We start from the raw sequence: 72089 nt of genomic DNA on the forward strand, positions 1-72089 counted from the left end.
ATAATTCAATACAGTTTTTTGTTTAACTCCAAACACATCTTACTTGCAGACGACACCAATGTTTTTATTCCCACAAGGACATTGTAACACTGGTTGACACATTAAATACGGAATTAAGCAATATTTCGAAGTTGTTTAGAAGTAATAAGCTTTCATTGAATATTGACAAGACATGTTTTATACACTTTCATACGTTGCGATCCCAACCCACCCTTCCTCAAAGTATTTTTATTGATGATATAAACATTGCTGAGAAACATTCAACCAAGTTCCTAGGAGTAACCCTAGATAGCAATCTATCTTGAAATACTCATGTTCAGAATATTACAACAGTAATATCTAAAGCAACTGGTGTTTTAAGAAGAATAAAATATTTGATTAATGATCAAACTTTAATTATGTTATACAACACTTTATTTTTACCATATGTAATGTACTGTACTATTTTATGGGGCAACAGTAGCAAAACAAAATTGAACACAATTTTTCTTCTCCAGAAAAAGGCTCTTCGTATATGCACACATTGACATTTTTTGGCTCACACTGACCCCATATTTTATCGCCTAAAAACTTTGAAGGCCCATGATATACATTTATACCTAACTGCCATATTTATGTATAAACACACTCGAAATGCATTACCATTTTTCCATAATACCCTAGTAACCAATGACCATATTCACTCATACCCTACCCGTCGTTCCCATGATTTTCACTTAAGTAATCCGAAGCTTTTACTTGCTCAACAGTCGATTAGACATCAAGGTCCGGATACATGGAACACTCTTCCTGAGGAGTTGAAACAGTGTGCCTCCTTGTTTTCATTTAAAGCAAACTTAAAGAAGTACATTTTATTACAGTATATTTCAAATATGAACTAAAAACAAATAAATTATATAACTAATGTTGGTCTCCTGATAGCAACAGCGCATATCGTCCCCTCTTTCAGTAAACCAATTTCACTATTCTAAATTCCAGTCTATCTGCTATTGTGCACCCCTAAGCACCTGCACACACATTCACCACCACCACCATCACACACCCGAGTTTATTTTCCCCTGCTACCTTCGCAGCAGAATTTATATTGTTACGAATTTAGTACGTCCTTATCTTTTCCTCGGGCCGGCCATCTTTTCAAGCAATGCTTATAATGGCGGCCCTCTGCATAATCGTTTCTTAACTATAAATGTTATTCTTATTGAATCACTGCTGCATAGACATGCATACTGTATATTAAATTTCTTTCATATCGTTGTTTATGCAAGTCAAAAGACTGTGTTAAATTTACTTTACATATGTCCTACATGTTCATGATTATGTACTTAATATGTATCGTGGTTTATGCAAGTCAAACGACTTTGCGTTGAATTTACTTTGTATATTTCCTGCATTTTCATGATTATGTAACTTATGTATATTGATTTGCAGAAAATAAAGTATCTATCAAACAAACATGTGAGAGTGTAGTTTGAGCTTCAGCTTCTTGTAAATGTTGCTCATAAGTCTGCCTGGTGCGCATTTTCATTAACACCTCTTTTAATGTGTTCTGCGCCTCTTCCTTGCTTGTCACACACAATCGACAGTAATAATTAGCAGAAAAGCTCTGTACAAAACCAAACAGGGAATTTGCACCTAGATTATCAGCACTAATTTGAGTAATGGTTCCCCTCTTCACAATGCCATTAGGAAGAGTAATGCCAACTGTTGACAGAATGTTAATGTCTTTCACAATATGCTTGAGAATAGCATTAAATCCATATTTTTTGCCATCTTCAGCATACCACAGAGCTACAAGATTGATATTGGAAAGAATAGAATTATACTTTGGTGGCAGATTTTTCAAAATGAAATAAAAGGCACCTAACTTGTGAATTTTTGTTTTTGAACCGATGGGGTTTACAGTTTCAAAGTCATGATAAAAACAGTGATTTTGTATGGCATTTTCATCTTCATGGAAAAGAGGGATTTTCTCAAATTGTGCACCATCACAGTAATCTCTCATTACACCATCAGTGCTCCTATGGTCATGAGTAGCAAAATGCAATATATCTTCATTGCTCAAAAGTTGCTTTAAAGATTCTAAAATGGGTATATAAACAAAGGTATCTTCAATAGCAATCTGTTCATACTGCTTACTTCTTTTATTTAGACGACTTTCATACCGGATGCTTAACTTTATTTCTTGTGGTTCAACAAGTCCAAGTGTTGCACAATATTTCATCCGCTTATTCTGAGTTCAAATTTTCAAATGGCTTTTCAAGCATAGCAAAATGCGTCTGTATTTCTCTATAAGCTTCGGACTCTATGGGCAGTTTATGTTTCAAGAAAGTAGCCTTAACTGCCGCTAATGCACTTTTTACTACATCACCTACAATCAAACTGGTTGATTCCACGATGTCATTCACAACTTTTCCAGAGTTTGCACTGTTTGCTGAAAATTTTGAAATTACTTTTGCACACTGCCTATTCAAATCTTCAGCGGATAAAATGTCATCTTCTGCATTCATATTCTGATCTTGATTACTGTCGTCATTATCATTACTGTTTCCTGCAAAGCTCTCTTCGAATGATTCACCAGCTTTCTCATTTTCAGTATACTTTTCTTGATTATCTGGCAAACCAGATTTAAGGTGAGTCTGCAAATGCCCTCGAAATCCACGAAAAGAATAAAATGTTCTTGCACGAGCTCCCTGTCCACAGATTAACACCTCTTTTCCTCCTTCACTTATTCCATGACTTAATCTTAAATGTTGCACCAACTTTGGTATTGCAAAATTTCTCTTGCATTTGAAGCAAATCATGGTGTGAATAATTTGGATCGTAGTTCACGCACTCTCCGTGATTTGCGGGAAACTCCAACATCAATCTCGAAAACAGCTGTCTGTATGAAGGTCCAGAACTGATGAAGAGACTGGCAGTAATGCAAGCCAAAGACAAAGTGCGTCTTGAAGAGTTCATCTACTGCTCCTCCCACCGTACGTGCACCACATGGAATGGCCTTGTGATCGACAATGAGCAAGTAACTGCTGATACAGGCCTTAGAATTTCCAATTCCAAGAAGGAACGGTTGGCTCTGGGTCTGTTTGGTGCCATCCATAAAATCTTGAATGCTCCCTCCACTCTGTGTTTGAAACAAATTACATGTAAACGATGAAACTAGCAGTTACCCTTTTCCCATTTGATAATTCTATCAAAACTCTATCTTTATCATCACTGTTACCATCATCATACATACATACATATCTAGTGGGGGGATCTGAATGTTTTGTGGAAAATGTCTGCAATGTGCAAAGTAGCACAACGTTTTCTGACTTTTTTCTCAATTTAAGAGGCCTGATTAGACTAAAGGCCACCGCATTCGATATTACTTTCTGTCACACAACTCAGCGACTTAAGATCTGAAATAAAACAGAATATACGCACTGTTTATTTCATATGATGGTCGGCAAGTTGTGCGACCAAAGATTTGTATGATATGCAGTGGCCTTCAGGCTGCATGTTGCAGACTATCAAGACTTGGCTGCAAGGGATGCTCCATCATAACTCTTGAGCAAATAGGAAAAGTGCATAAATCACAGGGCTTGTGCATGATGGTGACATCCATGTGCAGCGTAGTCTCCCCTATAACTTGTATCTCGCTCAATTCACTTTATGGTTAATGAACTGAACAGAGATATACACTGTAGCTACATTCTTCAACCAGGACTTTGCACAGAAAATTTTATGAAGGTAGAGGTAGGCTGTAGAGGCCTGGGTAAAAAATGCAAGTATTTTCAAAGCAGGTTTTAAGTATCTGATTGAGAAGAGTCTTTCTAATATGGTTGAGTCATTTCAACTCACACAAAAGGAGACACTGTGAAAATAAGGATTTTAAAATTTCCTTCACAATTATTTTCTTGCTGCAAATTTGTAATCAATTTCAAATATCAAGGCAAAAAGTACTGACCTTTTGTTTATTGATATAACTCTACATTTAGGGCTGTGAAAATGTCACGCTGAAACATATTCCTAGTAGGATTGAAGTATGGCAACCCTGTTTGCAGTAGGTCCATCTCGTTCTAGCGCATTGTCACTCCTAATAATCTTAGGATAGGTTCAGTTTTTGAACAAGCCCAAGGTTCTTGAGCACCCTCTTAGTCCAAGCCAGTCTGAGCACATTCATGAAATTCTTAGATAGACCATTGCTACATCTACTCCCTGTGTACACACATTTAGTCAGTTTTGGCAACATTTTCAAGAATGCAGTGAGAACATGCAAGGTTTGACGAGGGTACTAATAACATTATTTATCTATAGTCCACTTTTATACTGAAAAGCTACATACCTTCTGAAACTGAATAATCCTTGAGATTGCTGAGGAAATGGATACTTTTGCTGAGGCAGCTTTAGACCTCCCTTGGCTTGCAGGAGGCAACAGGCACAAGAGGAGGAGGATGGCAGATGTACCAGAATTCCATTCTGTATTTCAAAATGCAAAATAATAAAATCAAGCAGGCTTTCTAGTAGATCATGGTGAAAAAGTAGGAGAAAAAAAAATAGGTGCTAAATTTCAGTAAAAGTAGGAGAAAAGTAGGACATGCACTTTTTTGTGAGTTTTCGATCAATACTCACCTTGTGCTGAAGAGTCAAACTCACTGTGAACACCTGAAATGATTACTCACTGAGTTCCTACAGTTGCATGTAAAATCATTAACCCCCCCCCCCCCCCTCCCATTTGGACACTCTGGCAAAACAATTAGTAACAATACACATGCAGATTATTCCTAAATCTTAAAAGTGCATGGTGCGCAGATACTTTATTACAATCACATGTATCAGATCAGTAGTCATTGATTGTCTATAATTAAGAACTTTCATCATTCATGCATGAAGAGATGGTCCAGTGAGTAACTTGTGGTCATTTTCGGAACTTGTTGTGATCACTGAAATGTAACTTGTAATGCTCTGAATGATCACAGCTTAATTGTTCCCTTTTTGTAAAAGATTAAAATATTATTTTTCCTTTAATAAATATACAATTCTTGTACTTCCATGGGCTCTGTTCATTTTGACATGAAACTTTGAGTTATCAATCTCATTGGTAATTTCTGTACAAACTCATAGAAGGCAACTTTTACTCAACATTCATTTAAAGGGGAGTTTCAGTAGTTGTTTAGAGGGCGCTATAGCAATATAATTATTTTGAGATTTGAATGGGAAAACTCTTAGGAAAACTGACACAGAATAATCCAAGGAGGGGGCACAACAGGAGTTGTCATGAACAACTTTCATTCTTCACTTATAAAGGTATCTACACACAAAACAACTTGACTGATCTTCTTGTGGATCTGGAGAAGAAGTTTGAAATTTTGAGAATTTTGCACCTTGGGGGCCCTCCCCCTAGGCCCCCATGGGGCTACAGTTATCATTTGAACAACTCTACCCAACAGAATGATTCTCTGCAAGTTTGAGTAAAAGCCGACCATTCGTTCTGCAGAAGAAGATGAAAATATAAAAGTTTACAGATGACGTACACCGCACAACGGACAAGGGACGGCGGACAAAAACGGATGGCAACAGCTCACTTGAACCTTCGGCTAAGGTGAGCTAAAAATGATGCACATGGCCTCGCATCATTTGATCTTTTGACCCCTAGATGACCTTTCACCTCATCATCCTCATCAACTCACATCTGGTAATACCCAAGGATTATTTGTTCCAAGTTTGAACAAAATTGATGCAGAAATAGAGAAATGAGAGCAAGTTCAACAAAAGCCTTTAACATTTTTCTAACACAGCAACAGGAAAAGTGATTACTATGTCAATCTCTGCCAGAACTTTGTTCAGGTGAGACAAAAAGGGGGGTGGGGGGGGGGCACTGAGTGAGGGAGTGAAGGGACAAAGCAGGGGGAGTGTGTGGGAAGGGGTTCTGCCATCAGAATAGCAGAAATCAAGCCAAGTGTATAAAAATATGGACGACGTCCAAAGCAGTCGTCCAATGTCGAGTAATTGAAAGCCGTGCAAATATGGACAGTATTCAAAATGTTGTCTACAGATAATCAAGGGCAAGGGTCAAATGTCAAGGTCAAAGCTTGAGGTCACAGATCATTGTCACGTCCATAGGTATACATATACCAAGTTTGAAGTTGTTTCTCCAAACCTTTCTTGAGATATTACGTGAAAGAGCCATTTTCATGTTTAATCAAGGTCAAAGGTCAAGGTCAAAGCTTGAGGTCACAGATCATTGTTACGTCCATAGGTATACATATACCAAGTTTAAAGTTGTTTCTCCAAACCTTTCTTGAGCTATTACGAGAAAGAGCTATTTTCATGTTTAATCAAGGTCAAAGGTCAATTGTTGACAGACAGACGGAGAGACAGACGGACAAATATGACGGCATAAGGTCTTTCCTTTGGACGACTTAAAAATGTTAAAAGTTAAAGTTAGATGGGTAAAATGCAGGGGAAGGTTTGGAAGGGACTGCCCCATCTAAAGGTAGGGAAAATTTAGCAATTGGCATCTTAGAAATAAACTTTTTCTGATGCACATTTAAGTGAGTACAATATACTTTCAGAGTATTGGAAATTTTTTTTTGTAAAAAAAAAATCCTATGGAGTGAAATAACTAGATGAGGGGATGATCCGGGAGGGAGTCCCTCTCAGGGTGGAGAAAATTTTGTATGGCTACTCGAAAATAAGCATCCTGGCCCACATTTGTGTTGTGTTTATGTGGGAGTGTGATTATGCTCCACGAAAAATTGACCATCACTAGAATGTTTAATGATAAGGTTGGTTTAATTTTAACTTCTGATGACACTTCAGACTCTTTATGAAATTAGAGGGTGCATTCCAGGGAATGTGCAAAAATACCTTCTTTGTTCTGGTCAGAACTGTCAAAAGATGACAGGAGCTCCATGACTGTCAAGTTTCCATTCTGCTTCAGAAGTTGTCGAGCAATTAGTGCCACAACCCTGGGCTTCAATTCAGGCCACTTGGTCAGGAAACGTGAGTGATTCTCAGGAAACATCTTTCAAAAATCTTCTTAAATCTGCCGGAATATATTTTAAGGAAAAGGGGAGAGGGAGAGAGGAAAAAAAAAAATCAACAGCTATCCATAATTTCACAGCAGGAATATTCAAGTCCAGGTCTGATTCTGATTCTAGGGCAAGTAAGACACTGCAGTCTAAAAAGCAGACTCCATTGTTACAACACAACTTTCTATTCTAGAAAAGGCATAACATTTTTTAAGACCACCTCGTTTGGAAAGACGCACCATCACAACAGGAGAATCACAGTCCATGTACTTGCCCACGTACCTGCCAGTCTTGAGGAAATTTATGAAATTTCTGTACACATAAAGTTTAATTCGACACAGAGAGTATAGCTGTTATTGTAATGCCCCAAATCATAGTCACTCTTGCATTACAAAACTTAACAAAGTTGCACATTTCATTTATTTTACGACATTGATAAGTTTGGGAATTCAAGTTGATTTGGCAAATTTAGTATTCCATCTTGATTACATAGGGCAGAAGTATCTTATTTAAACAGGTTTCTGCTACTAGTATATGTTACTGTACAGTATATACATTACATGCTAAACCTATGTAAAAGCCATTGGCATTGTATTAAGATGCCCACTCACTAACCAAGCTTACATTGTCCATTGTATTGAGAAGTGCCATGCACAAAGAAGTGTTCACACTTTATTCATTAGGTCAAGTCTAGCCAGAGTTACAAGCAAGGTGCTACAAAGGAGTTCATTAGCTTTTAAGTACCTTGTTTTGTGTTTACTTCAACCTAGTTGCTGGGCAATGTAAAAGTGGAGCAGTCCAGCTGAGAGGTGTTTTATATGAACAATAATGATTATGATAGTAATGTCTTAATTCTTTGAATGCCTATGTTTTATCAATGGCTTATAAATAAAATATTTTGTGTGCTAGCCATGTTAGATTGCCCATGGGCCCGATAGTGTTAAAAGACAGGTAAAATATTTTGAAATACATACCAAACCAGGAACAGTTTCAAAACAAGGAAACTGTTCCAAGATGTCTGATGCAGTGCGTCCCTCCTTGACCATATGTTGTCTGACAGGGAAAGTAGACTGCATCTTTTCTACAACCAGTCTAGAATCACGTGCTAATGTCGGGCAGTGTTGTAGCCAGTTGAGGTCCTCGTCATAGCTGCAGCCTGCAGCAGGTTGTTGGGTACCTTCTCGGACCTTCCCCGGACCACCATCTGTCCTTGACGGCTTGGGTATGGATGCTTTCTCATCTGTTGTGCGGTTCACATTCTTTATTCTAGCAGCCAGGAACCCTGTATTACTTCGTGCATCAAAAAAAGCTTCCTAGAGTGAAAGGAAAAGTACAACATTCATTGAAAAGTAGATATATTTTGAGATGAATACCCTCATCTTACTTAGAATTCAGAAAGAAAAATATTCTGTTAATCCTTTTACATGAATGTTTCTGAAGTTTTATCAATTCACTGGCCCTTAGAACTTTTTCAGTGAACTATAGGGAACGTACATGTGCATCAAAATTCAAGTGTTAACCCTAAAATAGCAGTTCTTTATAAGACCCATATCCAGAGCTGCCAACTAATATTCCTCAATTACATCATTAGAGAGCTCGAAATCAATTAATTTGGAGAATTCTGTAATCCATCATTTTAACCCCACTCCCTGCCCTTTGGAGATCCCTTGATTAGCATGATGTCACTATCCCGATGAACATAACATTACAATCAACACATGCAATTCAAAAGGCACTGTCACTGAGTATCACTATCACTCGAGTGTGTAGGCCAGTAAAGACTCCCCTCCCCGCCGGTCTGGCAATGCCTTGCACGTTACGAAGCAAGCGTAGTCGATGAGTGCATGTACTCTGTGCATGCTGGACGTACGTGCGTGTGAGTGAGCCGAGAGTGAACAAAGGAAACAGAGAGAAAGGAAGAGAGAAGTTCGGGAATCGTGAGAACAGCAATTATAGATCAGACGAACATTGCTGTGATCAGGCAGCTCACCAAATGAGCTCGCTAATCGCGGGACGGTCCCGGGGCTAGGACAGTACACAGAGAAGCTGGGTTGTCAATTTCAGGTATCTTGGGAACGGTCATCACGGAAGCCGACTAGAACAGATGGTGATTTTTGTGTATACCCGAGCCCACAAAAGGAGGCGGTCAAAGCAGCACATCCCAGTACTATAATCTACACAAGTGCTCTCCCCCCCCCCCCCGCATTCATAAAAAGGGCCATGGCTTTGTATTGGTAAGGTCATAGCAAATTTGGTATAAAAGTTGTGCAAGAAAGAAACTAGAAATGTTGCTCTGGCGACTGGTATGCCTCCGCCATATCGCATTATTCTCCAAATAAGTACAGTGAATATATTGCCAACTAGAGACCACAAGTTGACATGATGGGCAAATAAACATTACGTGGATCTGTTAATTATATAGTTTTAGGGGTATATTTAGAGCCACTTTCAATATATGGAATTAAGCGAAAATTTCCACTTTCGTAGTACAATGTAGGCCCTTAGTTGATCTTTGATCCCGCAGCCAAAACCTTTCTGAACAGAATCATTGTACAGTAATACTTATTTACACCTAGTTTGACTCGATCAAGTTTATGCATTGAGCACTCATAAGACATGGAGAAAAAATCTCATTTCTACACTAAATAGAATTTTTGTAGTTTAACCTGACCTTTGACCCCTGACCATTGATCCCCCTGACCTTTGACCCCAAGCCCCCTCAAGAGAATCACTGTCAGGCAATACATGTATATGCATTAAGTTTCATGAAGATATCTTGACCCAGTTCAAAAATATGAAGAAAAATGTGAAATTTTAGCACTTTCACTTGACCTTTGACCCTTGACCTCATGGCCCAATTTTTTCCTCAAGGTATCTTTGTCTGGTAATACATGTATACACAAAGATTCAAGAAAATACCTCCAGGGATATCCGTTGCAGAGATATGAGGGAAATAGTGAAATTTTGAGCATTTGACCTCGACTTTTGACCTTGAGCATCTGGACCCAAAAGTTGATAGGCTCAACTTCACCCCCTCATACATATATACATGCCAAGTTTCATTAGGATACCTTACTCGGTTTTTTAGTTATGCTGTCCGCAAAATTGATTACGGACGGACGGACGGGCAACCCAAAAACATAATGCCTCCGGCGACACTTCGTGGCGAGGCATAAAAAGTAATAAAACGCTGCGGTGAATTCATTGCAAATTACGCACTAATCTCACAGAATGTTGGGGGGGGGGGCAGATCCCCCCTTCTATGGTTGTAAATAGTAACCTAGAATAGTGATGAAACCTTACCATTGACTGCACAAACACCAATCAATTAAAAATAATTATAAAAAATCATGAGAGAAACAGAGAAGATAAGATTTTCTGCCTGAGAGTGAACTTTGTGCTACATCACTTTTTCCATTTGTTTACATGTTAATTTATATTGGTTTCTCAGCTATCGGGTTGGTTTGGAGTTATATTTTCACATTAATGATTTTAATGCATCAGAAATCAGACACGAGAGTACAACTAGAACTATCACTGAAAGTGATTAATACCCCCGCCCGGCAGTATTGCTTTAAGATATATTATGTTGTTACCATGGCACCACTTTCTGCCACTATTGAAAACATATCTCTTGTATATGTACACCCCAAGCAAACATCCATGTCAAATTTCATGAAAATCTAAAAAAAAACAACAAACTAAAGTTCACAACACAAGATTTTCCCCTATTTTTGCCCATTATAAGTATCCTGTTACCATGGCAACACACATTTTGGCACTGTTGAAAAATGTTTTGTACACCTACATTGTATACCCCGAGACAAACCTCTGCGCTGAATTCCAAGAGATTTGGTAAAAAACTGATGAAGTAGTTTGTGACACAGGATTTTTCCCCATTTTTGAGTATGCCATTACCATGGCAACACTTTCTGCCACTAATGAAAAATATGTCCTGTACATTATATACATCCCCAGACAAACATCTTTGCCAATATTGCATGAAAATCAGAAAAAAAAAAACTGAGGATAAAGTTCAAAACACAAGATATTTTCCCACTTTGCCCATAATATGTATGCTGCAAGGATGAGATTGGGAAATCTTGGAATCAGATGAGTTTTTTTTTTTTTTGACTTTGATCTGTACCCCTCCTAAGAGTGGGTATGGGAGGTGGGTGTTCCCCCCTCCAGCGGAAAATTTCAAAAAGTAAGTGTGGAAAATGCGTGTCAAAATGCAATTGGAGGAGAAATATTGATATTGGTTTTATTTATAATCCATGTAATTACCACAATACTGCTACGTAATTATCCATCAACAGTCTTCATTTCTTGCAAAATTATTTAAAAACAGTATTCATTTTTATGCCAAGCAATGCAGAAAATCCCTGTAAAATCCACATCATTGCAAAGAAATAACTGCAACCAAAACAAACCCCAGCTTTTTTTGCCAAAAGTATGCATACAGCTACCATGGCAAACACACTTTCTCCCATTACAAAACAATATGTCTTCCACATGTTCACCCCAAGGTATAAACATCTAAAGCCGAGCTCCCACAATAGGTTGTTGAGATCGCAGTGCTTGCGGTTCAAGAAATCGCAAGCGATCACTGCCGCAAGCGGCAAATTTTGAACATGTTCATAACGTTGCGGTCATCTGCTACAGTGCTTGTGATCAGCTGATTTCCACAAGCCTTGTGTTCGCTGCTTTCACACAATGTGACTTGACAATTCTAACTGGGTGACCACAACCATCCGCAAGCACCACGATCATAAAAAGCTGCATCGTGGGAGCCCGCCTTAACCCAAATTTCATAAAAATCAGTCAAAAACTAAGGACGAAGTTCGCAACACGAGATATTTTACCCATTTTGCCCAAAGTATGCTGTGCACATGGCAACCCAAGTTTCAATTCTGCCAGACAGTCAAATAATGTGTCATGCACAGAGTCCTACACCCCAAGGCACACATCTGTGTCAAGTTTCATGGAAGTCGGTCAAAAAATGAGGTACTTCGCGACACAAGATTTGCAACGGACCGCCCGACATCATGCTGATTCCTATGTACCCCCTTAAAACTTCATTTGGCGTGGGTGTAGTTAAACAGTTTTCTCACTACTTTTGCACAAGCCGACATGACTTTTAAAGGAACATTAACTCGGTCAACGTGTTTACTTGATGGGCCAAAATTGAGATACTCTCAACTGATTTTTAGTTATGCTGTCCACAAAATTGATTACTGACAGACGGGAGGAGGGACGGAATGACAGACAACTGGGAAACATAATGCCTCTGGCGACACTTCATTGCGAAGGCATAAAAAAATTGGGAATGAAGTTACATGCTTAACCCATACCTGCCCAACACGAGCCACCTTTGCGAACCCAGGAAAGAGAAGGTTTAACCATTAGCTTGCATACAAATCTCTTCAGAGCCTCTGCAGATTCCTGAAATTCTCAGCTTCGTTTTGATATGGCTTGCAAAGCTTGAAATGGTACAAACTAGTACACTCTAAATCTAATTCTTCACAAACTGATAAAATTCATAAAGTGCAAATTTATGAAACAGTCAGAAATCTTAGCAGTTTATAGGTTAAGCATAAAATCATTAGATCTTTAAAGCCCTGTTTTTCCTCCTGTTCCCCACATGTAATATTTGAATATATCTGAGAAGAAAGAACACATTATAATACTTACATGACCAGTGCTAGTAAATGGATCCTTAAGGCTTGGAAACAGAGTGACTATCCCCATGGCATACTTGGTTTTCGTCCCTGTCTTTGGATGTTTGCTAAGAATTAAGAGTATGAAAAGGATGCACATCTGCAGTATGATCTGAACAATCGTATACATGTGACTGGCTCTGTCAAAACAGAACTTAAGTTGATAAAAATCTGAAATATCATATTGTTTGACGTAAGATCTGTTTTGACAGAGCGAGTTGCATCTTTTAATCATTAGGGCATTTAGAGGCCCTCTCCTCTCACTCGACTAGAATTTCTTTCACATTTGCTCATTAATTGTTGTTAAAATGTATAAGACATGCATAAATTTTCTAATTTGAATGTTTTTCTTCATTTTGATAATTGAGAAAAGTAAAGAAATCATAAAAATGATACTTTTGTTGCACTTGCACGATACAAGCTTTTTTTTTTTGTTTCTTTATGATTAAGGAATCATGTGCCAATTCCCTAATTGTTTGCTACTTTCATGTCCCTTACTTGTGAACAGTTTTAAGTAAAAATAAACTGATTTGTAATCACTAATCATCAATTGAAATTCTTGAATTCAATGGTTCATAATGATGAAACAGATTCTTAAAAAGTAGAATATCTTGAAATGTGAATTTGAAGTTTCATTACGGGCTTACATTATGAGAAAGGAAATTTTGCTGGCACATACCCATAGGTTGCTTGCATGTGGGCTACCAATACGTTAACCATCTGCCGTCTTGTTTTATCCTGAAGGGATCCGTTCAGTTCATATTCTTGGAGAATGACATCACCTCTGTTCCGCAAAATTCCACGTACAAACTGTGAAAGGTACATGAAATCAAATCAATTAAGAAGGCATAAGTATACATGTATATCATGGAGTTAAGGCGATGGAATACATTTATAGTTGTATAGTTGTAAGGTTTAAATCAGTGGCAGTTCTAAGAAGGGGGGGCTTTGGGGGTTGAACCCCCCCCCCCCCCCCAAGAAAAAAAAAATCGCTCAACCCCTCCCCCCATTCCTGTTTTAGCCTTATTTTCATTTGTTTTGTTGTGTTTCTTGTTTTTTAGCTTGTCATCTACGGCGGAAGGGTGACCCATCATGTACGGTTATGTACCCCTATTGAGATCAATGAAACGAAAAAAGAAAATTAGTTTCAAAAAAAAAAAAACGTGCCTGGTTTAAATATTGTTAAAATCAATTTTAATGTACACTTGTAACATATTATACCTTCAATTTTTCCATAAGTGAATTGAACAAAAAACTAGAAATGTCGCTAAGGCGACTGGTATGCCTCCGCCATAATGCATGATTCTCCTAATAGGTCTATAGTACATGTAGACAATGTGTCATTACATTTTCACAAAATTGGCAAAATATTAAAATGACAAGTTTGTCATAAATGTCTTGAATGTTCACCTTCCTTGACTTAGGTTTAATTGGATGAATAGGAGAGCATGTATTTGGGGATTTAAGGACTTTAACTTGACTTTGCAGGGGTCGCACTTAACTTTTTTTTTAACTAGCCAGGCGGACTACTTAGAATCAATTTTGACACTGAAGCAATATTTTGGCTAGCCAGACGGACTAGTTACTTCAAAATTTTATGATTTTTAGCTAGTCCGACATGATTTTGGGTGGCCAATGGCCAGCGGACCATCGCCAATTTCGAACCCTGCTTTGACCCATTCATAAGTTTATGCATTGAGAAATTTTCAAGGTATGGAGAAAGAGTGCAATTTCTGTATTAAAAGTTCATTGATACCATTTTCATCTGGCCTTTGACCCTAAAATTCATAGAATAATCACTGTCAGGCACAACATGCATAAATACGTAGTAAGCTTCAAGATATTAAACTTGAGCCACTTCTGAGATATGGAGGAAAAAGTTAGTTCAGCACTTTCCCTTGATCTTTGACCTTTTAGGCAAACAAGAAAAAAAGAAGAAAAAAGAAAGCTTCCAGAAAATCTCTATTACGTTATACACGCGTACATCAAGTGTAAAAAAAAAAAGATAATCCCGCTGGCATTGCATAAATATGAGGGAAATAGTAAAATTTTGAAGTGTTGCCCTTGACCTTTGACTCCTGACCTTTGACCCATGAACCCTAAATTCTCTGGATAATCACTGCCAGTCAGTACATGTATATATAGTATGTTCCATGAAGATACCTTGAACGATTTCCAAGATACGTAGAAAAAAGTGAAGTTTTGATATTTTTACTTGACCTTTTGACCTTTGACCCCAAACTTTCACCAGAGAATCTTAATTGTGTAATACATGTATACACTAAGTTTCAAGAAAATATCTTCAGGCATTACATAGATATGGTGGAAATAGTGAAATTTTTTCGTATTTGACCCTGACCTTTTGACCTTTGACCTTGAGCATGTGCACCAAAAAGTTGATAGGCACAACTTCACCCCCTAATACACATACATGCCAAGTTTCATTAGGATACCTCAAAAGGTTTTTTAGTTACGCTGTCCACAAAATTCATTACGGACGGAAGGACGGACGGACGGACGGACAACCAGAAAACATAATGCCTCCGGCACCACTTCGTGGCGGAGGCATAAAAAGAGCCTCAGGGGGTTAATGCTCACCTGAGCTGAGGATAAATTCGCATTTAATGCAAGCTCCTTATGGGCTAACTGCAAAACAAAGTCAAGGTTAGAACTGTGACATCCTACTCAGGATTTACATACCTATTTGTGGGCCTCATGGCCATGGGGATACCCTCTGAAGTGCCATGAACAGTTTCCGTTCCAGACCTATAAAGGCACTTTTTACACCATATAACTTTTGATACAAGGCAGTATGTAACTATTCCCCTTTAGGATCAAGAAGAAGGTGAGCACATGAAATTTAAAACTTTTAACTTTTGGATCTCACCCCCGGCCCCCCGGCACCCCCTCCGCACAAGTCTCCATGGAGGCCACAGGTACTATTTGTACAAGGTTTCCATCCCATACCCACTGGCAAGATTCCTAGCAGGTTTGGATAACATGAAACCTTGCATTTTGAAAAAAGTGCCACTTCCTGCTGGGTGCCCCCCCCCCCCACCACCACCACCGTCTAAAGGAGTCATTCCAGGAATTGTCATAAACAATACAATAAACAATAATATACATCTAACAAATCAATACATCTCGTCTCCTACATGTATACTTCTCAATCTGGAAAAGAAGATGATTGATCAAAATTTCCCAGAGGTTTACCCTTGGAGGAACCTCCCCTAGCAGCCCATGGAAGCCACAGGCACCATGCAAACAAATATCAACCCCTACCCATTCCTACATAGTTTGGATAAAATTTAACCATGCAATTTAAAACAGAGAAAATACCAGCTAGTGCTTCTCCCTTGGAGTGCCCCACCTCCACATTTGTTACCCCCTCCCCCTCAGGGGCCTCAGGGGGCCATCCCAGCAACAGTCATAACAATTAACTTACATATTCGTCACTTTTAGTATAATTAAAGGTTAACTACATGCGATATAACTTAATTGACTGTTGTACTTCTAGATCTGGAAATGTCTGAATTTTGCAATGTTTTTCCCCTTGGGGATACATGTACACAATAGCTAATAGACTATAGAGCACACACAAAAATGCCCTTTGACCCTTTAAAAGATGGAACCCTGTGGGCAGCACCATCAAAAAACCTAGGTGGGTAGATTTTACCAAGATACACCTTCATGCAAAATTTGAAAGAAATCCATCCACAAAAGCTGATGAGAGACCGCACACAAGAATGTCAACCAAAATGACCTTTGACCCTGTAAGAAACGGAACACTGGGGGCAGCACCACTAAAAAAGCTAGGTGGGTAGATTTAATTGCCAAGATACACGTCATAAAAATTTGAGAGAAATCAAAAACAAATGCAGCGCACACAATGTGGCATGAGAAAATTAACCAAAATTACCTTTGACCCCATAAAAGACAGAACACTGGGGGAAGCACACCCAAAATCTATGGGCTTGTAGATTACATCATGGTAGCCTCCATACCAAATTTGAACAAAATCTAGCTGTTAACAAATTTGACCTCTAGAGCGCACTCAAGCTATGCACAACTAGAAATATCACTTAAGGTGATTAATACCCCCGCCCCGTGACGACAGTCTTACCAAAGGAATGATCTTTCCTTTATCTTCTGCCATTTAAATGCCGTTACCATGGCAACGCAGCTTCCGACACGTCCGAAAAATATGTCTTGCACATCTTCCCACCAAGACTATTGTGTGTGCCACATTTCATAAGCTTTTGTCAAAATCTGAGGAAGTAGTTCAATCCACAAGATCTTTCCTTGATCTTCCGCCATTAATATGCCGTTGCATGGCAACGCAGCTTCCGACACGTCCAAAAAATATGTCTGGCACATCTTCCCACCAAGACCAATGTGTGTGCCACAGTTCATGAGCTTCAGTCGAATAGAGAGGAAGTAGTTCAATCCGCAAGATCTTTCCTTGATCTTCTGCCATTTATATGCCATTACCATGGCAACGCAGCTTCCGACACGTCCGAAAAATATGTCTTCCACATCTTCCCACCAAGATCAAGGTGTGTGCCACATTTCATAAGCTTTGGTCAAAAAACTGAGGAAGTAGTTAAATCTGCAAGATCTTTCCTTGATCTTCTGCCATTAATATGCCGTTACCATGGCAACGTACTTTCGGGTACTGTCGAAAAATGCGTCTTGCACATCTACAACCAAAGGCACACATCTGTACCAAGTTTCATGGAAATTAGGAAAAAACTGAGGAAGTAGTTTGCAACACAAAATTTTCCATCATTTTGGCTCATAATATGTGAGCTGTTACCATGGCAACATTCTTTTTGTCACTGTCAAGAAATGTGTCATGCTGACCTATATCCTAAGACAAACATTCAATATGAATTCCATGAGAATTGGAAGAACACTGATGAAGCAGTTTTGCCATGAAGCATTTTGCCCTATATTTTACGAATAACATGCCGTTACCATGGCAACGCACTTTTTGCCACTGCGGAAATATGTGTCTTGCACATTAACATATTCAGATGAACATCTGTACCTAATTTCATAAAAATTGATCAAAAACTGTGGGAGGAGTTCGCGACACAAGATTTGTACTCATTTTTGCCCATAGGTTCTAGGAACAGTACCCCCTGGAAAACCACCCTCCGGATAACTACCACCCGGATAATTACCCCCCAGGACAATTCCCCCCTAGGGCAATTACCCCCCGGACAACTACCCTCCAAGGGCAATTACCCTCCAGGGTAATTACCCCCTAGGACAACTACCCCCCGGACAACTACCCTCCAAGGGCAATCACCCCCCAGGGCAATTCCCCCTTAGGAAAACTACCCCCTGGATAACTACCCCTCGGATAACTACCCCTGGATAACTACCCCCTCGGATAACTACCCCCTGGATAACTACCACCCGGATAACTACCCCCTGGATAACTACCACCCGGATAACTACCCCCTGGGTAACTACCCCCCGGAGAACTACCCCCTGGGTAACTACCCCCAGGATAACTACCCCCCGGATAACTACCCCCCGGATAACTACCCCCCGGATAATTACCCCTCGGATAATTACCCCCCGGATAAATACCCCCCGGATAATCACCCCTCCGGATAATTACCCTCCGGATAACTACCCCCCCCCCCCCGATAATTACCACCAGGATAATTATCCCCAGGTTAATTACCCCCTCCTCCGATAACTAGACCCCAGATAACTTCCACCCGATAACTACACCCTCCGATAACTTCCCGAGGATGATTACCCCGGATAAGCAAGCCTACAACTCCCCCTCCCCTATAACTATCAAGACGAAAATTACCCAAGGACAGTGCACCACGCCAATTACCCCCTGGGTAACTACCTCCCGGGTCATTGCCCCCCCCCCCCCCCATCTTACCTTTAATAAAAAGAATATCATTACTACAGGAAACGAAGTTCTTTGTATTATTTGCCAGGAATCACGGAGATGCCATACTGACACATCATTTTATGAAAACAAAATCTTAAAGATTTACGATTTGTATCGTTTGCACTTAGGACAATTTATGTAAAAGCTTAATTTCTCCCTCTGTATTTTGACTCTATGTTCATAAAAAACGAAGCTGTCCCTTCATATCCTACCCGGTAATCCAGTAAATGTCAATGCCTTTAACCAAACTATTTTCTTTTACTGTTCCGAAATTTCGGATTTCTCTTGATAGTATAGTATAAAAGAAGTTTTAAGTTTGAATGCCTCTACCATTGAACTAAAGACATTTTGAAGAAATGTTACACTTCAGAATGAGTTAAACTTTTTGCAATATTTTTTTAACCACAATTGTCTATCGTTTACCACAACTCCATGTAACACTTCTTTATTTTGAGGAGCTTATATCTCATGCCTCACGTGCCCTGGTTTTGACCCATCATCTTCCTCTTCCCTCTCGCTTTTCTCTGTCCACTGTGAAGGTAGTCTATTCCTGTCATTCATAACTCACCTTTCCTCTTTCTCTCAATACAAGGGATTTATCTCGTGTGTGTTCATGTGCAGTGCAGTCCCGTTAAAACGAAATGCTCAGGACCGGCAGTTTTTTTTTTTTTTTCGTTTTAACGAAATTTCGTTGTAACCGAACAAATATAATATGCAATGTATAACGAAAAGAAGGAAACCACGCATAAAAAAAAATTTGTTTGTTGAATCCTCATCATACGCTGGAAAGCTATGTGAAATGGGAGAATACCTTTTTAATTTCGTTTAAATATTAAATTTTAAAAAGAGCATAAAGTTGTTTGTGTTGTCACACATGTGTAGAAAATGACGGTGTAGGATTTGGTTACAGTTCGCTATTCCAAAGGTTCTTTTCTTACTAAAGTACGTTACTCCGAAGACTCCTTATTCCGAAGTTTCGCCATTCCCGATGGTTTGTTTATGTGAAGGTTCGCATTTCCGCAGAATCATTATTCCGAAAGTTCATAATCTAGATCAAAATAATATATTGTTCATTTTCCGAAGGTTCGTTGATCTGAAAATAAAATGAGGTTCGTCATTCTGAAGGTTTATAAATCCAAAAAAAAAAAAGAAATAGGTTCACTAGTCAGAAAGTCCGTTGTTCCGAAGGCTTTTTCATCCGAAAATGAAATAAGGTTCGTTATTCCGAAGAAATTTTGTTAATGAAAAAAAAAATGAGAAAGGTTAGTTATTTCGAAGATTTATTTATCTTAAGACGATTATAAAGATTGCAATTCTTAAGTTTTGTTAGTGTACTCTCCTTTTTCCACCATGGATTAACGATACTTTTTGTAATGTTCCGATTAACGAACGTTTTGAATTCCTATCATTTTCGGACTAACGAACCGTATAAGAATAAGAATAAGGACCATATTTTATTATCGAATTAACGAACCTTTGGAATAACGCCAAAATGTGCTTAATAACAAACCCTCTTTCATTTCCGAACTAACGGACATTTAGTTGTATCAGAATCTGTGTGTTTTGTATTAAAGGACTTCGGAACAATGAAACAAACCTTATCTGAATTCAAATTATTTTATTACAACAACGCAAGTTCCCCTCGGAAACTGTGCGTGATATACGGAGTGAACATTTAATGATGCGTTCGCTCATGCAGAGACGCTTTAATAATGCTTGTTCCGCTACGCATTTTCGAATGCGATCCGCATTTCGTTATAACGGAGCGCATTTCTTTTGTTTTTCTTTGTCAGTGGCGCTCAGAAAAGACTTCGTGATAACGAAAATTTTGTTATAACCGTCTTCGTTATAAGCGAAATTTGTACCATAGACTTTAATGGCGATAATTTTGGGACCAGAAGTTTTGCTTCGTTATAACGAAATTTCGTTATAACCGTGTTCGTTGTAACGGGAGTGCACTGTATCTTTATTTGTGTACTTCGTCTCTGTCTTAATTTGCTTTCTTTGCATTGTTTCATCAATTTTGTAACTATTTTACTGTTATACCGTTAACGCTCATTTCAGAATTGCCCTACTGCATTATTGGGCATATTAACAACTAGTATATCAAGGATGTGGGAAGAGATTGTCACCTCCTTGGTATGATCACTGCAGAACATTACCTCCCTTGACAATTACTCCTTATTAAAATTAGGCTCCAAACAATCACCCCTCTTACAATAACTCTCCCCCAGAAAATTACGTCTCTCATTGTTATTTTCGAACACATTAGCTATTTGAATTGAAAAAAAAACCCAACATTTTTTCATATCGTCTGGTTTTGGTCGAGACCTAACTTCAGGTTTTAAACATCTTTTGGGTGAGATAATTAGAAACCCCTTACGAAATATTAAAGAGCATGTAATTCCAAGAAGGATTCAATTTTTTGAGAAAAAAAAATACTCTTGAAATGGCCGGGATAAAACAGAGCAGCCCTATAATGTAAAAAGGATTCTGTCAACTACAACTCTCCCTAGATCTATTCAAAAAGAGGGTGCAGGACAAAAGACTTCGTTAACAACTAGGGGTGTTTTGTAAAAAAAAAAAAAAATACCGTTAAACTCGTAATATTTTACTCTTTCTAATGAGACTAACTTATATTTGAACTGGATTTCCTCTTAAAGTGTCGAGAACATTTAATTTGAAAACTAGCACAATTCTACTTGTATGTAAAACAAGCTGTAATTTTACTCTCATGACAGATTAGGGCACCTTTTGATAAAAGTTGCCAGTTATGACATCTTGTTAGTATCTAATAATTTCAATAAAACCATGGGTTCTGCTTGATTGATAAGCTCGAGTCACTGACTTGTTACCATGGACCTGCTTTGATCGACCTACAACGATTGGTAATTGTGTGGAACTGACAGCTTGTCAGGACTGATAACTTTCATAAAACCGTGCCCGGATCCTATCAGAAATTATGGCTTTATATCGAAGAGTCCCTCGCTAATGTTAAGGGAATATGAATTGCAGTGAAATCAACTCTCCTTTTCTTATGTTTATCGTCTATCATGTGTTATAACGGTTGAAAATAAATGACAAGCCAAAAGAGTGATGACAGTGTAAGAGAAAGGTGCATCTTCTGATATTATGAACTTATGGAAAATATACGACGGGTGGTAACTTTCGGGGGGCGGGGAGGGAGGGTTGTCCAGTAGGTAAGTATCAGGAGGGGGCGGGGGGGGGGGGGTAGTAATCCGGGTGGTAGTTATCCTGGGGGTAGTTATCCGGGGAGTAATTATCCGGGTGGTAGTTATCCTGGGGGTAGTTATCCGGGGGGTAGTTATCCGGGGGGTAGTTATCCGGGGGGTAGTTATCCGGGGGGTAGTTATCCGGGGGTAGTTATCCGGGGGTAGTTATCCGGGGGGTAGTTACCCAGGGGGTAGTTCTCCGGGGGGTAGTTATCCAGGGGGTAGTTATCCGGGGGGTAATTATCCAGGGGGTAGTTATCCGGGTGGTAGTTATCCAGGGGGTAGTTATCCGGGTGGTAGTTATCTGGGGGGTAGTTATCCGGGTGGTAGTCATCCAGGGGGTAGTTACCCAGGGGGTAGTTATCCAGGGGGTAGATGTCCTAGGGGTAATTGCCCTTGGGGGTAGTTGCCCTAGGAGGGTAGATGACCGGGTGGTAGTTTTCCTAGGGGGTAATGGCCCTGGAGGGTGATTGCCCTAGGAGGGTAGTTGTCCGGGGGGTAGTTGCCCTAAGGGGGAATAGACCTGGGGGGTAATTATCCGGGTGGTAGTTATCCGGAGGGTAGTTGCCCAGGGGGTAAGTGCCCGGATACGTTGCCCATAATATGCCGTTACCATGGCAACATACTTTTGGGTACTGTCAAAAAATACGTCTTGCACATCTACAACCCAAGGCACACATCTGTGCCAAGTTTTATGGGAATCGGTTGAAAACTGAGGAAGTAGTTCGCGACGCAAGATTTGCAACGGACCGACCGCCCGACCGCCCGCTGATTCCTATATACCCCCTTCAAACTTCGTTTGGCGGGGGTATAAAAATCGGCATTTTACCCAAAAAAGACGGAACACTTGGGGCAGCATCACCTTAGGTTATACGGGGGGGGGGGGGCATTATTAACAATATAAACCTCCATACAAAATTTCAAAAGCAAACAGAATCAAAATTGGCTCATAAATGACAGAGAAGTAGCAAATTGAAGATTTTAATCACACACGGACGCACACACGGACACACGGACGGACACACGGACGGACACACACATGTACGGATCCCGTTTCATAGTCCCCTGCTCGAACTCGTTCGGCGGGGACAACAAAAAGTACCTACTCTGGGATACATTTCTGTTTCTTATTCCTGACTTGTTAAATACTGGTAGTTAAAAAATCACAGGTATTGTTCTGAGGTCAGATAAAGCCATCTCTAAAAGAATTTTGGTGAAGATTTGTAGTGACTTGCAAAGGGGATGCCCTACCTTAACTGACATATGAAATCTGTTTGGGTGATAATAACATTATTTGTCTGATGAGTCCCTCACATTAACCGTTGGTTCTGATGCATGTAGCTCAGACTGAAATAAAGCAAAGGTAAACTATTTTTCCCCAACCTTACCTCACGATAGTCAGTCAGTGTATCTGACTCTTTGATGGCATCTAATCGTGGTCTTTTTTTTACGGAAGCCAATGCTTGATTCAGATTCTGTACTACTCAGGGAAGAGGAGCTGGTATCCACTCTGACAGTGTCTGCACTAGCGATGTTATATACATCTGAACCTTTAGTAATGAAAGAGAGAAGACGACTTACAGTTTTTACACAATGAATACTAGCATGTATTCAAACACTTTAATGCATTCCAAGTAGCAGCTAGGGTAATTAGAATTGAATACCCTGCTTTGGGGAAAACCAGGGTAACTTGCAATTTCCCGGCAAATATCAGTAATGAGTTCCTCCCCCCAGGCAGGAAATACTGGGAAATACCGGGAAATACTGGGAAATACCTTGGCAATTCCAAATTGTGTACATTGTGTGGAAGTTGTATGAGTTGAACCTAAAGTGCTAATAGTCATTAATGCCCTCTACTGGCAGTATTTTATTCAACAAAACTACCTTCTGATAAATTTTTGGTGAAAATAGATGTTTTAAACCTCTTTTTGTATTTCAATAAAGGAAATTAAGTTTAAGGCATAACTAAAAAACAGTTATTTTGTTTTATTTCACTAAACTACATGACTTTTTTTACTACTTGGACCATGGACATTAATTGTTAAAGCATCAACTTCTTAGTTTCTGAAAGTGGAAAGTTTCACAAGTATTCATGGTACATACCGATACATGTATCTTCAGATTTTTTTTATTGCACATCAACTATGTAATCCATACTTCTAAATTCTTTGAGATTGGCTCTAAACTAGAGCACTCGGCCGGGGGACCCGATCGAGCACATGTATCCCCCGAACCCGCCCCCCCCCCATACCCCATAAGCAGTCCCTGAAATATTTACCGCTTCATGTATAAAGACGGAACAAGCAAGAGCGCCACCACCAAAAACAATTGGCATCTTCATTTCACTATAATGCACCTTTTTGCCAAATTTGAAGAAAATCTGATAAGAAATGGGGCTGACAGAGAGCTAGCACACAAGAATTGCAACATTGCATCCAATTCGGAACACTGAGGGCGCAGTCACCACAAACTGTTGTGTCCTATATGTTGAATGACCATCCATACACCTCCTTAGCAAGTCTGAATAAAATCTATTGAGTAACAATCAAGTTATTGCATAAATAAGCACTTTTGCAAATTCTGATCAATCGACATGATCAGGGTGACCCTTGACCCTCTAAAGGGTGGAAAAGTGAGGGGACAAGCAGACCCCGTTAAATTTACCTTTTCATGTACAATGTATAAAGGCGGAACAAGCAAGGGTGCCATCACCAAAAACAATAGGTGTCTTTGTTCTACCATAATACACCTTCATGCCAAATTTGATGATATAAGAAGAACTGCAGCCAGTAGAGTGCTCACAAGAAAATCTCTGCAGCGGACGCGGCGGCGCAACGAGGCCAAATCCAAAGTATTTTCCGAACTCTGTTCGGGGGATACAATGAAAAGTATTGATTTCTGAATGTATGTTGTAATCTTCAAGCATGATATTCATAATTCACAATATATTAAGAAAATGCTTCTACTACAATCATTGTGGGGAAAATGACATAAGTTTGTTAAATTCAAAATGCCACCTGAGTGTACCATTACAAGACGTATGTTACAATAAGTTGTCTGAAATTTGAAATTCACAATTGATGAAAATAAATACTGAATGATTGGAGTAAACATTTACAATAGAAGCAATTCCTTCCCAAGTGACTGCTACAATTTTTGAATTCTTGTACACAGCAAAAATGGTATCAGATACATAGATCAGAAAACGTTGTGCAAAAATTTGTCCCAGCAATAAGAATGAATTCCTGCCATAAATTATTATATTATTCTTATTTTGGTTAATCATACCCATGTGAAAAAGTACTTCAAGTACTGCAGGAAATACTGCAGTATTATTGCAGTACTACTGCAGTACTCGTAGTACTTTTGAAGTACTTGCAGTAATCATAGTATATTTGCAGGACTTTTGAGGTAGTACTGCAGTACTTCTATGGTAGTACGGCAGAACTACTGCAGTACTCGTAGTACTTTTGAAGTACTTGCAGTAATCATAGTATATTTGCAGTACTTTTGAGGTAGTACTGCAGTACTACTATGGTAGTACGGCAGTAATTGCAGTACCTTCGAGGTACTTGCAGTACTCACGCTATTCTCATTGTAATTTTGCAGTACTTTTGAGGTAGTACTGCAGTACTTCTATGGTAGTACGGCAGTAATTGCAGTACCTTCTAGGTACTTGCAGTACTCGCGCTATTCTCATTGTAATTTTGCAGTACTTTTGTAGTACTGCAGTACTTCTATGGTAGTACGGCAGTACTTCTATGGTAGTACGGCAGTAATCGCAGTACCTTCGAGGTACTTGCAGTACTCACGCCATTCTCGTTATTTTGCAGTACTTTTGAGGTAGTATTGTAGTACAGTACTTCTATGGTAGTATATATACGGCAGTAAATCGCAGCACCTTACATCGAAATACTTGCAGTACTCATGCCATTCTCATTTAAATTTTGTAGTACTTTTTTTTGAGGCAGCACAGTACATTGTAGTAGTATTGCAGTACTTGAGAGGTAGTTTTATTGATGATTCTTCTGCAGTTTATAAGTGGAGTACTGCAGTACTTTTGATTTTTTTTTTGAAGTGGCTTATTGTCGGTACTACTATTATAAGTAAATCTGCATTACTGTTTAAGTATAGCTATTGCAATAATAATTATGTAGAAGCTAAGTGATGCTCATGCATGTATTTATTTCTGCTATAAAAAAAAAATCATACAATGGACTAAAACTCAAACCTCTTGGTAGTACCTGTGGTTAACGCTACTTTAACCTCAGACCAGATCTTTACTGACGGGGGCAATTTAACTTTCATATTAGAAAAAAAAAAAAAGAATTCGCTATCTATTTTTAAATATTCCAATTTATGCAAGAAATCATATTTTGACTGAAACAGAGCTGCCAACCTCTGGATGCATGATTTATTAATTTTTCCAGATTTAGTAATTTTTCAAGAAGTGCCCATTTCAATGTCTTAAACCTATAATCAATGACTTAATGCAGCACAAAATCACACCGTAAGGTAAATATTCTAGCTTAAATAGGTTTTTACTGTTCTTACATTGTCACAAAATAAATCACACATTGACATAATTATACTAGTGTGAGGTTCCTGCCCTTAAGAGACTTTATTCTTGCCAATGTTTGACTTCATTAACATAGCAGCAGTGAAATACTCAACATAGCACTGTAATTTGTACATGACATTATTGGCCCCCACCCAAAGAAAAATAGAATTACACATGCTTATAAAACTATACTGTATAGCACTTTGTATGAAAACAAACATGCTCTGTTATGTTCTATTGTATTCTAACCTCGCTTTTGATTATAACATCGTCAATAAACTGACATCAGAACATTACTTTCAGGGTTACTGTGTTTCCTTGTAAGACATCTTGCACCATCCACTTGATGGTAATTTACGTGATACATGACATTAACCTTTGGATCAAAATCTAACCTTTCACATGCATGGCTCATACATGAGTTATTACACAAATACCATACCGTAGGTTAACCATAGACATTTCAAATACTTAGAACAATTCATCAACATGCCAAACCTTATTATACCGCATAGGAAATTAACTTGTAATGTACAGTATTTTTAACCAACCCCCATTCATATTTACCTAAATCTCAAATAGCAGAGTGGCTGTCTAAATAGTTCCATTATTCAGGGATGTAATGGATACCCTAAGTCTTAAGATCACAATTTGGACATCCTCAAACATTTGGACATCCTCAATTCATACATTGGTGTGTTCCTTGACTTGATACCATTATTTAATATCTGAATTCTCTTGTTCACCCTTTAAAAAAATACTTTGAATTAATCATGTCATGTTAAATAAAACAATGGACAATACACTTGAAAATTCTATATAGGCGACTATAAAATCATGAGTTGTAAGTCAAGATACATAATGTTCATCTAAATACATTGCTATCATTGACTCCATACGGCCTTAAAGTCTTTGCTTCAAAAACAAAATCACCTTTCTATTCAATATACCATAATCATGTATTGGTCTCAATCAAGGATTCACACCCTATGGGTGACACTGATAAGTCAACCCATTGCTGTTGTGAATGGCTGAAACAGCAAAGTACTATACATGTATAGAAAAAAAGACAGTATAAAACAACCCAATATTCACACACTATCGGAAATTTATGTTGTAAATGGCAGAAACAGCACATTACCTAAACCAACATTCTTCATTGAAATATTGATACAATGAAACCCGGCTGTAACGAGGTCCGTGGGACCGGCGATATTACCGCGTTACAGCCGGTACCCCGTTATAACCGTACGCATCAAAAACAAAGAAAAACATAAGCACGACGTCATAATATACCCATCGATGAAAGTTTAGAACATCCTTTGCATTGTTATCACACAATATGGGTAATTATTATCGAGAGAATAAAGGTAAATTATTTGTGAATAAGGTGAAAAAAGTCGGGGTTGAAATGGATATTTTTCTTCCAAAATCTCTTCGAATATAATAGAGCACGTTACATTCTTGAGAAACATAGGCTTATATTATTATTATCAAAATCATATTGCATAAAATGTGTTTAAGTTTTTCTAAACACCAACGCAAATAAAGTAACATACATGCGTTGTTTACCGGACCTTGCGAGGCATTTTTACGCTGATTTCGAGCGGGAATGGGATAATTTCATGAATCACATCGGCTGTAAATCTTATACAATTTATGATTGTAGCGCCCGAAAGGATTAAAATGCGTTATTTTCTTCCGAAAATCTCTTCGCGTTTTGTACATCCGTTCTTGAAAAATAAGCGACAGGAATGAATCTAGAAGGTTGTGATTCTTTTTACACATCAGATCTGTTCCTAATAGACCATTCTGAAAGAAAGAAAATGTTCATTGTGAAATGCGTTGTTAAAAATTGTGGTTATGAACAAACCCAGATCTATTCAAATTGTTAAATGCATTAATTTCTTTTTCTGAACACCGACTAGGTAGCTTAACATGCGTTATTCAACTATTTTTACGCTACTGTCCACCGGCGAGATCGCGATGATTAGAGTAACATATACATTATGTGTCGTTTATCGTAACTTGTGGGATTTCTTTTTTTTTTTACGCTGTTGGTGCCCAGCGGGAATGTGATAATTTCATAAATTATTTCGGCTGTCATCTCATACAATGTATTATCGTTGCACCCGAAGGGATTGAAGATGCGTTGTTCATTTTCTTCTGAAAATCCCTTCGCGTTTTGTACATCCCTTCTTGAAAAATATGCGACATGATTGAATTCAGAAAGTTGTGATCCATTTTACGCAAATCTGTTCTTCGTAGACCATTCTGAAGGAAAGAATCTGCATTGTAAACTGCGTTGTTAAAATTGTGATAATAAACAAACCCAGATCTATTCAAATAGTTAAATGCGTTTGTTTCTTCTTCTGAACACCTATTACGTAGCTTAACCCGTTGAGGACGGACTGATTTTGCTATACAACACGCATTTCCCATAGACACCTGCCCGTGTATACTCGGGACTCGTCCTCAACGGGTTAACATGCGTTATTCAACTATTTTACGCTACTGTCATCCGGCGAGATCGCGACTCATGATTTCAGAGTATACGTGCGACGTTTACCTTAACTTGCGAGATTAGGTTATACGTTACGTTGTTGGTGCCCATGCAGCGGGAATGCGATGATTTCATGAATCATTTTGGCTGTATAATCTCACACATATCGTTGCGCCCAGGATCAAAGATGCTTCTTTATAATTCCCGAAAATCCCTTCGCGTTGTATACATCCATTAAATTAAATAGAAATGCGACAGGATTGCGTTATTTAACATTTTTTACGCTACTGTTAACCGGAGAGATCGCAGTTGTATTAATTATTTCAGCTATAATCATATATTCGTACAATATTTTTGCTAACCAGCAAAAGAACTGGAAGTCGGGACTACAAATGTTACCTCCATTTTCTTATTTGGCACCATGACATAATCTGGTCTTGACTTCTATCCGTTCTCCGTTTCTTTTTCGCAAACACTGATTACTCGGGGCTTACAGCCAAACAAGATATAGGTCCCGTCATACTTCTCTTTAATCAACCCCATTTCGATTTCGATTTTGACCAGTTATCACTATACATGTAATTATTGTGTTAACACCATGTATTTTGTGTTCCACACATTGTAAAAAAAAAGTTAAAGAACTGGTTTGATTTCTGTTACAATGCTCATGAGAAGTATGGAAAATAAATGAATTTAATTGAATTGAAATGGAAAGGTTAATGTTGAGTTTTACACGCATTCCAATTTTCATATTAGCCACGAGTGTCGCCTAATAAAAAGTTGGAGTGCTTTTTTTGCTTGTTGCATTGTGGGCTGACCTAAAAAATTACGCACACGAAATGATTATGTTTGATAATTAATAGTAGGAAGATCTGATGGTATCTTATTGCATTTTTTTTTTCAAAGAAACATGGAAGGAACCGCGGTCTCTGCAAAATGGGAAAAACATGGGTGGTGTAAATTCGAAATTCCGTGTTTGAAAAGCGGCAAGTCTACAAAATGGTACCGCGATCACCTTGCCTACTATTATGCTCATCCTAACAGAATTTTGTAAGCATGACTACCTCCGTGTCTCAGAATAACGTGGCACACAGGGGATTTCCACCATGGCACATAAGGAGTTGAAATCCGATCAAATTTCTTACGTTTTATTCTATCATGATGCGCCGAAAATGTACTAACCGGATATCCGATAGGCCCCCCCCCCCCCCATTCGTGTCTACTTAGTATTGTACTCAAAGTGGCTCTTGGTGGGGGAGGACGTGCGTGTTTGTTGCTCTTGAGTTTGGCTCCCTATATCAGTCTATTCACCTTTCTACTGGAAAATTTTCGTATTGGCTGAACGCTTGCACATAGGTGGACCTGTCTGTGATAATATCTTTTTTACATCATATCACCATTTTGACATTTTCGTCGATTTTTCGTCGTTTCTGGATACATTTTCATCATATAAACTTCTTCGAGCTTCATCATCATTATCCTAGCAAGGGATCATCTACGCATCTTATTGTTATCTCAACAGCGCCTGTCTCTTGGAAACTCACGCTTGCATCATCGCTTGTGTGCGTGAGTGTTTCCACGCACATTTTTCACGCAGTTCAGCAAGTGCAACACTGGTGCAAACGACGCACTTACGCCATCTACGCGAAGCGCTACAGTTACGTTGCTTTGTGACGTCACAATGCCAAGGAAGAAGAGAAAATCAGCAGTGGAGGGAGGTGAGAAGGGGGCAGATACAACCCTAGTTGCAAAAGCTGAGAGTGACGGGGACGGGAGTTTATCTACAGCATCAACTTCCAATATCAACAGACATGACGGGGTAGATGGAAGCCCAGTCGAAGCCTTCATTCAGCTCCGAGAGCAGATGTCAAACCTTCAATCAGACATTGGAACCAAACTCTCTGTTCTTCAAGCGACTGTTCGTGAAATGAGCGACGGACAAGAAACCATCGTACGGTCCTTGTCCTTTCTCAATGAAAAGTTCGAAGAGATGAAAGTGAAGACGGAAAAGCTGGAGAAGCAGAACAAGGAGCTTCAGGCCCAGAATAGTTTGCTGAAAGAGAGCGTGACTCAGCTGGAGAACCGAGTGACCGACCTAGATCAGTACCACAGACGGGTCAACCTAGAATTTGTCGGCATTCCCGAGACAGAGGGGGAAAACGTTAAAAAGATCGTTGTAGAAGTTGCGAAGCACGCTGATCCCAACTTGGCCGAGCAGGACGTGGACGTGACACACCGTCTCGGGCCGAAAAAAGAGAAAGGCGGACCTCCAAGGCCCATAATAGTACGATTCACGACACGACGTGCCCGGGATGCTGTGTATAACGGAAGAAAGAACCTGCGGGGCAAAACCAAGAATCAGAGGCTCTTCATAAACGAGAATCTCCTGCCAGCCACCAGGCAGCTACTTGCGAAGGCCAACGTGGAGAGAAAGAAGGCCGATTACAAGTACCTCTGGACATCGAACGCCAGAATTCTTGTAAGGAAAAACTCTGGCTCTCCGGCGATTGTCATTTGCTGTGAGGAGGATCTTCAGAAGATTAAGTAGATTGTATAGATATCTAGTCTACTTGTGGCTTTACATTGTTTAATATCATGATGATATTATGTTATGTATATAGTGTAAATATTCAAAGATGAATACACGACGCTTTCAGAACGATTTAGTTGATAATTCATTGTCGGTAAATCATTTCAATCTAAGCCCGAATGATCTACTTACATTTCCATGTGAAACGAATTCCACACTCAGCGTATCACATATTAATATTCGATCTATTAATGCAAACTTCGACGAATTACAATTGTTGTTTGAAACAGCGCTACAATCTAAATTCAAGATCATTGGAATTTCAGAAATATGGCATGTCGATAACCCGAATCTGTATAAATTGTTTGATTATAACTTTGAATACCAAAGCCGAAATGATGGTAGAGGAGGTGGTGTAGCAATGTACTTACACTCCGAGTTGCGTTACACGCGCATGCGTGATATCGCTATACCGAATACGGAATCGCTCTGGATGAAAGTAGAACATGGTAACACGCATATTATTGTTGGTACTGTATACAGAAAACCAGGTGGAAAAATTGATGATTTCTGTAACAGTTTAAACGATGTATTGCATCAAATGAGTTTAGATAGAAACGAGTGCATTATTCTTGGTGATTTCAACATCAATTTACTTTCGGAAGATGACAAAACTAGTGAGTATATATCGATGATGGAATGCTATGGTTTGCAGCAACTTGTTAAAACACCTACACGAATAACTAGACATAGTAGCTCTTTGATTGACCATATTTATTCAAATATCAGTTCGTGTCAAATTTCAGCTGGAACCATATTAGCTGATATGTCAGATCACTTACCTGTTTTTGCTTTATTTGAGTGTTATTTCCAAAAAGCAAGATTGAAACCTCATGCCTCCGAAAAAAGGTTCCGCAACTATGCAACCTATTCTCCAGTAGCATTAGGGAATGACTTAGATTGTATTTCATGGGAAAATGTTTACGACTGTACCGATGTAAATGATGCGTACGATTCATTTCTTTTGATCTTATCGAGTCTTTGTGACAAACATATTCCCTTTAAAACACCAAAAATAAGAAAACATCGAGTGAAGAAGCCATGGATTACACCTGCAATAGCAAAATCAATTTCAAAAAAGTATAAATTGTATAAACAGGTACTTGCGTCTAAACACAATATTGATTTAATCGTGAAATACAAACGCTATAGAAATACCTTAACAAAGGTTTTACGGAAAGCAAAGTCGATGCATTATTATGAACTTTTTGATAGAGATAAGAAGGATATACGGAAAACGTGGAACCACATTAATGAAATATTAAACAAAAAGAAAGATAAAACAGATAAATTGATTGTAGAGAAACTTCAGGCTTCTGAGAATGGTGTTAGAAGGGAATGCAAAACACCTCGAGAAATAAGTGAAAGGTTCAATCATTTTTTTTGCTGAAATCGGGGAAAATTTAGCTAAGAAAATAGAAATTAGTGAAAACGATGCTTACACTTTCATGAAAGGAGGAGTTGATAAATCATTTTTCATGTTACCTGTGACGGTGATTGAAGTACATCGTATTATTCTCTCTTTGAACGCAAATAAGGGATGTGGATATGATGACATCCCAGTAAGAGTTGTACTTGATGCTGCTCGGTACATAGCTCATCCTTTAGCATATATCATAAATTTATCAATATCATCTGGCGTATTTCCTGATGCGCTTAAGATTGCTAAGGTACTACCTGTTTATAAAAAGGGAGCTAAAGATGCGCCTTCAAACTATCGGCCTATCTCGGTCCTTCCAATAATTAGTAAGATAATCGAAAAACTGGTAAACAGTCGTCTGATGAAATTTTTTGAGGAAAATAAAATATTATACAAACACCAGTACGGTTTTAGACAAGGACACAGTACAAAACTATCGCTGATCAATCTAAGTGATGAATTAACCAAACAAATGGACAAGGGCAAGGTTACCGTTGGATTATTTTTAGACTTTGCAAAAGCTTTCGATACGATAAATCATGACATTTTGCTATATAAATTACAACACTATGGTATACGTGGGTTACCGTTAGAGTGGATGCGCAGCTATTTATCAAATCGATTTCAGTTTGTATGTTATGGAAATGAAAAGTCTGCACAACTACCGATTACATGTGGTGTACCACAAGGATCTGTATTGGGACCCACTCTGTTCTTAATTTATATCAACGATTTGCCACTATCCACAGATTACTTCAGTTTTCGATTATTTGCGGATGATTCGAGTTTATTTCATTCTTTTTCATCTGTAACTAAGAATATTAACTTAAAGGAAGTTGAACATAATTTCTTAGACGTTATGAAATGGTGTAATGCTAACAAATTAACAATCAACACGTCCAAAACAAAGTATATAGTTTTTAAAAGTAAACGTAGACATGTGGAGATAAATGGAAATATTATGGTACGCGCAGACATTATAGAGCAGGTACATTCGACTTTCTTTCTGGGAGTTAATATAGACGAAAACTTATCGTGGCGAAAACATATTGAGTGTGTCTCTTCCTCAATGAGGAAAACAATTGGAATCATATTTAGAATTAGACAACTTGTGCCTAGACAAATCTTACAATTATTATACAAAACTCTTATCCTTCCGCGTATGTCTTATGGACTAGAAGTTTGGGGATGTACGTACCACTCATATCTTCAATCTATATTTTTGTTACAAAAGAAATTAGTGCGTGCAATCTGTTTCAAAGGACCTAGGGAGCATACTGGCCCTTTATTTCATCGTTTACAAATGCTAGATGTTTACAGATTATACCAATTTGTAATTGGAACTGTAATGTTTGACCTAATCCATCATACTTTACCGCATGATATCTCTGATTATTGTTTTGAAATTGACCATAAGCATGATACAAGGTTTAAAAATAATATGAATTATAAATCAATAAGAATCAGATCTGAAACAGGTAAACACGCCTTATCATATGCAGGCAGTAAAATTTGGAGAGGATTTCCTCATTATGTCAAAAAGATAAACACCCGTAATGCTTTTCGGATATCATTGCGAAAATATCTGTTATCAATATAACAATGATCCCCTATGAAAACATGTAAATAATTATGTACATATAGCAATTCTTCTGTAAATATTGTAAATACGTTATATTATATTATATTATAATCTATATCATTGAAAGGACTGGCCTCGACTAGCCTGCACGCTATTGCCAGTTCTTTTTTGCCAAACTATAACTATTAATTGTTGTGACTTTGTTGACGATGTTTGTTTGTTTGTTTGGTAAATAAATCTCATTTCATTTCATTTCATTTCATTTTGTGGCGCCAATACTAACTGTGAGTGCACGTGTGATCGCCAGCCCGCGCGCCGCACATATTGCTTCTATGACCACTGAGTGGGGTTATACATGTAGTAGCTACGCGCGCGTGCGTGCGCGCACACTCGCGATGCGAGTACAGTGCATGTATTACGCAACGAGTCGAGTACCGCCGTTGAGTTGCATTTTCAAATTCTGTAAAACGTTACGCGTACAAAGCAAAATGGCAGCGCAGAGAACGAAGAAATTTTATGCCTTGTGACTGTGATGACAGCGTTGGAAAAGGTCCTGTGGTGGACTGGATAAAGGACAATGCCCAATATTCACGTTGTTGTTCCCATGAGGAAGTGACTGTAGTATAATGGGGCAGCGGAAAATCTGCATCAACACATCAAGCAAAGCTGCTTGCAGCTAATGGTAAGTTACGTTCAACTGTATACCCTACATGTTGATTGTGTGTATGATTGAGGGTATGGTTGGGTGTTCGTAATATCGGACACCTAACGTTTTTCTATCAGTAGAAACGTGAAAAATCTCACAATTTGACTGAAATTTTACTCACGTGTGGAGAAAATACTCCGGATTCACAAGCGCGCCCTGAAAATGCGATCTGAGGTACGCGCTCTAGATCTAGATGGCGGCTTCGAACGCGTGGGGTGTCATTTTTTCCGCACTCAGTTGCCCTGCTCATTTCAACCGACCACCCTGACAATACGTATAAAGGGCACTTAAATGCGTTTTTTCGACAGGCCGCTGTTTTTTTCTAGCCGTCATTTTTCCCCCAATAATATTTGAATATATTTTGAATCCTTCGATATTACTTTTCAAGGACTGTTTGATGAATTTGACTTGATTTTCATGAGGAAACTTTTCATCGTAATTGAAATAAATTAGATGAGTCGGTTTGTTTTTTCACAGTCATTTCTCGTTTCTGCATCAACTCGTACGGTCGTAGCGGGCGACAAAATGTTTATGTCATGTGTATGTGTGACGTGTGTGCACGATCGTACAAGCGGAAGTGACAATTTTGCGGTCAAAATCGTCAAATTTATTACGGAAGGATACTCTAACAAGCTACATCTGACAACGAGTCAGCAAAGGTAGGCCTAGTTATATGTAGTTACACGATAAACCTTATTCGATTTTGCTAAATTTCGGTAATTTAGAGGGAATCTAGTTGTTTTCGCCACATTTTACTCGGTAGCGTAGCCCAGTGAAGAATCGAACACCGTTGCGCGTAGTCCCATGCGTACATTTTCTTTCTGTACGCGCAATGCCATTATAATGCGCGGTCGGTCGTTATAGACCCGGTCGGTGGGTTGACCACCTACCATACCACCTATCGTCACCCTATTGGATTTGTAGCTTGTTTATTCCAAAAATGTATTACAAATTCGCCTAAATCTTACCTCAAATATGCCATAAATACTACAGTTTCGAATGTCGTGACCGTCTTGTTGGTTTTAAATCTCCGTTTTAAAATAGCGCAATTTTAGTGCACGCAATCCGTTTTCTTCGCGCAACGTTAGTTCTAGCGATCGGCAACCCTCCCTCCATAGGTAATACACGTCAATTTCACAGCCATGCGTCGTTACTGAGCGCATGTGTAATGTGTAATTAAAACATGTCTAGGGCTACTACTAGTTTGGTTTGTTAGTTTGTTTGTGAGTTTGATTTGCGTTTCTTCGTTTTTATTGTTTTCAAAGCTAATGACACTTACTGTAATCCCGCGCATACTTTTTCGTTCGTACGCAAACAGCCATGATAAATACGCAGGGAGCCAGGGTGCCGATATGTCAAGCAGGTACCCTGCCGATAGGTGGTACCCTTACCATAAGATATAACGTTAGAATCTATTTACATGTATGTTAAGTTCAGCCGGGGGAGTTTTCAGCCGCCTCGAGACTCTACAATCAACTTTGCATCATACCTTTGCCCAGATATCCTGAATAGTAACCACCTAAAAACCTATGTCACATCCATAGCCACAACTACTGACTGGGAACCTGGCTGTACTATCGTTCAGACCTAAGTTGACCTTTTCCTCATTTTACTTTCAAAAATGAGAATTTGGACACAGAGGCTCAGAATTTGATTTTGCACTTCCTTACGCGTGCAGCTAACTGTAAGGAGACATACGTTTAGATTTAAGACATTCCTTGTCAAATTCCTTATGATTGTGACAAAAGTTCTTGTCAACTAAAGGCTAAAGCTCAGTCTAGCCGTTAGGATACACCTCTTCACTCCATCACAAGCATTCTGCAAGTAACTTTCTGTGAGATTTGTGGGTTTAACCACTTGGCTGCGGACCACGTAATATCCTTGGCAACATTCCATTGTGTGCTGAGCATGTAATATAATATTACGTCTTCATATAATGTGCAATTTGAAGCCTCAGCGCTGTGCTACCCCTACCCCTATGACGTGATTGAATGTACGGGCAACAGGTGCCCCCCAAAATCACTGATTTAGCTGTGATTTGTGAGGGTTTTGATTGGTCTCCAAGGTGAAAGTTTCTATAGAGTCTCAATTCAAAATGGTGACCTACAGTGGGAAGAAGGGTTTTGATGAATCTTTTGATGATAGTAAGTAGCTGCTCTTTGTGAAGGATTTGTGGAGGTATCGCAGATCAGGAGAGGATGATGCCTCACTATTTCATATTTCAAGCAATATAATCTTGGCCAATCTTTCGCCTTCTGGAAGGCATGTTTTGAGATACACATGCATTATTATGCATCAGCACCCAGGTGTTCAGTGTGCGTAAAAGCCTGCTGCAGTCCAGTGGTTAATTGTTTCATCCATTGTGAAGCATTATCATTATTATTATTATTACTTATAGTGCGCTTTTCCCACAAGGCCCAAAGCGCTTACAATCAATTCAAAATATGCACGACAGTATGCACGACAGTACGTCTTTAATCTTTTGAATGCTTTTCTTCATCTGCATTTTCAGATCAGAGGATGTTCACTCTCCATAGGCTTGAAGTATTGGAGAGGCTAGACCAACATGAGCAGGTGTACATTCAAATTGCAGAGCGCCACCACAGCAGGTTGCTTTACCAGTAAACATGGAGATTGGTGAGCTGAGGAGACTACGATGCCGCCATTACCCCCTCGAGAGTAAGGCAGCTTTCCAGGAGCTCGACAGCCTTCTAGCTTCTGGAGATTTCTTATGCTGGTGGAAAGATATTGGTGAGCAAAATACTAGTATTCTAAAGTGTTGCCTATATGTGTCATTTTTCTTTCCCTTGACCTCTGTCCTCTGTAATCTGTTGTTAGTTTTTAACCAAATCAATTCAATAACAGTGAACATAGTGTTTATATGAAATTAAATGTCACATAAAATGAGAAATGAGATTTGAATGTTTTTTTACATGTATAAAAAAGTAAGGAATTAATCATTTGTCTTGTCAGCTGCTTGTTTATGTTTAGTAAATTCTCTTATTTTATTTAAGGATTTGATCTTTTCAACTCTTTTTCAGACATGCATCCTCAGAATCAGTGGATCCTAATGGCAGGCAGTGTGCGGCAACTCTCTGGAGAAGATTGTGGGTCATGAGATCAGAAAGACCTGCATGGCAACAACAGGTCGAGCATGAAGGGGACATCTTCGTTTGCAGATTTACAAGGTTGCCATGCTTTCGTCTCAAGTACTATTTTCAGTAAGTCAAGCCAAGCCCTCTTCAAAAACAGAATTACTTTCTTAGCCATTTTTTTTAAATTTCCACATTCAAAGTCTTTTTTTTTTTCCTTCGTTTTTTATAGGATACAGAGCTCTATCATAAAGTTTTGGTTGAGACTTGGCTTAAGGTTTTTGTCATGTTTTTGTTTTTTTTGTGGGATAGTGAGAAACCTCTTGTAAAATACAACTGTATGAAAGACCATGTAGTTTCATGGGGATTTCATTTTTTTTTTTTTTTTAATGAAAATCAATTTTGAAATGGCTGGGATGTCCAAAACAGAGCAATCCTATTAGAGCGTGGAATCCAAATTTTATTACAATCTTTCAGTTGTACTTTTTGGATTTTGTAGCTATTCCGTATCCGATTTCCATCAAATAAACTTTGAATTCCTCTTACCCCTAACCAGGCCAGGCCCTTTTTAGTGTTCTGTGGCCTGGGAGGGGTTGATTCAATTACCCCCCCCCCCCCCGAGATCTCAGCGTTTGATTGCACAATCGCTATGAAATTTGGCTTGTTCATTACCCGTGGTGTAATCTACCAAGCTATACAAAAAGAAATGGAAATTTTCGTCATACAGTATATGCATAAAATCATGCATTTTGCTCCCTATCAGATATTAAAGCTCCTGGAATCCTATTTTTTGGTGAAAACATTCTTTGTGGCATTTCTAACAATGAATTTGAAAAAAAAATAGTATCAAAATCAATTTCTTCAGTATTTTATTGTTGTATTAATTTCTTGGTAATCTTAGGTACATGTATTTTTTTGTTTTTTCGGCCTGTTGATTTATCATTTTTTTCCCACAGAATTTATGTCAGAACCCATTTCAAGCATTATCATGATAAAATTAATTAGTTTCAGCCCATGAAAGTGAAAATGATTAGATTGTGTTTTCTCTTCTTATTCATAAAGATATAAATATCTTTATGAATGAGAAGAGAAAACTCAATTTGCATAGACTTTATACACAAAATCACGTTTTGAGCCATTTTCAGTCTGACAGGCATACATAAAACGTCATGCAGCGTCATGACAGTATCAAAAGATGTGCAAGACTTAAAAGTAAAAGTCAGGGAACGATGCAGTCAAAAAATTTCATGTGGCGGAGTAGTCGCCAAAATGTGGAGGGGGAGGGGGTTGATTCAATATCTGGATACTTGGAATAAAATTTCCATGATGTTTCATTTTTTCAATCTTGAAATACATGTATGTATACACAGGTATGTACTGACAATCTAGCATTTCTTTTTCCATCATCTTTTCTACTGCAGACATGATACATTCGTATGCACAAGCAAAGGGATGCAAGATACCAGCGAGAAAGAGACCACAAACTGGGCTTGCCACTGGATTTCCAACTCGCGTGATCATAAAGGAAATATGCAGAGGAGGAGGAGGACAAAGAGTGTGCAAGAGGCTCCAGCTGGAAATTAAGAAAAAGATTGACTGTCGCCTTTGTGATTGTAGACTATGGTGGGACATTTCGTCGGTGTTACCACGAACCGACGCTATTTCGATTTTGGTCAAATTTTTCAAAATTGAGATATTGGTACCAAATGAAAGTGCTTTCAAAACTCTACCAAATCACAAAATTTCAGATCACAAAATTAATTATTCTTAATTTTATCAAAGAAAGAAAAAAACGACGGTACTCGAAATATCGAGAAATTGAGAAAAAGGGGTTTCACGAACCGACGCAGTAAAGATACGCCGGTTCGTGAAACCCGAATTGCTAGGGTGAAGAGCAATGCGGGTTTCACGAACCGTCGCAGTTGCATTATTTTGAGCTTTGTTCAACTTACTGGCCTAGAATTAGGTTTTGGCCCTAATCCAGATCTCAGAGTGAGAACCAAACCATTGGAAAGATGAATGACGACCTAAGCCAGCCCAATGTCCACGAGTGAAGTGAATGGTAAGCTATAATCCTATTAAAATCATGCTCAAAATAACAGTTTCAGTTGGACTACCATAACCATCAATTGCGGTAGAGTGTAGTCCCATGTATTCAATCGCGTGATGCTTATGAAGCCTAGTCTGTAAACGCCATCCAATTTCAGATTAGATCCCAAATCATATTATTTATAGTTTCTTTTCAACTTATGTCGTTACTTCTGAGACTACTGAGTACTGTAGTCGTAACGTCTGTGTGCAAGACATGCAAGATGTCAAAGTCTCGAAGACACTCATGGCTATGCCTTGACTTGAGTTGAAAATGAAATCATGAGATTGACAAAGTAGGCCTACTAAACTAAAAAAAAGTAAAAAGTCTAAAAGTAAAACTCAAAGGAAGAGTAAAGAATAAAGTTAGACATGTTAGACTTTAACTTTCAAGTTTAACTATTAAGTCTAAGTTAAGACTTTACTTGTAATGCCAGTTACTAAAACTAAGATCAGCTGAAGTCTAAGACCAAGTCAAATTAACACAGAGTCTATAGTCTAGCTCTAGATCTACATCTAGACTAGTGGTAATAGTAGGTAGAGTCCACCCATTTTTCCCCCCAATTTTTACTGGTCCATTCCTGAAAAAGTTACAGGTCAGTGTCCAACAGTGATTTTTCCTGGTCAGGGACCGTCGGACCAGTGCCAGTGTGCAGCGTTGGTGTAGATGTCATCTATGACAGTATGTGGTCTAGTGATACTACCTAACGCTAAACACTACGAATAGTACTCTACAGGTTAGGTGGCTTTCCTGTACAGTGCAGTGTTATAGTATACTTGTGAATTCAGCCCTAGTACCGTACTGCGTGTAGATATGTGACATTATGTCTAATGTTAGTTCGAGTGGAGTACCTTTGAAGCACAGCGGTGGGGCTTTTTTTCCCTAAAACTTGTGAATGCGGCCCAACCAAATGGCGTTTACATATTCACGCGTGATTGATAGTGATACAGTAGCGCTGTCGATTTCCACAGCATCCATACATAATCTTTTGTCCTTTCTTCTTTCCTTTTTTCCCTTTGTTCTTTCACCCTTTTTATTCTTGGAATCGAAGGACTTCTAAGAAATGTCCCTCGACTGATTTAACCAGGACTCTTGAGTCCTGGTAAACCTAACCTAACCGAGTAACCGTTAACATTTGTTAGGCCTAACATAACAGTAACACTGACTTAGCCCTGTATTGACTTTGTCTTTGGCCGACTTACTGAGATGGCGAGTCTAACTCTTTAACGTTAGTCTAAACGTAGTCGTTAGATCTGTCAGTGTCAGTGTCACCGGCTTTTGTATATGGTGCCATCTCTAACGTACGTTAACAAGTTGATGTTAGTTATCTATGTCAACTTACTGAGTCAGTAATAGTGGTACTGTCATCCTGTTGGATATCGCTGCAATATCATCCGTGACGTGTTAATTTCGTGTCACAAAGACAAAAGTTGCCAAGATCTAATAGTATTAGATGTCTAGATCTAGATGTAGTCTAGATCTATAAGATAAATTTTGTGAACCACTGGTAACTTAAAAGTGAAAGGTCTAGACTTCACTTAGTCTATAATTAGACCAGACATTCATGAGGCAAAGGCCTACTTAGTAGATCTATTCTTATTCTATTTTAACGTCAATTCCTACTAACTCGCCACGTGTTATTTCTAAGGCCAAGGACTTCGGGTTAGTGATTTTTTTTTCCATAAATACCAAACAGCAGACGTGTTTCATTTGCATTCTTGTGCAGACTTCATGAAAATATGTGCAGTATCAAAGAAATATGATGCACATGACAATGCCAGTGTTTTATAGGTGAATGGTTAATACCTTTAAAAGCTGAATGATAATGTAGAGTCTAGGTCTAATTAAGATGTTACAGTCTCTGATAAGAAACAGGTTTGATTGTCATAGACTGTTTCCCAAATGCAGGTACATGTAGTAATATTCAGCTATTTCAATGCAATGCCTTGTTTACAAATACATGTAGATTTATATTCATGTGAATGATAATTCAATTTCTACATGAGACATACCAAGTGCTAAACATAATATCTTGCATCAGTAAAATGTGTAAATGAAGAGACAATTTGAATATGCATCAAATACGAACAGCAGCATTTTTTGACATTCTTTGATCCTGCATAGGCCTACCATTTTGTTTTATGTTTAATATAGATAGAGCAAAATAATTTCAACTTCAGTTTTGTTGGCTGATTTTTTTTTCTTCTCAAAATTAAAGTTGTATCTTGTGCCATGATGTTTGATTTTAATCAAAAGTTCTTAATTTCTTTCTTTTCTTTCAGATGACTGGTGCCATGTAGTAGCGAAGAACTGGACTGTCTCAGAAAAGAAAAGGAAAAGTACAGGGTCGTGTACATCACCAACGGATGTGAATACAATGGTAATGTAGAGTCTAGGTCTTATTAAGATGTTAAAATCTCTGATAATAAACAAGTTTGATTGTCGTAGACTCTTTCCCAAATGCAATTAGTGATATTCAGCTTTTTCAAAGCAATGCCTTGTTTACAAGGACATGCAGATTTATTCATGTGAATAATAATTTAAATTCTACATGAGACTTACTAAGTGCTAGACATAAGATCTTGCATCATTAAAATATGTAAAAGGCGAGACAATTTGAATATGCATCAAAAACAGCAGTATTTTTTTGACATTCTTTGATCCTGTATACCGTTTTGTTTTATGTTTAATATAAATAGAGCAAAATAATTTCAAGTACAGTTTAGTTGGCTGATTTCTTTTTCTCAAAATGAAAGTTGTATCTTGTATCATGATGTTTGATTTTAATCGAAAGTTCTTAATTTCTGTCTTTTCTTTCAGATGACTGATGCCATGCAGTAGCGAAGAGCTGGACTGTTTCAGAGAAGAAGAAAAAAGTACAGCATCATGCTGATCATCAAGGAATGTGAATACAATGGCTTAGGAAAGAAGACAATCTACAGATAGGATAGAAGGGAGAAATTGGGATGAAGGGCGACAACATAAGGACGGTATATCTACAGTGAAATGTGATTGTAAAGTGGAAACATGAAAGGAGATCCTAAGATTGAAGGTGAAAACAATGCATTCCATTCTGTGATGTCGTAATTACAATTTTGCTACACTTTAATAACACTACAGAGAGACATTTATATCAAGGAAAGCTTCATGTGGATGTGGAACGTTAGATTTTTTTAAGTGTTCATTGGTATGTATTTCATGATAATAAATCTTGAAGGTTTTGTGTGGTAATCATGACCTTGTGATAAATCTTGATAGATTTCTAAGTGCACATTGGCAATATTTAGATGATGCTGTAATCAGATTAAGTTCTATTCTCCTTTATTCTTTTATTTATTATTTTGTTGTCTTCAACCCACTTTGAATGTGTCACGTATGATTCTTATAAACATGGGAACATGCACTCCATGTAAATGATAGGACTTATAACAAATTGACATAATTATTCAACCATCACTAGACAGTTCTGTTATAAGATGTTCTTTATCTAACTAAAATTGTAAATTATGATACGTGTATGTTCCCATGCAAACTCACAACAAAATACAGAAATTTGATTTCTTTTAATAATAATTCATTATGTCTCTAAATTTACAATTAAAGAAAGTGATTGCAATAAGGATGTCAAACATCATATATTAAAATAATAGATTATTCATTTGTCTCCATCCGTAGTAACGCACGCAACTGCAGTGTGCAGTTTGTAGGCTGCTGTGAAAAAAAAAAAAATCACAGGCAGCCCAAGCAGGATTCGAACCCACGACCTCTGGATTACTAGACCAGCGTCATAACCACTAGACCACCAGAGTGCCCTGGCGCTACCTTTACACATGAATAATTAAGTATAGAAGGGCTTAGGGGCGCTTCGAAGTTTACTGCTCTTATTAAATATGTACATGTCATTTGCAACTCAACTACAGATGATTAAACACACTGAAATTCTTACTTTAAATGTTATTCATAATCTGTTTTTTTTTTCTTTAATAGCTTGGGATGTACACTTTATACACTGTATCGGTCTACATTTCGCCTACAATATGGAATTCTTTACTTCGAGACGTTTGTTTTTAACAAACAAAAAATTAAGAGTCCTTTAAAGGTGCTGTAAAACAGTGGTGTTTGTTTGTTTGTTTGTTTTTTGGTGGGGGGTGGGGGAGGGGAGTCAAATTAGCCTTGGCCCCTCTCCGCCGTCTTTTTTTTTTCCTTTAGCTGCATATTTTTTAGTCATCACATGAAAATTCGTCTGCATCCACCCCGTAGTTTTGCTGATGACCTTTCTTTTTAATATTTTAGCCACACACAATTTTGGCTGAATTTCCCCAACCCTCTTGTGAATTTGCTAGTACATGTACTAAAACACATTCTCAGAATGTGTTTATAGTACTGGTGGATTAAGGATTCACAGGGAGGGGGGGGGGTCGGCCAAAATTTCTCTTTTCTCATAATACAAGCCTTCGGGGCGAAAGGCTGATATTATGGGCTTTCTACACACATTTTTAGATGCTAATTATTGGTTAACATGAGCATGATCATTTATGTTGTGATTAATTTTGTTTCCTTATATATGTATGACTTCTATTAGAGACTTAATTGGCTTGGCACTCCTTACATCGACCTATTTTAGACACCCATTTCCCTCTCGTGCTTTTTCTCTACTGTCCTGTGAATAGTGTAACTACATGTACATGCAGTACCTCTTCTCTTTTGTATGATATACATCAAGTTTTTATCTGAGCATATGGGTGTTGCAGCACTCTCAAGCTTCATGCATATGCAGCAACATCTTTGTGTGGTCATATACATACATGTAGTTATGCTTGATATATTAATTTGAGAATGTTATTCTTTCTCTTGTATATGTTCCGTCCGCACTCTATAGATGTAAATGTACGATGTAAGATTTGGTGTGCATGTTCGAACTGTGTTCCTCTTTTTGTGAACACACAAGAACTGATATAATAATGAACTTGAATTACACATATTCTTGAATCTTGATTCCATCTCCATTTGCCATTGGATATGTATTGATTTATGGAGCTCTTCCACAATTGTTATCCTTCCCATTGTCATTACTCATCTCTGAATAATTCAAATTTGATATTCTACTGAGGACCTATGTTTCTTCGATTACATAATGCACCTCTTCAATATATTGCTGCAAAAGGCATAATAAAACATGACCATTATTATATATTTAAAATGAAGCTTGAAATTCTGATAGTGTTGATATTCATGTATTTTTAGGAGTTTATCAGTTTCGAAGAGTGCATGCAGGATGAGTTTATGTCTTTATATGATCAGGTGCAGCTATCATAGAATCTGTTGAGCAGGAAAGAGAAAGATGGAAAATGAGGAATTGTGAGTGAATTCGCATGCGAGCCAAATGACAATAATGACACTGATAAAAATTGTGACAAAGTAAATGTCACAAATGTGGAATAATAAGAAATAAAGAAATTAATAGATTATTTCAGAGAAAGAAATAACAGAGTGCATGCATGAGTATGAAAGATGAGTAAATACAAGTAATTATTACTGACTGGCACGTCTTTTTCCCAAGATTTAGCGGTATCCTTCATCTTAGAACAAACATTCATAATTATTATGAAAGAAGTGAACTGAATTTGAATTAAAAATAATGTGAAAAAATGAAAAAGTAAGTTAATTAAGTAAAAAAAAACAGTAAAAAGTAAAAAAATATGAAACATAGTATACCGAATACATGTATTACCATAGATGTCCAAATGCAAAAGTGTTAAATAATAATATATCCACAAAAAAGGGGGGACAAAGAAATCTTTGGAACGATCAACCACAGCTATAATAACAATACATGCGTGTACTAAATGAAGATGAAAACAATGACAACACTCTTTTTAGAACAATTAAGAGAAACTGGCTTGTATTATCATCTTAATTATCACTAAATGTATTGTAATCATCCCAACAATCATTACATGACAATTAATTTCAATTAATAAGGTTATTGTTGATAAGCAGGTATAGCCCTAATAGTATTAGTATGTAAACACATACGAAAATGAAATAGCGACGGTTCGTAAATACACGCGTATTGCACGTTACCTATTGTACAGGCCCTACAGCGCGGGTCCCACGAACCGGCGTAATACAACTTACGTCGGTTCGTGGGACCCGCGCTTAAGTACATAACCTACGGTGCGCGCAAGAAACGATGGATTTACGAACCGACGCAGTGAGTTTGAAGACAGAAATATCGTAAATTTTTTGAATTCACACTAAAATTACACTATGGATAGGAAGAATAACTTCCACTCTCATCACCCTGTCAAAATTTTCACACACAAGACAGGAAAAGTCATTGAAAACGTTGTCTAAAACTTGTGAGATCTTTAAACGCGATTTTCTCAGAACTGCATTTTCGCTCAAAAACGACATAGCGTCGGTTCGTGGTAACACCGACGATTTATCACATTCAGTGACATTTCTTCTCTCTTTTTATTTATAAATGAGGAGAATGTTGATTGTGTTATCTTGAATGAAAAGGAAAAGTGTCAGGATCAAGTCGGCTATGTACTACTACTTGGACTGTAAAATCAAACCAAGTATTGGAAATTTTTTCATGCATCATTTTTATTTATATGATCATCATTGAAAATACATATAATTCCTTATACATGTACTGTATCATGATATTGACAGAACATTACAATTTTTTTTTCTTGCATGCATTGTGAATATGTTCCTTCATTTGCTGGACTTTCCATAATAAATAGTTTAAATTTTATGCTACATCAAGTCTACTCAGATTTAAGTTCTTTGTGTTCTCTACTCCTCTCAACTTAACTTTACATCAGGATTGCATGTTTTCGTAATACATGTACATCATATTGATCATTATTCCTGTCAGCACTTGAAGTGTCATCTCTTGTGCCAACAAACCGTTTCTGTAATGTATTACATAACAACTTACGGATATTTCTTTTCCAACAGCCTAGAAATGAAGCATATCATTCACCTGCTCCCTTCCACCGAGTTCCACAGACATGAATTCCCCTGGCTGTTGCTGGTTTGGGCAAGCCTTCAGTCAAGCTTTGTGGTTGTTAAGGTTCAATTTTGTGAAGAAAGCATGCATAAAATCTGACTAAATTGCAGAAGCGGTCTGTTGTAATTCATCTTCATACATTTACTGTATGTTTTTTGTTATTTCATTACTTTGCAAACATTCACATGAGAGAAATCTGTGTTTCCACCTTGGAAAACAAATTTCCCTTTCAACCTAGCTACACTTACACTGTAGAATATCTTCTAGATTACATGCCTGCCCTGACAAAACCAGTGTGGGCCCCATGTGGTGTATATGGGGAAAATATGGAACTAAATTGGCAAAGCCCATTTGGCCCATATGGGCCCCAGATGGGGTGTAGGCCTACAGGGAAAAACATATATGGGTTTCATGTATACTCAGTACTTGAATTCTAGAAAAAAAAACAAACATTGTATTATATTTTATTGATTGTTTATGTATGCTATGAAAGCGGATATAGATTGTCACTTGTTTATCGTTGTAATTGTACATGTATATTCATTTGCAGTAATGAAGTACAGGGTAACCCTTTTATAATGAGGTTGGTGGGACCACCATTTTTTCCTCGTTATAACCGGTACCTCATTGTAAACATAGGCATACTGTATGTTTACTCTTTCAATATTTGCAAATTCAGATGAGACCAATAAGATATCCTCTTTTCCCAGGTTTCCCTGTACTGGTACTACTGCAGTACTGGTACTACAGTACTACAGCAGTACCGGTACTGCAGTACCACTATTGGTACTGTAGTACTACTGCAGTACTGGTACTGCAGTACTACAGCAGTGCCGGTACTAAGTACTGCAGTACCATTACTGGTACTGTAGTACTACTGCAGTACTGGTACTGCAGTGGTACTGCAGTACTACTGTAGTACTGGTACTACTGCAGTACTGGTACTGCAGTGGTACTGCAGTACTACTGTAGTACTGGTACTACTGCAGTACTGGACTACTGTAGTACTGGTACTGCAGTGGTACTGCAGTGGTACTGCAGTGGTACTGCAGTACTACTGCAGTGCTGGTACTGCAGTAGTACTACAGTGGTACTGCAGTAGTACTGCAGTACTACTGCAGTACTGGTACTGCAGTACTACTGCAGTACTGGTACTGCAGTGGTACTGCAGTACTACTGCAGTGCTGGTACTGCAGTAGTACTACAGTGGTACTGCAGTAGTACTGCAGTACCATTGAGGTACCACTGCAGTACCAGTACTGCAGTAGTACTGCAGTACTGGTACTGCAGTACTGGTACTGCAGTACTGGTACTGCAGTACTGGTACTGCAGTACTGGTACTGCAGTACTACTGCTGTGTAGTACTGGTACTGCAGTAGGCCTACTGGTACTGCAGTACCAGTACTGCAGTACTACTGATGCAATGACTACTGCAGTACCAGTACTGCAGTACTACGAGTACTGCAAGGAAGAAGTGAGGTAATACTGCAGTACTGGTACTGCAGTAAAGTGTCCAATTTACTACAGTACTTCTGCAGTACTAGTACTGCAGTACTACTGCAGTACGTGTACTGCAGTAGTACTGCAATACTTGTACTGCAGTACTACTGCAGTACTTTTTCACAAGGGTACTTCATGTACAATGATTGGTGTATTCCTTTATTAACAAAATTCATGAAATGACTTATTGATTATTCCCCTGTGTTTCCCATTCTCATCATAAATAGCGAGACGGTAATATCCGGCAAAGACCAGTATTTACATGTACCCCACAGTATATATCAGCTGGGGCCAACCATGGAGAAAACAGCACTCGTGTCATATGCTACTGTTGTAAACTTTGACAGAGTTGCCTGCCCAGATTTGAAATACGTAATCATACATTTATAGCATAAGAATGCTAGGCACAACAAATAAAAAAGGCGTACTATACTAGAAACACTGTAATTACTAGATCTTCTTGAATTAGGAGTAAATTTACACCAGCCAGGGACTTGGTGATACCAGGGAGATGGCCACCTCCCTGGTAATACCCAACACCGATGAACAATGATAAGTTTCCAGACTTTTGTAGATTCTTGTTTATGTAATCCTTTGGACAGTATCATTCAACTCAAACATCACACCAAAATGTTTTTTAAATCAAACATTCACAATATTGAGGTGTCGTCAAGACACATGTAGGTCCAGGAAACTGTGAGTCGTACATTCATGAATAAATACCATCCTTGAACGGGTAGGACACATAGATAGAAATTTCCAACAAATTTCAAGATGATCGCATTGAAAACATTTCTGCAAAAATGCAAGTTTGCAATGCTGAAGACTAGCTTCCTTTGTCTTTAATTTGCAATGAATTGTTCATTTTAACACCGTGGCTGTATCCAGTATCACCTTTTGCAAATCTTATACAGAGAATGTTCAAAGGAACATTCCTATAATTGTTCGCATACTGCTTAACTTCTCCAGAAATGTAATGCTCTTATTAAAAACTTACTGGACCATTTTTCATCTTCTTTCAGGACCATGAGGCTAACATCAGGCTGGCTGGTCACAAAATCTCCCAATACATCATCGTCGATACTAAAGCCTTCATATTCATCCACTAAAACAAGATCTTCGCCATCTCTGATGCTGAATTTTCTTCTGACTGTAAGGGGGGGGGGGCGTGGGGAGAGAAAAACTATTACAATTTACAAATGTAATAAAAAATGACTTAAGTATACTTTGCAGTTTGTATGGTTTCATGACAGGATAATAGCTACAATGTAGTAGCATTATAACTTTTATACCACTAGTGTGTTTGAACATTCTGGCAATTTTCAGTGTTTTTGGGAAAGACATTGACAATTTGTTGAGTATATGATGTTAATACAATGACACATATCTCATTCATCACATACTTTATCCCCCACCCCCCCCCCCCGTCATTTGGAATGACTGGTTTTGATAATTTTTTTGGACATCTTCTTCAGTGAAAATGTAGAAAAGCTTAGGCCTAAAGGAGTCGTTCACTGGTGCTGTAACCCTATTGACCTAGAGACTAGCTCTTGGACTAGCCTATTCTGGTCTAGAGGTAGGCCTTACTGCCACCCCAGGTGAAAGAATTACATAGCCATGCAATTTTTTGAACCCGGCTGTGACAGTATTAAGGCCTACCTTGATAGACCAGGATAGGCTAGACCAAGTGAGCGGCCCCCTTAGGGCTTAAGCTGTCCCTACATTTTTACTGAAGATGTCCATAAAATTTATCAAATCCTATCATTCAAAACATTCAAACCAAGAACTTTTTTGTAATAACAAGGTGGTTCTCGAACCATGGCCGGCACAAGTCTCGCCTGATTTTGCAATCAATAAAACAAGTAACCTTTTGACCCCAAGATGACCATTGACATCATCCTTATCAACTCAAATCTGATATTAACTCAACTAGGATCAATCGTTCAAAGTTAGAACAAAATTGATGCAGAAATAAAAAAATGAGAGCAAGTTCACCAAAAATTTAAACATTTTTATAACAGACTAACAGACCTATCATTTGACCTTTGACCCCCTAGATGACATTTGACCTCATTGTAAACTCACACCTGGTATTACCAAGGCCGGCCAAGCCCAAGGATCACTTGTTCCAAGATAGAACAAAATTGATGTAGAAAGAAAGAATTAAATGAGAGCAAGTTCAACAAAAACTTTCACATTTTTGTAACAGACCAACACTACAGACTAACATTAAAGTAACAAACAGACCAACAGACTAGCACTAGTAACAGACTAGCTGCACAGTAACAGACTAGCTGCACAGACTAGCTACAGACTACACTATACAGTAGCTACACACAACACTGACATTGCAAAAGCGACAGCGTTGCACCCACTACAAGCGGAGCACATCGGGAGAGCACACCGATTATCCAAGAAGATAATGTAATTTCTGTAGACCTGGACTAGACTACAGAGTCTAGATCTAACGTAAAGTATAGACACCACCACAAATAGAGAAATAGTTATCATCTAACACTACAGTACTACTTCTAGACTCTATGGCTATAGGCATAGATCTATATAATGCATTGTATCACATAACATACCAGTAGATAAGCCAGGTTTCAATTGTACATTTGCACATGATATGATTATGAACTCGCCTCTTGCCAAACAAAATTCGCTTATAAAGAAGTATTTTGCGTGGTCCCCAGGCTCAAGGCTTCAAGTTCAAGAAGGCTTGGTCCAAGCCCAAGGCTCGTTGTAGCAGTTAGACTCTAACGTAAATTTAATGGGATGATTTAGTTTCTAATGTTACTAGATTCTAAGTCTACCTGTAGTCTGTAGACTAGGATAGTAGTAGTACTTTTGGGTGTAACGCTGTCGCTTTGCGACAGCGTTGTGAATAGCTAGTGACACCGACGACCAACAACAGGAAAACTCTACCTATTCAAGTAACATTAACAACCTAACATGTTACTGTTAGGCTTTACTCCAAGTTACTAGAACTTGGTCGAGTCTAAACTAGGTGTAGGTCTATTAACGTTAGGTCTGTTTCTCGTCGGTTTATCAAAATGGCAATTAACTTCGACATAAACGTTAGGGTAGAAGTCTAACGTTAGTTCTAACAGGTTATAGACTAACGTCTCGGTAGGCCTAAGTGAACTAGAGTTAAGAGTACCGGTAAACTTCGACTAGACTATATGAGTATAGACTAACGTCTCGGTAAGTGGTCATTTTTAACACTTTGAACAGACCTCGGGTAATAGAATGACTATATCATGGGTGCCAATAGCTTAACTCGTTATAGTTGTATAGTACGAATAAGACCGAGTCTAGAGCTAGGCCAGCTACGTAAGTAACGGTTCGAAAGAGCTAGCACCGCACTCCTGACGCTAGCACCTGTTAGCGCCCGGTTTCTGTATAAATTACTAGTCTGTCGCACGCAATATCTAGCAGCAGCTCCACATGCTCCACATGCATTAGCAGTATTGTACAGTCGACTCATGACAAACACCTGAAAAACAGGTACCGTACACTTACTCAGTTCAAAGAATCCTACGATGTCTTCTGGATTTAGTGGCAGCAACTTTCTAATTCGGCGATCTCCAGAACAAATCTTTACACTTATCGGCATGATTGTGCTGATTAATGAGGATATTATTGAGTCGAATTTTCATTACCAGCGGCCCGAAGGCGAAGAAAACCTCATCGATAAAAAATGGCCTTGATAATGCATAATACATGTATGCATGCACCGTGCACACACAGCTAGCTAAGTAGCCATAAATGCCGGCCAGCAGCAGCTAGCGCGATCCGAGAGAGATAGAGCGCAGAGCGAGGTCACATGACAACTTTCGTCCAATGATTTTGCTCGAATTCTCTGACTTATGCGCATGTGCAATTTCAACACCAATTAAATGACACCAAAACTCTAACATCAACCTGTAATTGAATATTTCGACACCAGTTGGTGTGATTCTTTCTGAGAGTGTTAATAATTTTCGATTCTGTGCTGGTGTTAGATATTTAACACCCTAGTTTTTGCAGTGTGGGAGTGTGTGTGGGGGGGGGGGCGAAAATTATTCTTCGTTGAATGCTTTCTGCTTTTATAAACAATCTATGTGATGGAATTAAAACAGAAGTCATGAAGTCAGATATATTTTCAGATGTAACGAAATATCATAACGTTTATTGATCCATATTCCATCTACATCCACACGCCTAGAAAAAATAATTGAGTTCAAAGTGGTAAACTATCTGAATATTTTTTTTTCTTTTGTCATCTTTTATCGATGAGAAAATCTCTGATTTCGCCATTAATTAACTGGGACGGATGAATTCTATTTTGTGTATAGCAGACATTAATCGAAATGCAACTGAAATTCTTGAACGATATTAAAACATTTAATGTACCAGTACATGTCTATCTATTCACAAGAAGAGAATGTATAAATATACAGGTATGGTATTAATATACAGGTATGGTATTACCGGACAGCATGGTAAATCCGGACACGCACATTTTTGCGTATTGACATTCAGTATGCGCGAGACTTCGTAGATTAGCTCTAACAGAACATTATGTGGACCGAAATCGCAAAAAGAAAAACACACGACATAAAAATGTAAAAACGCAAAGAAATTCACGTTTCACCTCAAATTGTACTGTTGAGTGACCCGCACTTCGTCATAGTTGAGATTTATGCATGTTTATATCACATTTCGTCACTGAAATTCTATGAAATCCAAATCACATACAGCATGATAAATGCTGAAGATTCCAATATAATCACAAGTTCACTGATTGATACCGAAAATTTGTAGCTATCCTTCTCAAACGCGAACGATGCGAAAAGTTGTGCGCTATGCTAAGGAAGGGGCCCGCAAGGCCCGCAAGGCCCGCAACTCGTCACCCGCGCTCCTAGATAATATAGATAAACCATGTAAAATTCGATTGTCGATTTTTCATAAGGATCTTTTTTTTTTTTATCGCGTGAACTGTTCGAAATGTTCAAGATTGACATTTTACCGTAAAATTTGAGCCTCATTTTCCTATTATTTTTTCTTTGTCGTTCGCTCGATTAGAATGTGTACGGTGATTTGTGGGATGATGTGATTGTGGTGCAAGGACAAGGTGCGAAAGACGTCAATTATTTCATTGCGAAAATCGTGTCCGGAATTATACGATTTTACATCGAGCAAAAAGAACTTTTTGGAGAGGGGTATATTTGAAGTCTACTTTCCACAAATCGGAGTGAATAATTTTCATTATTTTTCAGAATTTGTACTTTCAAGGACTTTGTGAATAACTCCATCGTGCTATTTTTGGCCGAAATTTTGTCTTCTGAGTACGGAATTCATAGCCACGAAAAAAAAAAAAGTCCGGTGATACGATCAACTCTCCTACTCTTCTTGTGAATAGACAGACATACTGTATGCTATGTGGCCTATTACATATCATAATTTCCTTTTTGTATTTCAGCTGCATGCCAATAAATGTCCGATATTAATTTTTGTTTTCTACTGTATAGCCTTCACAAGATGGGAGTGCAGCTGCGGAAGGAAATGAGGGAAAGGCATCCAAAATTCGGTACGCTATTGTTGTTTTGCCTTTATAAGTAGCCTAATACAGAGGCAGTGTCACCTTGCTATTGTTTCCTTCTGTGCTTTTGTCTTTTTATTTATGTAATAATGTACCTACTTTCGTTTCCTGAATTGATCGAGGGTGTCCGATCTTTCAGTTCGACTCCCTGGCGATTGCCGCTCGGGCACACGTATTTTTTTGCGTCGAGAAAAAAATGACTGTCGCTGCTGACATTTTTACCCTAACTATGTTTGATTGTTACTAGTATGCCTCCTCCCACACTTAGTGTTTATGAGGTATATACAAATCACTCTTATTTTCGTCATTATTGAACAATTAGTTGCCATGGTAACAGTAAGTATATTTATACCCCATCCACTCATAGTGTGTATGGGGATAGCCTACAATAGGAATCGCTGGTCGGTCGGTCGGGCGGTCGCTCCGTTGCAAAATCTTAGTGATCGAACTCCTCTCTCTTTTTTTGAGATATTGACACAAAATTTGGCATGTGAGACCGCTATCAATGGTAGATGTGCAAGACACCTTTTATGTAAGTAGTGCATAATGAGTTGCCATAGCAACGGCAATTTTTTTTTAAATCTTACAAAATCTTGTGGATTGAACTCCTCTCTCATTTTTTGAGCATTTGACCCCAAATTTGGCATTTGTGACCGCTATCAAAGGTAGATGTGTAAGACACCTTTTCTTATTTAGTATCTTTTCAAAAAAAATCTTATAACACATCGTGGGTATATCTGCATTTTTAGTTTCAAAGCAATTCAAATGAAATTTGGATTATGTAATCATTTTTTGTTTCAGATTCGCAGGATGCCTTTTCTTTGTGAAAAAATCTGTTGCCATGGCAACAGCAGTTTTTTATTTATGCTAATCATACAAAAATATGTGGATTAATCTTGCTCCCTGAGTTTTTTAGTATTTGATTAAAATTTTGCCATAAGTGACCTCTACAGTATGAAGACGTACAGAAGTGAGAACACATCTTCTGTCATTTTTGAAAAATGTGTTTATAATTTGTGATTATGGTAACAGCATTGTTTTACTAAAAAGAATACAAAAATAATCTAAGTCTTTGAGCAAATAGCTTGGAATTTGGCATTTGTGACCACTATGGTAAGTAAATGTGCAAACTTAATTTTTCGTCATTGTTGAATTATGCGTTGTCATAGTAACAGCATATTCTGCATGAAAATCATACAAAATACTGTTGATTAGGTTATCTCCCTTAGTCTGTAAGCCTTTGGCTTAAAACTTTGCGCATGTGACCGCTATATAGTATGTAGATGTACAAACGTAATCTTTCATCATTGTTAAACTCTGCGTTGCCATGGTAACAGCTTATTTTGAATGAAAAGCATAAAAAAATACTAATGATTCAGCTAACTTGCTCAGTCTTTTGGCATTCAGCTTAAAATTTGGTATGTGACTGCTATAGTACATAGATATGCAATATTCTTTCGTCATTGTTGAATAATGAGTTGCCATGGTAACATCATTTTCTGCAAGAAAATCATACAAAAATACTTTGGATTCAGTTAGTTCCATCAGTCTTTAATCATTTGGCTTGAAATTTGGCACATGTGACAACTGTATTACCTAGATGTCCAAAATTTATCTTTTGTCGTTGTTGTAATGTTTTTTGTCATGGTCACAACATACTTTTGATAAAAATTATGCAATATGAATCCAGCTAACTCTCTCAGCTTTTGAGACTTTGACCTGAAATTTGACACTTGTAATGACTTTGATATAAAGTTGCGCAAACGTCATTTTCGTTACTGTGAAACATGGTGTTGCCATGATAACAAGATTTTTATCAAAAGTAATAAAAATTTCCGATTTACTTATCTTACTCCATCATATTTTGAGCACCTGATTTGAGATATGGTACATGTGACTATCATTCACCAAAATAAAGAATTATTAATTGTTGAATAATACATTGCCATGGATTCTTTTTTTTTTCCCTCAATAAAAATAATACAAAGTGATTGCTGGTTAAGCTAACCTCTTTCAGTGTCAGGTGGAGGTATTAATCAAATTGGATGATTGTTCTATTTTATCTGATTACATTGTTCATACAGATTCTCATGGGACACCGACAAAGACGACATTCTCTTGAAAGAAGTCATCCTCATCCGTCCGTTTCAATTTCGTAAGAAGACGGTGGAGCGCGGCAGAGCCTGGCAACAGGTCGCCGAGGCCTTGCAGAAGATGGGATTTAAAGTTAATCAACGGGCAGTGAGAGATAGAATGAAGGTGCTCATGGACGCCGTGAGAGGAAGAAACAACGTTGAAAAGGCAGCAAGTGGTATCGCTCCCGACGATACAGAGGAGCAAAAGCATCGTCATGAGGTCATTGAAGATCTTATTCAAGAAGAAGAAGATGTGGAATTGGCCCCTAGAGACAGGGGCGATGAAGAAAGAAAAAAGGCAGACGCGGTGGAGATGAGGCGAGCTTCATGTGAAACGTTTGGTGAAACAAGAAAGAGGTATTTAAAACAAAAGATGATTAAATTAAAATCTTGTTGATAATGTTATTCGTATTATTTTGTTTCCCTTTGACGATGCACAATATTCATATCAACCTTTTCCTTTTATTCATAAATTATCAAATAATGACTTTTTAAATGTTACATGAATGCCATAATTACAAGTGAGAAAAGTTCTTGCGGTAATCAGTTATGATGCCCGTTTGCTATTTTCTGTTTTGAATTAATAATGTTTGTTTCCTTGGAACAGTCTTGAAAATATTGCAACATGTTTATGCAACATTTATTGATGGTTTCACCAAAATAATAAAAAAGAGAAAATACAACAATGGTGGTTGGCTATTTGTTCCATGTTCATAGTGCCACTGCCGGCAATCAGGGACAGCCGGGTAGTAGTGTCGCATTTGATGACAGGCTCGTGTCCAACTTTTTCCTCCCCCCCCCCCCCTCACATGTATGTTGATATAAAGATCAGCACTTTATATGATAACAAACCTCAATTGTTAAGGGAGACAAATTTGAGAAACTCACACCTGAATGATAAGAAAATCGTTTCCGCTCACAAGTTTTCTTTTTCTCTTGAAATGATTACTCTCAGAATGCAAGTATGATTTACAATACATACATTTTGTTTATTTGTCATAAAATTCTTGATTAGGCAACAAGGAGAAGGTAGCACAACACCGAAAAAAGGAAGAAACACTGGCTCAGAAACCCTCAATTACCTAAACACTAAACTGGAGATGGATAGAGAAATGAGAAAACAGGAAATCGAGAAAAGAGCAGAAGAAGCGGAGAGGCAGCGGCTAGCGGAAGAGAGGAGGAGAGAAGAAGAGAGAGCTAGAGACCGTCGATACGAAATGATGCATGAGCAAATGATGCAACAGCAACAACAAATGCAACAACAGCTAGTTCTGCACCAACAGCAAGCTCAACAACAAAACCAGCAAATGCAAATGATGGTGATGGCCCTTGTCAAGGCACTTGAAAACAAAAATGACAAGTAAAGAGCTGAATGTTGCAGCTGATTGAAATCCTCATGGCTTTATCCGGCTTTAGGATAAAAAAAAATGCATGAGGAACTTGAGATTTTAACTCTTATGGCTTTATCCGGCTTTAGGATTAAAAAAAAATGCATGATTAACTTGAGATTTTAACTCTTATGGCTTTATCCGGCTTTAGGATAAACAGAAAAAAAAATGCATGAAGAACTTGAGTTTTTAACTTTTATGGCTTTATCCGGCTTTAGGATAAACAAAACAAAACAAAAAATGCATGAGGAACTTGAGATTTTAACTCTTATGGCTTTATCCGGCTTTAGGATAAACAAAAAATGCATGAGGAACTTGAGATTTTAACTCTTATGGCTTTATCCGGCTTTAGGATAAAAAAAAAATGCATGAGGAACTTGAGTTTTTAACTTTTATGGCTTTATCCGGCTTTAGGATAAACAACAACAACAACAAAATGCATGAGGGACTTGAGATTTCAACTCTTACGGCTTTATCCGGCTTTAGGATAAAAAAAAAATGCATGAGGAACTTGAGTTTTTAACTTTTATGGCATTATCCGGCTTTAGGATAAACAACAAAAAAAAAATGCAAGAGGAACTTGAGATTTCAACTCTTATGGCTTTATCCGGCTTTAGGATTTAAAAAAAAGAAGCATGACGAACTTGATATCTTAACTCTTATGGCTTTATCCAGCTTTAGGATTTAAAAAAAAAAATGCATGAGGAACTTGTGATTTTAACTCTTATGGCTTTATCCGGCTTTAGGATTTAAAAAAATAAAGAAGCATGAGGAACTTGAGATTTTAATTATGCTCTTTATCCGGTTTTAGAATAAAAAAAAAAATGCATGAGGAACTTGATATTTGAACTCTTACAAATCATTTATTGATTGAAATAAACAATACATTTTGCACGGTGATTTATTCTGTCTATTTCTATATATATGAAATTCAGTAAATCTTTATAAATTTATATTGGTTTGATTACACTTGCAAGGCCACATGGATATGTGACTACACGAAATTAAACCGTCTGTATCTTATATTTGTATATGTATGTGTATGTATGTATGTGTGTATGTGTGTGTATGTATCTATACAAACATTGTATTTGCTCGGCTTATTGGCATTACTAGAAATAGCAATAATGTCACATTAGAGGAATGCCTTAGAAGGGATGGCTAGTAACTGATCTGTGGGAATGTTGGGGATGATTGCTCCAATCCTTGTGGGATTCATTTAAGAGTACATTGTGTGAAAATTGTTTGCTTCATAATGGTCTCATATTCAAGTAATGTGCTGTTTAATGTTTTCAGGTTAGCATGCCTGTACAGTGACGGGGCATTAAACTGTACATTACTTGAATATGAGACCGTTCTGAAACAAATAACTTTCACACAATAGATATATAATGTATTCTTAAATGAATCCCACCAGGATTGTAACAATCATCCTCCGGCATTCCTACTGATTCCTACTGTATGAAAGTTGGCCACTCGATCCATTGAACTTACAGTACACTACAATTAATGTAACAATAAAAACTTAGAGAGCGCAACAGGCAGACTGATCGAAGAATAATAATGTACATGGTTAGGATCCCGTCGAACTACTACTAGAAGATAAATAAGATAGACAAGGGAGGAAATACTGAGCAACAAATACTATACAATATGCATGCCGTAGCTGCTCAAAAGATATTGTTTTAATTTTCGTTTGAATGAGGTTAAAGTGGTGCAGCTTGTAATTTCCGTAGGGAGTTCATTCAAGTACTTAGGTCCAGTGAACATGATAGTTTTTTTTTTCGCAAAAATTGTTCGGGTACGAGGAAGGTGATACGCATAACGTTGGCGGGTTGGATAATCATGAACTGTATAGTTTCTTGTGAGCATTTTGGAAAATGCATCTGGTAATTGGCCAGTTGAGAATTGAAACATAAACAGGCAAACGTTTTGCGATGAAAGGTCAAGAAAAATAAAGAGAATAATAAGAAATGTTTTGCTTCTTTTGACCATTACTTTAAAAATAAGCTTTACAAATATATGAAGTGACCAATATATCATTGAAGTTATTAATTTGTACTTTATGACAGAAACCGTACTTCAAAATCTTCAGAAATGGACTTAAATGGTTTTTGTGAAAAAACTCTTCAATATGTATATATAAATATGTAATATATATATATATATATATATATATATACAGTATGTTAAAAAAAAACAATTTTCGCACTGATAACACCCAATATGACAAAACCATCTAAATGCTACTTCAAAGTTTTAAAATACTGTAATACCTGAGCTCTATTTTGCAGAAAACCCCATTCAATTTGGTTAAGCGGTCACAGAGAAATGTGGATTATTGTAAAGCATGTCATGAGTCTGATTCTTCCAATTTCAGCACTTGGATGCTCTTGGAAATGCAAATTAGTGTGTGAAAACAATTGACTGAACTTGGAGGGAAGAGACTTCTGACATGCTCTACTAAATTCCTCATTTCTCTTTGACCACTGAATCAAATCGAATAGGGTTTTCTGTAAGATGTGGGCAATGAATTATAGTTTCATACCCTGAAATTGCATTTGGATTGATTCACTATTTTTACAACTACCGTGGCGGAGGGCACCGTTGTAATCTTTTTGAGGGACATACGGTATGAATTCATCGTATATAAATTCTCGTTTTTAATTCAAAAAATCAAAAAAATTGATACAAACACCATTCTTACTGACAATTTTGTCCATTACATTTTCTTGAAATACATAATACATTGTATGCAAATTTGGGAGTGAATTCCCAGTTTCTATACCCCTACCCACACGTAGTGTGTAGGGGAGGGGGGAGGGGGGTATATAGGAATCACTCTGAGGTCGGGTGGCCGGTCGGTCGGGCAGTCGGTCCGTTGCAAAATCTTGTGGATTGAACTCCTCTCTCATTTTTTTGAGCAATTAACCCCAAATTCAGCATGTGTGACCGCTATCAAAGGAAGATGTACAAGACACCTTTTTCGTTAGTAGGCCTCTCGCATAATGCGTTGCCAGGGCAACTGCAAATTTTCGTAAAAACTTGTAAATCGTACTACTTTCTCGTTTTTTGAGCAATTAACTTCAAATTTGGCATGTGTGACTACTATACCACAGGCAGATGTGCCAGACACCTTTTTCATGAGTATTTCATAATGCGTTGCCATGGCAACGGCAAATTTTCATAAAAATCTTACAAAATGTGGATCGAACTACTCTCAGTTTTGTAGGAATTCAGTTTGAATTTGGGATATGTGATCGATGTAATGTATAGTTGTGCAAAACACCTTTAATGTGTGCGTCAAAAAAAAAAATCTGTTACCATGGCAACAACACTAACTTTTTTACAAATCATACAAAAATACGTGATTAACCTAACTCATTCAGTTTTTAAGCATTTGGTTCAAAATTTTAAACATGCAGTGACCAGTATGGTACGTAGATGTGCGTACTTACTCTTTTGTCATTGCTGATCGATGCGTTGCCATGGTTACAGCATAGTTTGAATGAAAATCATATGAAAATATTGAGGATTCAGATAACTCCCTCAGTCTTTGAGCATTTGGCTTTGTAATTTGGCATATGTGACCCGTGACCACTATAGTACATAGATGTGTAAACTTAATCTTTCGTCAGCGGTGATCAATACGTTGCCATGGTAATGGCTTATTTTGAGTGAAAATCATACAAAAATATTGTGGATTCAGTTAACTCCCTTAGTCTTTGAGCATTTAGCTTGTAATTTGGCACACATGACAACTGTGGTACGTAGATGTGTAAACTTATCTTTCGTCAGCGGTGATCAATGCGTTGCCATGGTAAGGGCATATTTTGAATCAAAATCATATGAACATATTCTGGATTTAGTCTTTGAGCATTAAGCTTGAAATTTTGCACATGCGACCACTATAGCGTATAGATGTGCAAACTTGATCTTTTGTTAGTTGTGAATAATGCGTTGCCATGGTTACAGCATCTTTTAACTAAAATGCATATAAAAATATTGTGGATTCAGGTAACTGCATATACATGCACATGTTAGCTCTACATTACCTAGATGTGCAAAAAATCTTTTGTCAGCGTTGAAAATGTGTTGCAATTGGTAACACTATATTAGTATTTTGAATATAAAAGATACACTAATATTGTGGATTCAACTAAGCCCCTCAACCTTTTAACATTTCGCTTGAAATTGGGAACATGTGACAGCTATTGAGCAAACTTCATTTTTTCTTAATGTCCAACATTGTGTTGCCATGGTAACAATTTTTAATGAAAACCATAGAAATCGTCAGTGTATTTATCTTGCTCACTCTGTTTTTGAGCACTTGACTTGAGATGTGGGACATGTGACTAACAGTGAGCAATACATTTATTTACTGTTGAGTGCATAACCATAGTAAAAAATTTTCCATTAAAAAGTAAAAAAAAAAAAAAAAATCCTGGTTGAGCTAATTCCCTCAGTGGGTGGGGGTATATTCATTACAATGAGTGATATTTCCAGTTTTTTATTGAGACACATGTCCTTTCGTTGGCGTTGATTAGAAAGTCAACTCAGACTTACCTCGAGTTCGATAAAAAGTTGTCTAGCACACTCAAATAGGCGCACGAAGCAATACACAATTAGGGTGCTTTAAGGTCTGTGTAATATGTTTGGTAACCACTGACCTAGTGGTCAATGTCATTTTTTTTTTCGATTCAAATGCAATCTTATCTCCAATAACATATTTGTTGTTGCACAAATCCAATGACAACAAAACGTACAATGTATTACCAAAGAAATTCATGTATTATGATACTATCATTGTGTCCAAAATATTTGCGTTCATGGAAAAGGGACCAACCCAAAAGACAAGCATGTATGAAAGTTGGCCACTCGATCCATTGAACTTACAGTACACTACAATTAATGTAAATGTACAGTATACACACAGGTACGAGACTCTCACAGTAAACAAGAACGTAGACAGGAAAAAATGTGAGACAAAGGGAAGGGACAGGTTAGACGGAGAAAGAAAGATGGAAGGAAGAAAAGGAAAAGACGGGAGGAGGAGAAGACTATCGAGAGGAAACAAAACATGCTGAGCTATTGCCTGACACTTCATTTACATGGGCAAGATAAGTGACATAAAGTTTGCTTTGCATTCTACTCGCATAAAAATTGAATTCATGAACCGTTTAAGCACCATTCACTGAGAAATAGCTGAAAATTGCAGAGATGTGCGATGTTATGTTCTACTTGATTCTACTTCAGATCGATTTTTTTTGTATTTTTTTTTCAAGGAAATCATATATGACAAGTGTATCTAACAAGAGAATTAAAAAAAATACATTCATAGTATCGTAATCACAATCTTTTAAGTATAAAGTTAATGAGATCAAGGAATCAACTATACACTTGTTTACAAATAAAGAGGAAGAAGAAAAAAAAGGAGCCTAACGTCTTTAAGCATATGCTTGTTGGTGATGACAGTCTCAAAATTATTTGTAAAAAAAGAAAAGAAATGAGAAACATATGGTAATACATATAAAAGAATGGACAATTTCACATTGAAATGCTCTGTGCCAACTTTTTGGGGAAAAGAAGGAAAAAGGAAAAGCTACATATGCATAGAAGTAAATAAAAATAAGAAGTGTATTGGGTGCAATGAAGTGTGCTTTTAGTATTAAATGTACATCAATTAGAACGAATTGTATGAATGTGAGAGGTCGTGTGATTACTAATTCATCTTATCATATTCATGAAGTGGTTGTAAACATGCATGTGTTGTGTATGTGTGTGTGTGTGTGTGTGCGTCACGCGAGTATATGCGTGTGTGAATACTCCATAAATTGTTTCATTGTTTCATTCTTTATTTTTTTTTACTAGTAGTAACAGCCAGAATGGTACGAATATAGTAATCATAAATCCTTATTGCAATGCAATAGCATTACCTCATGAACCATCTGTAAAATGCAAAATCATTAACTGATTTCTGCTTCTAATACATAGAAATACAAGACTGTGAAGACCAGAATCTGAAAAATACCAGTGGTGCAAGGTGGTGATTGTTTCAGCAAGAAAAGAGTGGTGCTAGTGTATTGCTCCCTTCAGCTACGTCGGTGATTCTAGAACGACCTTATATTGACCTACTTAACGTAGTAGATTTGAGATGGACGCAGGACTTCAAGCTTTTTTGCACACGACACGCAGAATTTACGTCGCAGATCTCACTCCGTCCTCAATCGAAAGCTCCTTTTTAACCTTTTTGAATCACCGACGCAGGTGAAGGGAACAATGGCGTTGATGACGTGATACGCACATTTGACAATAGCAGCGCGCTCACACCACTCGAAACTACGCGTGAGAAAGTTCACTTGAGGCGGGGTTTCACTGACTGCATGCATAAATTATTGACGTCAGCCATACATTCCCCAATCATGATGAAGCAAAATACGCCCCACGCCCATTTGCACCTGGGACAGCCCACTCGGCTGAGCTGCTCCGTTGCAGATTTTCGAAAGCGCTTTTTAGGGTCAACGGAGTGATGGACGCGGACAGTCCGCGTGGGTTGCTTTGTGCGTCCCAGATTTCACTGCGTCCTCAATCGAAAGCTCCCTATTACCATGTACAGCGACTGGGCTGTGTATAGTTAGGCCTGGCGTGAAAGATTGTGTACGGTGTGGACATGCTGGATATGATGATCAATTCCGGTAAGTTTCATTGCGTACATTTGAATACTGATAGCATAAGATGTAGAGTAAATATTGAAAAGTATACTCGTTGAGTTTGAGGTGACAAAAATGATGTTAAGTATCAAAATTCAAAGCTATCGTAATACGATTACGTCGCTGTCCTAGTGGTTGGTGGTCGCGCGCGTACAGCCCTGTCGCGACGTACCATGTACAGCGACTGGGCTGTGTATAGTTAACTATGTACAGGCTTCTACAGTTAAATGCAGTGCACAGCACGGACAGTGCAGGGATCACTGTCATTTTGAAGCGTAGAGAACTCTCATCCCACAGCCACACTTGCCGGAAAAGCTGTCATTTCAACAGAAATGCTAGATTTTACGAATCTGCGCATGTAATGGCATAGAAGTGGCCATAGAAGTCTAGGACAAACGTTAGATCTGAACTTCTAGATATTAGGTTCTATCTACTCACCGACTAGCAACAAGGAGAAACTTCTGCAGTGCAACGGGCTGCCAGTTTTAAGTCAGGAGCATGGCCCGCCACCGCACCGACCGGTGAAACGGTACACATACATGCCAGCAGCACGTATAAACAACAGAGTATATAATATACACAGAGTATAAAAGATACACCTTTCTGCCTTATCATACTTCGCAACTATAATTCATGATTCATTCGGCAGATGGATGTATCTAAAGATACACCTATCTGCCAAATCTTTAAGCGCTCCCCAGCGTGCACGGTTAGAGGTGTATCTAGAGATACACCCTTTTGCCAAATCATGTAGTTCTCTATCCTGGTACGTCATTGTACGTCAAGGGTGTATGTAAAGATACACCCTTTTGCCTAATCAAAAGCAGGAAAGTTGATAAAATAATACAGAGATAGCCCCAAGTATCTCGGAAACAAATGATCGATGACTTACGAAAGTTGGTCACATGAAAATTTCGGCATCGAAAACCCCCCAAATGGTAAAAACCAAAAACATGATATTTTTCAGACATAGGGTCTACACCTTTTTGCCAAATCACGACCGATTTGTGTCCAAACTGGTTGAAGCAGCAGTAGCAGGTCAAATTCAGCAACATCTTGCAACCAATGATTTACTACCACCAATGCAGTCAGCATATAGACAAAACCACAGCACAGAAACAGCCCTATTAAAGGTGAAGAATGATTTGCTGTTAGCAATGAATAAGCAACAGGTGGTATTTTTAGTTCTACTGGACATGAGTGCAGCTTTTGATTTAATTAGACACGACATTCTTGTGAATGTTCTCCAAACACATTTTGGAATAACTGACAGAGCATTGTCATGGTTTGAGTCCTATTTGAATGATAGGAGACAGAGGGTTCAGGTCGATTCCAGTATGTCCAAAGAGTTTGAAGTACCCTGGGGTGTGCCCCAAGGCTCCTGCCTGGGTCCCCTTCTTTTTACTTTGTATGCTAGTAGGTTGTTCCATGAAATCCAATACAAATTCCCAGAAGTAATGTGTCATACCTATGCGGATGATACACAGCTGTACATATCTTTTTCACCTACTGCAGCAGATGAGAATTATACTGTGTCCATTATAGAGCGATGTATTGTGCATCTTCACAAATGGTTATTATCCAACAATCTTCTACTCAATGATAAGAAAACCGAATTTGTAATATGTGGCACTCAACAGCAAGGTTCAAAATTAGGCACTGAAAGCCTGAAAGTGATTGATGTTGATATTTATCCTGTTGATTCTGCACGGAATCTGGGAGTGTGGTTTGATTCACACCTAGCTTTTGACAGACATACTCTGAAGTAAGTAAAAATTCATTTTATAATTTGTTTAATATTGCACATATTCGGAAGCATTTGACACGGGAAAGTACTGAAAAAATTATCCATGCGTTTGTCACAAGCAGATTGGATTATTGTAACAGTTTATTTTATGGATTACCTGATAATCATTTAGGTAAACTACAAAGGGTGCAAAATGCATGTGCTAGATTAGTTTGTAATTCTCCTCGTTTTTCTCATTGTCGTCCACTACTATGTGCATCACATTGGCTGCCTGTAAAGCAGAGAATCATGTTTAAAACTCTGCTAATTGTATACAGAGCCATTCATGGTACAGCACCAGTGTACATACAGGAACTTGTAGAGTTAAAAACATCATTTCAAACATTTTATCATCTTCGAAGTTCACGGGATCAAACATTATTGAAATATCCATCGGGGAAATTAAAAGTTACTCTTGGTGACAGGGCATTTTTGTACGCTGCACCAAAATTATGGAATAATCTCCCTTTGTAAGACAAGCAGTCACAATTAATGAGTTTAAGGCCAGGTTAAAAAGTCATCTCTTGAAGTAGTGTACATTCTGTTTGAATTTCTTGTATGCATGTCATTTTGTAATGCGCAGTAGAGTATATCATTATAGTAGCTGCGCAATATAAATGTCCTTTTATTATTATTATTAAGTAGTAGAAGAACAGACCCAGCTGGCTCACAAAGTGAGCGGCTACTCCGGCCACCGCAAGCGGGAGCGTCCCGGCCGTGGCCTGGCCTGTCGGCCGGCGCTAGCAAGTTAAACTAACACGTAGATCTATCGTTAGTAGTAGTCTACTAGTAGCAGTAAGTCTACTAATGTTAGTACTAACGTTACTACTAGTAGTAGTACTAGTACCGGCACTAGGTCTAGTAGACTAGTAAGTAGTAATAGTAGCAGAATCTTTGGTAATAATACAGAGGCTACACTCTATACATTAGGGGGGTTAGAGTATGTTACAGGTGGGGTCGTGGCTCAAAAAAAAAAAAAAAAAAAAGGGGGGGGGGGGCTAGGCCTAACCAGTTTCCCAAGGTCAGTTTCTGCAATAATTGTCAGTCATTTAGATGCGCCATTTTCTAAGAAAAACCATACCAAGATTAAGAATGATCGTCAGTTTTGGTCGAGTAGTTTTTGTTTTATGCTAAAAATCATACTGTGGAAGGAAGCCCCACCGCCTAACTACACGCAGCCGCTGTCGTTCGCGACAGCGCTGCACCTCTACTCCCTCGCAGACGTTGTCATTTTTCAGTGGTGGTTGTGCGACTCCTTCATGAATATCTTTTTTAATCGTGGAAAACTAAAATATAAGGAATCCCCGTAATCTATGATAATCATCCAATAATCGGTATGCGCATTTTTTTTTTTATTACGTCAAAAACCTACCGAAATCCGTCCTTAAAATCAGGTCTGTGAGCGTCCGTATTGCTTCACTCCTCATCTTCTGCGTGTTATTGAATGGCAATCACTCTCCTATGCTACAACGTAGGTAGTCGGAGTGACGTCATATCATGAGAGCAGCACGCGCGGAAATACATGGTAGAAGACGACAAGCTATACGTAACACACGAAACGCACGGGCGTACGTAAAATGCTAACACGGTATCTCGGGTTGAGCGTTCGTGGCTGTTCGTTAGTAGGGAGCTTTCGATTGAGGACGCAGTGAAATCTGGGACGCACAAAGCAACCCACGCGGACTGTCCGCGTACATCACTCCGTTGACCCTAAAAAGCGCTTTCGAAAATCTGCAACGGAGCAGCTCAGCCGAGTGGGCTGTCCCAGGTGCAAATGGGCGTGGGGCGCATTTTGCTTCATCATGATTGGGGAATGTATGGCTGACGTCAATAATTTATGCATGCAGTCAGTGAAACCTCGCCTCAAGTGAACTTTCTCACGCGTAGTTTCGAGTGGTGTGAGCGCGCTGCTATTGTCAAATGTGCGTATCACGTCATCAACGCTATTGTTCGCTTCACCTGCGTCGGTGATTCAAAAATGTTGAAAAGGAGCTTTCGATAGAGGACGGAGTGAGATCTGCTACGTAAATTCTGTGTGTCGTGTGCAAAAAAGCTTGAAGTCCTGCGTCCATCTCGAATCTACTACGTTAAGTAGGTCAATATAAGGTCGTTCTAGAATCACCGACGTAGCTGAAGGGAACAATACACTAGCACCACTCTTTTCTTGCTAAAACAATCACTACCTAGCACCACTGGTATTTTTCAGACTCTGTCTTCACAGTCTCGTATTTCTATGTATTAGAAGCAGAAGTTAGTTAGTGATTTTGCATTTTACAGACGGTTCGTGAGTTAATGCTATTGCATTGCAATAAGGATTTATGATTACTAGATCTATATTCGTACCATTCGGCTGTTCACTACTAACGTTAGTAAGAAAGAATAAAGAATGAAACAATGAAATTTATGTTGTATTCACACACGCATATACTCACGCGACGCACACACACACACACACACACACACAACAAACACATTTAAAGGAATGATACACTACTACAGTATTGGTGGAGATGAGAATTGGGCTTTTAACTTTTTGCGAGATACCAAGAAAACACTTATGAAATAGTAGGCCTACAGAGTATACCATTTCAAGAGGAATTCAAAGTTTATTTGATGAAAATCGGGTTTGGAATGACTGAAACATCCAAAAGTTAGGTAAACAAAGCAATCGTAACAAAGTGTGGGTCCCACACTCCATTAGAATCGCTCTTTTTTGGATCTCAGCCATTTCAAAACCAATTTTCATCAAATAAACGTTGAAATCCTCATGATATATGCTCTTTCATATTTCATAAGAGGTTTCTCATTATCTCACCAAAAATGTTAGAAACCTGAAATTAGGTCTCGACCAGAACTGTACGATCCCTTTTAATCTAGAGGTCTAAACACATGCATGTTTACAACCACTTCATAAACATGATCAGATTAAAACATTAACGTTAGATCTAACTAACTAGGCCTAATGTTAACGTTAAGAACCTGTTTCTAACGTTAACTTAGACCTCCTAACGTTAGATCTAACTCAATGTTAGGAGGTTTAATGTTACGGTCTAACTGTAGTGTCAGTGTTACTGTTAGTGTTATGGTGCTGTTCTTAACGCCAAGATCTTGACATCAAAGGCCTACGTTAATAGGCCTAATAACCAACGTTAACTTTAACGTTTACATGTTCTAGATGTCTAACGACTTAAACGGTACACATGGACGTAGAGCCAACGTTACTTCCTTGGCTAGCTATTATAGGGCCTAGACCTATAACGTTAGAATCTATCCTAAATCGTGTCTTTCATAATCATCTAGACGGTTGCAAAACACTAGGCCCTAACACGTTAGATCTAACCTTGTTAAACAGGTTCTAACGTTACCTGGTAGGTGTTACTGTTAGAGTCTAGAATCTACACCTGTAGAAAAGGTACTAGACCCTAGCTGTAGGCTACTACAACTACAAGTACAATAGACCACCTAGGCCCTAACCAGATCTAACGACTCTCACGTTTAGATCTGGCTACATCAGTACAGTTAGTATAGTGAGTGACGTTATCTAAGTCTAGACACGGAGGTCTGACATGTTAGTCTTGGAACATCTAACGTTAGGACTAAAGTTACGTGTTAACGTTAGGCCTAACAACGTTAGATTATTAACGTTGTTAGAATAGTATAAGTAGGCTAGATCTAATTCTAACCAGTTATTAACCTGTGCCATGTGGGTCTAAAGTGTATTAATACTAGAAGTAGAAATCTACCCGTGACCTAGCCTGACCAGACCGTTGTGCAAAACTCCCCTTTGCGACAGCGGCTGCGTGTAGTTACCCGTGACCGTGTTAGAAAGAAACGTCAGTAGACCCTAGTTCTAACGTTAGACGTCTAGGTCATTTCTAGATCTAACGTTAGGCCTAACCGTTAGGCCTACTTGTTAGAGAGATTCTTGTGAAGTCTTGTCATATCAACCTCCTAATTTTTTTTTAACGTTAGACTTAACGTTATTTGGAGTCTAGATTCTAAGTATAGCTTTGTTAACAACATGTTAAAAATAGCTGACGTTGGTCGTTAGATCTGTCAATTTAACATTAGATAGATGTTGATTTATCTATTACTAGACAGTATCACTAATACTAACAGTTATAGTCTAGATTCTATTTTAAACTTACCGAAATGGCGTCGTTGTTTTCAGAATCCATATCGGTCCCTCCAAGAATGTTATGCAACGCTGTCCCGTCCTCCCACACGGGGGGGGGGGGGGGGGGGGGACAGCGCAGCTGCAGCCTCCACCCTGGCCCCGATGCAGTGGATGATCACAGCCCACTACTCCGCGGGGCGCGTGCACTGGTACTGTACAAGGGTGCTAGCTAGCGGCATTACAAGCGATACAGAAATGGTTCAATCGTTTGCTGCTGTTTAGCTAGCTGTGAAGTGTGCAAAATAGGCGGGCGGGCATGGTTCCATTCATAAACGTGGACTTGCCAAATAAGGTCCGTCTGTCTCTGATTGGCTAACTCCCCTAGTTACCAAGTGGCTTACGTCCGTGATTCTAGAACGACGTTATTTTGGCCTACTACCGAAGTAGATTCGAGATGGACGCAGGACTTCAAGCTTGTAACTATGCCAACGGCTGAAATTTGCACACGACACGCACAATTTACGTCGCAGATCTCATTGCGTCCTCAATCGAAAGCTCCCTTATCTTGTGAATCATCGCACAATCTACTCCGAAAAATTCAACAATAAGGTTTGGATACCAACAAAACACCAAATTCAACTCAACCATCAGCAATATACGATATAGGTGGGTCGTATTACTGTTAAAATCAAACAAAATAAAAGACATTTTTGTGGTCTTGCCGTCAAAAGCGACAGTCGTTTACGTACGTTTAAACACTAGTACATGTCAGACGCTGTGCTTGCACAGCTGTCTGGTCAGGCTACCCCACCGCCGTGCTTATCTACCGATGAACGCCACGGTGGGGCTGAATTCACGAGTAGGCCTAGGCCTATAAAACAGGCGAGTCGCCGTATGGTGGGGCTATCGTGAAATAGGCCCCACCGCAGTGCGCATGCACCCGTGCGTTTAGCAAGCAAGGGTAGGTCCTAGGGTTAGGATTTAGGGTTAGGTAGGGTTGTATTTATGGTTAAATTGACCGTTAAATTAGTCGAGGGACATATTAAGAGGCCCTTTTCGCCGCATTCACGAGTATTCTGCCCCCCCCCCCCCCACGGAAGAAAGCAGTAACTGCATAGCTGCTGAGCTGAGATAAATGCGATTTTGTGTTTTTTGCAGATTCTTTAAAAACACAGAAACATTCAAAAATAATTTTGTGGTATGATTACGCACCATACCTAGTTGTCTAACAATACCTAGGAAAAAATTATGTTTCCGTTATTTTTTAAATGTTATTTAGGAAAATGCAGTTACTGCGGTGGCTCACCCTTGATTCTGGGTAGTTTCCCCACGGAAAAAAAGCAGTAACTGCAGACGGCCAGGAGTCTGCTGTTTTCCCCATGGAAAAAAGCAGTAACTGCACATGTCACA

At 38.3% G+C, this 72089-nt stretch overlaps 1 protein-coding gene, 1 long non-coding RNA gene and 1 pseudogene across 2 annotated transcripts; 2 read left to right on the plus strand and 1 right to left on the minus strand.

Annotated features, from left to right (window-relative positions):
• Positions 1 to 2797: 2797 nt before the first annotated feature.
• LOC140236049 (uncharacterized) lies at positions 2798 to 52575 on the minus strand (annotated as a pseudogene).
• LOC140236308 (uncharacterized) lies at positions 35014 to 39871 on the plus strand. Its single transcript, XR_011901770.1, has 4 exons — positions 35014 to 35227; positions 37764 to 38002; positions 38293 to 38472; positions 39765 to 39871. It is a non-coding gene; the product is annotated as an uncharacterized lncRNA (long non-coding RNA).
• Positions 52576 to 53787: 1212 nt separating the features above from the next.
• Positions 53788 to 58119, plus strand: LOC140235944 (uncharacterized). Its single transcript, XM_072315937.1, has 4 exons — positions 53788 to 53838; positions 54473 to 54531; positions 56628 to 57035; positions 57694 to 58119. Exons 1-4 carry the CDS (start codon positions 53788 to 53790, stop codon positions 58040 to 58042), a joined length of 867 nt encoding a protein of 288 aa, XP_072172038.1. The 3' UTR covers positions 58043 to 58119.
• Positions 58120 to 72089: the final 13970 nt, after the last annotated feature.

The sequence above is a fragment of the Diadema setosum genome, chromosome 12, assembly GCF_964275005.1.
Source record: "Diadema setosum chromosome 12, eeDiaSeto1, whole genome shotgun sequence".
NCBI lineage: Eukaryota > Metazoa > Echinodermata > Echinoidea > Diadematoida > Diadematidae > Diadema > Diadema setosum.

Bases quoted from the DNA above. Each gene is read 5' to 3' on its own strand.
- LOC140235944 (XM_072315937.1), top strand. From the start codon at position 53,788: ATGCGAAAAGTTGTGCGCTATGCTAAGGAAGGGGCCCGCAAGGCCCGC. The intron at 53,839-54,472 runs GCCCGCAACTCG...TCTACTGTATAG, and splicing joins GGGCCCGCAAGGCCCGCAAG to CCTTCACAAGATGGGAGTGC. The intron at 57,036-57,693 runs GTATTTAAAACA...ATTCTTGATTAG, and splicing joins TTTGGTGAAACAAGAAAGAG to GCAACAAGGAGAAGGTAGCA.